The following is a 72,089-nucleotide window of genomic DNA, read 5'->3' on the forward strand; positions in this document are numbered from 1 at the left end:
GTGGAAAATTACTAGAATGAACAGCTTTTTTTCTCTTTCTTTTTTAGTCTTTGTTATAATGTTCTCTAAATGAGGAATTGGGAGGAAGATAAAGTGAAGGTCATATAAAGTGTAAAGATGAAAGATTAATAAACATTTTTTAAAATAATAAAAAAAAGGCAGAACTAAGATGGTGGAGTAAAGGTAGCAACCCAATAGAACTCTGTTAACATTCCCCTCTAAACAACTTTAAAATAACACATCATATAAAATTATAGAGCAACACAGCCAATAAAGGTTTGAAAATATATAAATATATAATATAAATATAAAATATAAAATAAATAAATAGATACAGTAAAAAATAAAAGTTTGAAGGTTTGAAGTGAGACATTTTCCTAGTCGAAAACAACTTAAGAAGTTGACAGGAGAGGTTTGTGATAAAAGGATGGGAGACAACCTGGAGTATATGTGGTAGTAATATCAGTGGTGGTTATGAAAACAGCAGCAACTTAGGATTTCTCAGTCCAGAGATAGTATGGGGATCCAACAGCTATTCAGAAAAAGATTACAAAGGACCCTTTGCAGGTGCTGACTGACTGATCTGATGCTATTTGGCAACTCCATTACTCATAGGCAGTTGTGGATCACTTCCAAGGAATATAGGAGTATTAGCACTTGTTAATTTTTTTTTTAGGTTTTTGCAAGGCAAATGGGGTTAAGTGGCTTGCCCAAGGCTACACAGCTAGGTAATTATTAAGTGTCTGAGGGCGGATTTGAACCCAGGTACTCCTGACTCCAGGGCCACTTCTTTATCCACTGTGCCACCTAGCTGCCCTGTGTTAATATATATATATATATTTTCTTTTTGGTAAGTACCAGAGTATAGTCAAAAAGAGTAGTGATCCCATAATTCCCATGATAGTACTATCTTGAAGCACCAAAACTTGCAGACTCAGAATTGGTTCAGAAAACAGCAATGTGGAAAATGCCTGAAGCTTGGGTCAGTACCTCCCCACCCCAGGTGAGTAGAGTTCAACTTGAACAAAAAAAATTCAAAATTAAGAAATGGTCTGGAAAAATAGCCAAACAACAAAAAAAGGAACTTGCCTTATAGAAAGTTATTATAGTGGTAAGGAAGATCAAGTTATAAACTCAGAAGATTACAAGAAAACTACCATAAAGACTCACAGAAACATGCAAATTAGATAGAATCCCAACAAGAATTCCTGGAAGAATTTAAAAAAAGATAAAAAATAATGGAAAATTAGAAAAATGAATGGAAGGATTCAAGAAAATTGTGAAAATAGAAGTAACAAATTAATAAGAGGCACAAAAAATATTGAAGAAAATATCACATTATAAAACAGACTTGACTAAATGGGTAAAGAGGTAGAAAACCTCATTGAAGAATATCATTTCTTAAAATTTAGAATTTGGGAAGTAGAAGCTAATGACTCCATGGGAAGCTAATGACTCCATGAGACATCAAGAAACAAAACAAAGTCAAAAGAATGAAAAAAATGGAGGAAAATGTGAAATATCATCAGAAAAACAACTGTCCTTTAAAATAAATTGAAGAAAGATAATTTAAAAATAATTGGGCTACCTGAAAAAAGAGCCCAGACATCATATTTCAAGAAATTATCAAGGAAAATTGCCCCAACATCTTGGATCCAGAGAGTAAAATAGAAATGGAAAGAATTCAGGAACGAATCCTGAAAGAGATCCCAATGACAATTCCCAGAAGTATTAGAATCAAACTCCACAGCTCCAACAAGAACATAATTCAGACAGCCAGGAAGAAAACATTCAAATATTATGGGACCACAGTCAGGATCACATATGATTTAGTAAATTATATGTCAAAGGAGCAGTGGACTTGGAATATGATATTCCACAAGGCAAAAGAGCTAGAATTACAAAAAAAATAAACTATTCAGAAAAATTATGTATAATTCTTCAGGAAAAATGGATGTGTAATGAAATAGAGGAGTTTCAAGGATTCCTGATGAAAATGGTATCTACTCTAAAGAGAGAATAAATGAACTCTGAGTGAAAATTGAAATATATTTTGTCACTCTATTTTTCTTGCTTTATTTGTGACATGACTAAAATAGAAATGTTTTTGCATGATTTCACAAACATATACTTTCCCTCTCAATTGATAGGGGAGGTACTGGAGAGAGGGAGAGAATTTGGAATTCAAAAATTTTTTTAAAATAAAGGTAAAAACGAACACTTCTTTGTTTTTAGGTTTTTGCAAGGCGAATGGGGTTAAAGTGGTTTGCCCAAGGCCACACAGCTAGGTAATTATTAAGTATCTGAGACCGGATTTGAACCCAGGTACTCCTGACTCCAAGGCTGGTGCTTTAACCACCTAGCTGCCACCAAATAATATTCTTTAAAAGATAAAATATTAAAAAAAATTTCAGAAAAAAAATTTAAGCAGGAGAAATATGGATTAGATTGACTTGGGAAATTGCAGTCTTCTTTTAATAACCCAAAATTTCTCTATGAATTCAAAGCCCCATTACTTAATCCCAATATTCTACACCTATTGCTTCACTCAGAAAAACAATTTAGAGTTGGAAGGAAAGTACTCTAATGGTTATCTAGACAACCCATGTCTGAAAGGAATCACTGTCATTTAACATACACTGGACTAATTTTTACTTAAAGAAATCTAAAAAGGGGAAGCTCACCAATTAATCAATTAATCAATCAATAAATATTTGTTAAATACCTACCTTATGCCAGGAACTGACATATAAAAAGAGGCTAAAGTTTGTCCTTGTCCTGAAGGCACTTACAATCTAATGGGGGAGAAACAAGCAAATATATATATATATATATATATATATATATATATATATATATATATATATATTATACAAAAATGCTATATACAACAAAAAAATAATTACTAGAGGGAAGGCATTGGAATTAAAATAAGACAACTAGATGGTACAGTGGATAGAATTCTGGGCCTGGAATTATGATGACTCTTCTTCCTGAGTTCAGATCTGGTCCTGGACACTTACTGTTTGACCCTGGGTAAATCACCTAACCCTGTTTATCAATGAGCTGGGGAAGGAAATAGCAAACCATTCCAGTATCTTTGACCAAAAAATACCCTAAATGGGGTACTAAAGAATTACAGTAACTGTAATTAAAAGGGGTTGGGGAAAGCTTCCTGTAGAAGATGGGATTTTAGTTGGGATTTAAAAAAGTCAATAGGTACAAATGAGGAGGGAGAGCATTCAAGATATGGAGGACTGTTAAAACAAATTCCAGGAAATGAGATGTGGAGAGACTCGTTTGTGAAAGGGCAAGAAAGCCCATCTCACTGCATTGAAGAATTTGCATTAGTGAATAAGGTGTAAAGAAGCTGGAGAGGTAGGAGGAGGCTTGGTTTGAAGGTCTTTGAATGCCAAATACTATTAGAGTGACTTGAGATTAGGAAATGTATTACCAGGCTATTATAATTGTCCAGGCTTGAAATGTGAAGTACATTCAAGAGATGTTGCAAAGGCCACATAGACAGACTTTGACAACAGGTTAGATATGGGAGAGCAAGAGTTGAAGAAGTTGAAGATAACTCCTAGATTTTGAATCTGATCTGGAATATTGATGCCCTCTACAGCAATAGGAAAGGTAGGAGAGGGGAGGGTTTTGGGAAAAGACAATGAGTTCCATTTTGGACATGTTGAATTTTGGGCATGTTGAATTTAATACATCTTTTGGACAATAAATTTGAGAAGTCTGAAAGACAGTTGGAGACATGAGATTAAACTTCAGCAGAGAATCTGGGGCCAGATAGCCAGATTTGAATATCATTAGTTTAAAGACAATAATTAGATCCATTGGAGCTAATGAACTGCATGCTCTAGGCATTGCATTTCACTTTTAGATGGCTTTAATTGCAAGGAATGAGCCTATATATACATTTGTAATTTTTATGCATGGTTTCTGGTTTTTCCCTCTAAAGTCAAATGGACAAATTTAACTCCTTTTTCAAATGCCAATCCTTTAAACACCTGAAGATGACCATCACGTCCATCTTAAGTCTTCTTTTCTCCAGGCAAAACATTCCATTTCCTTTTGCTACTCATATGACATGAATTTAAGTTCTTTCACAAGTCTGGTTTTCTTTTGAATTTTTTCCCAGCTTATCAATGTTCCTCTTGAACTGTGGTGTCCAGAACTGAATACAGTGTATAGATATGAGTAATAGAACCCAATAATCTTTGAAGAATTGAAAATGAATAGCCACCAGAAGGCAGTGGAGTGGCAAATGGCAGATGTGAAAAGGTTTTTAACACATTACAAATAAGGAATTTGTCAGTGATAACTGAAGGAAGGTATTATTAGTAATACTTTTTCCACTTAAAAGGAAACAAAGACTTAGAGGAATTAAGTGACTTTAAAGTTAGTGAAAGAACTGGAACCTGAGTTCAAGTGTAACACCATTTTTATAATATCAGACAATAAAATAAAAGAGACTTAAGAGATAAGACCATGAAATAAAAGAAAATCAGCACTAGTACTGATTGTTCAGATTTAATGACCTATCCCACATTACATATTGACATAGGAAGGGCCTTTTGTTAATTTCTTAACCAATCCACCCCAAATGAAATGAAACACAAATCGGAAACGGTGATGCAGTTGATTTGAGATACACAAACAAAGCTCTAAGAATACAGGTTTTAACAAAGTACGCAGACAGAGAAACTCAAACAAACCTGCTGATGAAGATATCTATTGTCCAGCCATGCAATTGATTTGATAAGCCCCTCATCATAGATCTAAAAGGTGTAATTATTCTCTAGGATCCTTATAAAGTAGACTACCTTGGATCCCTTCAATCCAGAAGTAACCAAGATTGCTACCAAGATGCTACTGTTCCTGCTTCCAGTAATCTTATTACCTCTGAGTTCAACTTGGAGATTGGGTCATGGTAAGGGGGAAAATCATATCAGAGTTGGACTTTCTCACTCTTGGGAGGTTAAGAGGGCATCCTCAGTGGCACGTATGTTCCTAACTCTAGTATACCTAACTTAAGAATACATTAGAAGAAGGGGGTTGGCTACTGTAGTTGAAAGTCAAGTGGTTTGTGAATCAGGAGATAGAGTTTCTAGTTTCATTTCTCTTACAATTTAGCTACAAGGCCTTGGTCAAATCCTTTTTCCTCTCCACATCTCGAAAATGATGGGGTTGGATTAGATACACTCCAACATATCTTATATCTCTAAAATACTATTATACTGTGATATTTAGATTTACTTTACAAATGAGAAAAAGGTCTTGGTAGATTGATGGAGGACTAACCAGACAGCATAATGCTAAAGACTAAGTCAATATGCTCATATTTCCCTCACTAGTAGACAACACAGTCTTAAAATTCTTTGTAGGATTTAGAGCTAGCAAGAACCTAAGTAATTTTCTTCTATATTTTGCTAATGAGGAAATGGAAGATTTAAAAAACAAAGTGATTTTACCCATTGTCATACAAAGAGTTGCAGAATCAGGATTCAAACTTACATTGACTCTACAGTCTTCTTCCTTCTCTTCTGTGCTGACTCTTCATTTCTGTTTCCACATTTAAATGATCTGGCATTGCTTATTATTATAGTTAGAAGACATATTCATTTTACGATCTGTAAAATGAGGGGATTGGATTAGATGAGCCTAAGGTCCCTTCCAACACTAACTTTGTGATTGCATGGTCACATTTTTCTATATTAAATTTCAATTCTTTGTATTTGATTCACTATTCTAGTCTGTTGAGGTCTTTTGGCAGGCCAACTTTGTCATCCTATGAATTAATTATTCTTTTCATCTTTATCTTACATGCGAATTTGAGTATCATTTTATCCATGCCTTCATCCAAGTTATCAATAAAAGTTACAATGAAACAGGGTAAAGGGTAAATTTTGGGGATACTCCACTAGAGACTCCTCCATCCAAGTTTATATTGACCTTTTTATAATTGCTTTTTGAAGCATTTAAAATTCACCAATCTAGGGGCGGCTAGGTGGCACAGTGGAGAAAGCACTGGCCCTGTAGTCAGGAATACCTGGGTTCAAACCGGTCTCAGATACTTAATAATTATCTAGCTGTGTGGCCTTGGGCAAGCCACTTAACCCCATTTGCCTTGCAAAAAAAAACCCTAAAAAAAATTCACCAATCTGAGATTATCTAGGCCAACATCTCCATCCTGTCCATGGTAATAAATATGAGAAATTTTGTCAATTTGTGACAATTTCTTTGCTCAAATTTAACTATATAATTTATAGTAGTCCACTGATTTACTTATTGAATTGTCAATAAAAAGAAGATAAAGTACTCTTGAAGATCTGTTCTTAATGATTATATAACATAGATCATTGCTTCCTTTTATAAATGCTCACAAACTATGTAATTATATATTTTAGAATTTTGAAGAAATTAGTCAGTCCATCTATCCCATATTCTGTAAATTCTACTCTTTCTCTAAGTTTGGAAATAAAGGCAACATCTGTTGCTTCTAATCCTTCAGCAATTCACCTATTCTCTAGCAGTCTTTCAAAACTGCACTTAACTTCAAAAAAATTCAGTTATTTCAGAATCTTGGAATGCTTTTTATTCATTCTTTTTTGATGATTGAAACCTATCTACAGCACTTAAGTGCTTCAAGAACTATTTCCTCATTTAAGATGGATTTCATTTTCTGGTTAATTATTTTTCTACTATACCTCATAGAAACAAAGGGTCATAGATTTGTAACTGAAGAGAACCATAGAGGTCATCTAATCTAGTCCAAATTTTGATTGCAAACAATTTTTGAGCATCCTTATATATATATGTATATGTATATATATATGTAAATTATATGCGTACTACTATCGTGCAGTGTGATATGGCTTAGTGGATTGGTTTGGGAGACAAGAAGATATGAAGATGTTGGTTCAAGTTCAGACTGTGACACATATTCAATAAGTCAAAAAAACTAAAAAAAGTTTTTTGAATTTAAGCATCTCCTAAAAAAATTTCCATAAAATAACATTTTTTAAAAAGAGGATTACAGATGAAACTATAAATCTTCTTTTTATAACACTTCCTTTTTTTTGTTTTTTTTTCAGTAATTTAGTTATGTCCAAACCTTTGAACCCACTTTGGGGTTTTCTTGGCAAAAATAACTAGAGTGTTTTGCCATTTCCTTTTCCAGCCCCCTTTACAGATGAGGAACTGAGTTAACAGTGCTAAGTGACGGGGGCAGCTAGGTGGCATAGTGGATAAAGCACCGGCCTTGGAGTCAGGAGTACCTGGGTTCAAATCCGGTCTCAGACACTTAATAATTACCTAGCTGTGTGGCCTTGGGCAAGCCACTTAACCCCGTTTGCCTTGCAAAAAAAAAAAAAAATCTAAAAAAAACAGTGTTAAATGACTTGATCAGGGTCACACAGCTGTTAGTGTCTGATGTTGAATTTGAACTCTGGAAGATGACTCTTTTTGACTTCAGCCCTGGCACTTTTTTTAAAGTATACAATACATTTCAATACAATACTTTCAGTCCTGTCCTTCTTTGACCTGAGTGCAAATCCACCTTCAGACACCTGCTAGCTATGTGATTCTGACTATATGATTCTTAACTTTTGCCTGCCTCAATTTCCTCACCTTTCTTTACAAGTTGTTGACAGGATAAAATGAGACAATATTTGTAAAGCACTTTATAAAAAACACACCATATAAATGCCATTAATGTTATAATATTTCCTTTTGACTTTCATTCTTTTCTCTTTGGGGCATTAAAAAATGTGGCAATGAGCCTCTCTTTTTTTGACTTCACTATTGCTAATCTCCCATCTACATCTGCCTTCTTTGATCAAGAAAGAGAAAAAAAGATTCCTATAACAAATAACTATTATTGAGAAGGATGAATCCACAGTGACCTCATCTAAATATATGTCCCTGCACTTTGGGTGAATCACTTCTTTGGAGATTATCAGTATCATGCTACTGTTTTGACTGGGGTCAAAAGTACCCTATAGTTGAACAGTAATGGTGTATTGACTAGATGAAAAATATTTTGATTAAATTCAACTATAAGAACTGAATTGGAAGAATAAAATTCCCTGAATCAATGAAAGCAAGTATGTGAGATACTGGATCAGCACTGACCAATTTTTATAAAAAAAGGAGAAGCTGCTTTAGAATCAGGAAGGAGATTCTGAGTGTCTAGACTCAAGAAATGAGAATAAACATGGAATCAAAGGAATGGAGGGAGGAGTTTTGGCAGAAAATGGAGCTATGAAGAAGCCTTGTTGACTCTAGAAGCATCTCAAATAGAGGACTCAGGTTGGGAAATCCAAAGAAAAAGATAGCTTCCCCTAACTTTTCCCTACCTGGCTATTCAGGTATTATAAGTTGCTTTTTCATCATCCAGTTGTTTTCAGCAAACTGGATTTTGCTTCAACTAAGGTTTAACTAAAGATAGATAAAAATATAATTTTAGACAGAGCCAAAACTTTGCCCAGGTAGTAAGAATTTTCCTTATTATGGTTATTGTAATGGAATTTTCTGTCTTAAAAAACTCTATAAAACTAAGGAAGTGGAGGTTAGGGATCATTATAAGACTCCTTAGATTTAAAAAGAGCTAGTTATTGTATTAGGGTACTGTACTAATAGACTTTATCATAAATCTCTGGAGACATGTTCATTGCTGCACTCTGCTGTTTTTTATATAAGAATGAGGTTCACCTAATAATACCTATTCCTCTGTGCCCTTCTATGTTTGCTTATTCTTCTCATGAACACTTAACCCCTCAGTAGCTTGGAAACTTTCTAAGATTATAAAATCCCAGAGAAGGAGTTGACTTGCATTAGCAGAATTTCCTCACCTGAGTTTGAATTAACCAAAGAAATCACAGAAAACCTTACACCTATAAAATACAAACAAAAGTAAGATATAGAATGAATAGAAGGAATAATGTTTATGACTCTATGTGATGTGAAAAACTTTTTGTTCTTCCTAAAATTATTCGGAGTAGCCAGGTAGGGGCAGCTAGGTCACACCAGCCCTGGAGTCAGGAGGAAATGAGTTCAAATGTGACCTCAGACACTCAATAATTACCTAGCTGTATGACCCTGGACAAGTCACTTAACTACATTGCCTTGCAAAAAAAAAAACTACCTAAAAAAAGGAATAGCTAGATAAGGGCAGCTAGATGGTACAGTGGATAGAGCACCAGTCCTGGAGTCTGGAGGAACTGAGTTCAAATTCGGCCTCAGACACTTAATAATTACCTAGTTTTGTGACCCTGGGCAAGCCACTTAACCCCACTGCCTTGCAAAAAGAAAAAAAAAAAAAGAGAGAGTAGCTAGGTAGAACAGTAGATGGAGTGTCAGACCTGGAATCAGAAACTCATTTTCCTGAGTTTTAAACCTGGCAAACCACTTCCAAGGAACTCTAAATGGAGTCATACACAACTAAATAGCAACAAAATTATTAAAATAATATTTTAGAGGGGTAGCTAGGTGGTGCAGTGGATAGAGCACTGGCCCTAGCTATGTGGTCTTGGGCAAGCCACTTAACCCCATTGCCTTAAAAAAAACCCTAACCCTCCCCAAACCCCCCCAAAAACAAAAATAATATTTTTAGAGTTTTTAACATGATTAAATATCATTATTTTTGAAAATCATGAACTAACACTTTATGATACTGGAGGAGTAGGAAGGAAAGAAATGGAATAAATATGTAAATATCACCTATAATGTGCCATTTACTGTGTTAAGCAATTTTTATAAATATTATAACAGTCCTCACAAAGGTAGTTGCTATTAATATCCCTTCTTGAGGAAACTAAGATAAAAAGAGAGGTTAAATGATTTACCTATGATCATAGAGCTGCTAAGTGTCTGAAGTCAGATTCAAACTCACTTCTTTCTGACCTGAGGCCTAAAACACTATCCACTTCATCAACATCCCTTATGCAGTGATTCACAGGTCTAGTTTCAAGTTCAGATGATTTACCTCCAATTTATACATCTTATTTGTATATAGTTGTTTACATGTTCCATCTCTTATTGAAATGTGAACTCCTTTAGGACAGGGACTAATTCTGCCTTTCTTTGTATTTCCGGTCCTTGGCAGAAGGGCAGGCACATATTAGGTTTCATAGAAGTATTTATTGTTATAGATATAATGGCTTTCAAAGCTGACAAAGAAAGCTGGCTTCAAATGGAAGAAGTGCATTAACAAATGATAAAACTTGCTTTCTGATTCCATCCTTCAAATATGAAATTTAGTTTAGGAATTTGGATAGTAAATTTCCATCTTTCTTGAAGTTAATCAATTGTACTTAGAAACTAATTAGAAGGTATTTTTTCTTTATGTTTTTAATAAATGGATTCAAAATCCACTGAAATTTTTTATGAAAGAGATTTAAAAATAGATTAGACTTTAAACTGTGCAGATATGAGTATTTTAATAAGTGACACACTTAACAGCAGCAGAAGTTTAGTTGTTAAAACTTCAATTTTGAAGCTAATACTTCAAAGTACAGTTTTTACTTAATCATCCTTAATGATAGTAGATATAAAACCATATTTCAGATAATCTTCTTAATTCCAATTTTTTTAGCAATTTATTATCCAACTCAATCATTGTTGTTGTTGTTTAGTTGTTTCCATCATGTTCAACTATTTGTGGCCCCATTTGAGTCTTTCCCTAGCAAAGATATTGGAATGGTTTGCCATTTCCTTATCCAGCTCATTTTACAGATAAAATTGAGGCAAACAACTTATCCAGTATCACACAGCTACTAAGTGTATGAGGATGAATTTGAACTCAGGAAGATGATTCTTCCAGATATCAGACCCAACACTCTATCCACTGTGCCACCTAGCTGCTTTTCAACTTGTTTAGATCATCATTTTTGCCTTATATGATGGCTTTGGAAAAACTATAGTAGTAGTAGGAAAGGTATGATCTCTGCCTTTTTCCTTATTTGCCTGTGTTTGCATCGTCAGTATTGCCTTCAATTCACAATACTGCTTGCATTTATTTGGTCCCAGAAGGCCAAAGAACAGAAATAATGAGGCACTTACCTATCAGGAAATCTGTCTAAGAAAAAGGACTAGAATTTTCATTGCTTTAGCTTGTGTTGACATTTGCTTATGCTGATGAATACTTTATCCCATTTTCCTCACACCTGTGTTTATCTATTGAGACAAGAAAGCTGATTTTCCATATGTCTAGTTAAAATTCTTTACATTCACTAACAAGGGCTTGAATGATCAGGTGATCCATGAGGAACAAGAGGTAGAAAGGGAAGTTGGTCATCAGATAATGGGGAAGAGGGAAGGATTTAGGGGCATAGGGTTAAGAGGCCTTTTAAGCTAAAATGAGAGTTTGATGGGAAATAGCATCAGAATAACTTCCCTCATGTGGTTCTTTTACCTTTTGTATTGTCCCTATCCAGGTTCAGAGAATCTTAACAATCTCTCAGATAAACATTCTCAAATACCACCTCCCAATGGAGGTATACCTACAAATAGTGGAAATCAAAAGAATGACACTCAACTGAAATCAATCACACAAGCTTCAAAAAACCATTCCCCAACACCCCCCTCCAGCAATTATTCTGGAGGTAATTCAATTATTAATGGAAATCAAATGAAGCAATTTCTATCTTCAAAAGGATGCCTCAAGGAAGGCTACACTGAAATTAAACTTCCTATTAAAGTAAGACAATTGATTTATGTTCAAGTGAAACTGTCCATACCACCAGCAGAAAATGACTCCCCAACAGGTCCTAAGAACCAACATTCTGGATCTGCCAATGGAGGCAAAGTAAATGATTCTCAGCTGAAATCAATCTCAGGTTCCTCAGGAAGCTGCTCAACAAAATGCTCCCATGAACACCATCCTGGAAGTCACTCAGCTGCCAACAGAAGCCAAGAACATACTTCCCAATGAGGAACAACCTCATTAACAACAGTAGCCAGCCTGCTCAAATCATCAATGAGTTTACAGTCTAAAAGCCCTTCATTGTCCTCCAGTAAAGTATCTCAGAAGACTCAACCCTTAAATCAGAGTTCTCTTACACATCCCTAATTTCTCCCTTTCATTGGTTGAATCATTTAAGTCTAAAATTCAACAACTAGATGTGAAAAGGAATTTTCAAGTCTTTAGTCCAACTTCCATCATTACCAGTCATACATCTCCTTTACTGGGCAAGGATAACCCTATAGTATTCCCCTTTTCAATTCTCTTTCCCATTTCTGAGATTCTACCTTTCTGACTTGCTCATCTTTTCTGTAATATCCACCATCACTGGGTCCAGTCCCAAAGTGAAAAAAAAAAAAGTTGGATCCTTTATTATTTTAGAAGCTAATGTAACTTCCTCCCTGGTGCCATTGTCTTTCTTTTTCTTTGCTTTTCCTTGGACCTGTCTTGCTATTGGTCTAATTAGTTGAACTCCTATTTATTTAACTACTTGTAATATCAGGCATGAATTTAGACCACATCCATTGTCTGTGTTCTTTCAGAAATAGAGTGAATTTTTCCCCCAAAACAATAAAATAATGTGTGCGTGTGTGTAGGAGGCAGATCGGAAAGGTCTTCAGTGACAATTATTGTTGGACCCCTCAATTTTCTCCTAAACCATCTCCCCTTTTCTCCTTACCCTAATTCCTTGTGAACTAAATAAAGTATACATGATCCTCCTTCTGTGAGTCCCTAGACCCCTTTTCATATTACTGATTATTCTCAGCCTTGGATCAGTCCTACCATTCATTATCTTCATGCCTATATATACACTACTGAATAAAGCAGGAGAAAAATCACATTTATCCTCAAGTTTTCTTTCAAGACTCAGAGTCCCAGTTCTAGTCTCATCCTGAATACTCTCTTCTGAGAAACATTAGTTGGTCATTGTCCAGAAATGAATACAGTACTTACTGCACAATATGGTCAGACACCAGAGCAGAATACGTTATAACTAGCATCTCTCTTCTTAGGTACTAAATTCCTAAGTTTTAATCTGTTAAATGGGAATAATAATACTTGAGTTAGCCCTCTTCACAGGGATTCTATGAGTATTGAGTTCGATATGTATTATTTACATAATCAATGTTATAAATCTTAAAACTATATAAATATAAACTATTGATATTATTATAATTGAAACCTAAGATGAATTCAAGATTTTTTTTCCTTTTGGGGAGAAGGGGAAGGGACAAATGGCCACACCCTTGATTCATATTGAGTTTGTGATCTATTAAAACATTCAAGTTATTTTTTCAAATGAATTGTTGTTTAGTCATACTTCTCTCATGTTAGCTATTTGTACAGGTATTTTTCTTTTAAAAATCCATTTGTATGGCATTGCTTTTAAGGATACTGCACTGTTATCTTATTGTGTTTAACTCATCTTTTAGCAAGTCAAGATCATTTTAGATGCTGATTTTTTTGATCAAAGTGTTATCTCTCATTAACAGGTTCATTTCATCTGTAGACTTGATATATATATTATATATATATATATGCCATTTATACATTTATATTAGACTTTGGCAAAAATGTTTGAACAGAATAGGGTTGATGACAGATTGCTAAACTCTCCATTATTGAGTGGTGTCCATAATCAATAGTCTTTGAACATTCATTCAGTCTTTACTCCACCCAAACACATTGTCAATTAGTCCAGATGTGTCAAATTCATTATGGGCTGCTTGTCTGCAAATTATCTGCCAGATTTCCAAGACTGGTCCAAACCAGATTAAAATACAATTTAAAATATTTAACAGAATAAATAAAAATATAATATACTATAACATATGATGTTAATTTATGCTTTCCTAAATCAGTGCAGAATAGGAATCCATTTCTATTTAAATTTGGGATGACTGATTTAGTCTACATCTCAACTTTATCCAAAGATATCACAAGTCTTTTGCAAATGCTCTGATAAAAAATAATTATAACATGTCTGTAATGGTCTACATGAACTTTGGGGAAAGGGAGCATAGTAGGAAAAAAAAAGAAGCTACTTCTATTTTTTTTTAATTATTTTTTCCTGGAACTTAACAAACACCAAAAATAAAAAAGAGCATATGAAGTAAAACACAAAAAGCAAATTGCTTGCAAGACGATGAATCTTTGTCATACTTTTAAAAGATGTATGTAAGTACAACTTGTTACTTTCAAAAACTATCTCTCTTGTCTGAGAGATGTTGGAGAACCACATTTCTGAGATATTTTCATGCTCTCTCTCTTTAGTGACCAGAAAATCTCCTCACTATAGCCCCAAGTTGCAGGGGTCAATAAATTTCAGGGACAGATTTGTTGGGTTTTAGGGAAAACTGGGCAGTTAGCTGACTTAGTAGATAGATTTCTGGGTCTGGAGTCGAAAATCTAACTGTGACTTGGGTAAGTCATTTTACCCTATTTGCCTCAATTTCCTCATCTGTAAAGTGATCTGGAAAAGGAAATGGTAAACCTCTTCAGCTTCTTGGCAAAGAGAATCCCAAATAGGGTAGCAAAGAGTCAGACATGAGAACAATATTACAAACCCATTGGAGCAGGAGAAGGGGGAAAAACATATGTTATTTCTATTGAGCACACACATACACTGACATGAACAAATATACATTACAGTAGACACAGTTAAGAAGGTAGAAAATTATTACACATTTATCCCAGTATCTTTGAGATTATGAAGCACTGGGGAGAGCTAACTTAACACATTAGTTGTAGGTCAAGTCAGTTTACAACAGATTTACAAGAGAAGGAATAAGCTGAAATACTCAGTGAAAAAGTTCTTTCACCATTTAAAAATGTCATTAATGAAAACTAGGTCAAGAATATCAAGGGAATAGGGGCGGCTAGGTGGCATAGTGGATAAAGCACCGGCCCTGAAGTCAGGAGTACCTGGGTTCAAATCCATTCTCAGACAATAATTATCTAGCTGTGTGGCCTTGGGCAAGCCACTTAACCCCATTTGCCTTGCAAAAACCTAAAAAAAAAAACCCAAGAATATCAAGGGAATTAATGAAAAAATGCAAAAGAAGGTGACTTAGCTATACTAGCAATTATCAAAAGTATTTGGTACTGATAAAGAAACGGGGAGGTGGATCAGTGGAATGGATTAGGTTCATATGACAAGGTAGTAAATAATTATTAAAAGTTATTGCTTGATAAATCTAAAGACTCCAGCTATTTCTCATAGAAAAATATTACATTTATATACCATAGCTTGTTCAGCCATTCTGCAATTGATGAGCATCCTCTCAATTTCCAATTCTTTACCACCACAAAAAGAGCTGCTATGAATATTTTCATATATGTGGGATGACTCACTATTTCACAAAAAGTGCTGGGAACACTGCAAAGTAGAAAATTTGTAACCAACATATCACACATTATACCAAGATAAGGTCGAAATAGGTACTAGATTTACACATAAAAGGTGATACCATAAGCCAATCTAAAGAACAAGGAATCATTTATCTGTCAAATCTATGGAAAGGAAAAGAATTTGTGACCAAGTAAGAGATAGAGAACATTATGAAATGCAAAATGGACAATTTGATTATATTAAATTTAAAACGTTTAGCACAAAGCAAAAACCAAATAAAACCAAGATTAGAAGAAAAGATGGGAAACAAGTTTTTACAGCCAGGATGTCTGATAAAGACCTCATTTCTAAAAGATATAGAGAACTTAGTCAAATTTATACAAAAACAAGTCATTCCCCAACTGATAAATGGTCAAACAATTTAAGCAGGAAGTTTTCAGATGAATAAATTAAAGCTATCTATAGTCATATGAAAAAATTCTCTGTCATTATTAGAGAAATACAAATAAAAACAACTTGAGATACCACCTCACATCTATCAGATTGACTAATAGGAAAGAAAAGGAAATGATAAATGTTGTAGAGGCTGTATCAAGATATTAAAACACTGTTGGAGTTGTGAACTGATTCAGCCATTCTGGGTAGAAATTTGGAACTATGCTCAAAGAACTAAATGTGGAAATGTGGAATCTTTGTTAGCAATACTACTATTAGGCCTATATCCCAAAGAAATCATATAAAAGGGGGAAAGACCCACTTATTCAAAAATATTCATAGCAGCTCTTTTTGTGGTGGCAAAGAACTGGAAATTGAGGGGATACATATCTATCGTATATGGTATATCAATGTAATGTAATATTATTTTTCTATAAGAAATGATGAACAGATTGATTTCAGAAAAACCTAGAAAGACTTATATGAACTGATGCTGAATGAAGAGAGTAAAATCTGTAGAACACAGTACCAGTAACATTATGTGATGATAACCTATAATAGATTCAACTCTTCTCAGCAATACAGTGATCAAGGGCAATTCTGAAAAACATGTGACATGGAAAATTCCTTCCACATCCAGAGAAAGAACTATGGAGTCTGAATGCAGAACAAAGCTCTAGTTTCATCTTTTTAATTTAGTTTTTTGTTTTTTCTTTCTCATTTTTTTCCCTTTTGCTTTGATTCTTCTTTTACTTCATGATTAATGTGAAATTATGCAACTCAATTGTGCATGTATAAACTATGATAGATTACTTGCTATCCTAGAGTTGGGGGGGGGAGAGAATGATGGGATGGAGAAAACTTTACAAAAATGAATGTTTAACATTTAAAAAAACTATATGTATAATTGGGAAAATAAATAAATGAAATTTAAAAAAGTTTTAAGGTTTTTGATTTTTTAAAATGGAGATAGGGAATGAAGTGGAAGAATGATTGGGTATAAGGGTATGTGTGGGACATAAGGGTATGTGGAAAATCATTGGGAGGATGGTCTGTAACCTTTATTTCTACCTTGCAATTCTTTGATCATAAAGTTCTTCATTTCAGGGATCACTACTCTATATTGAGAATCTGGACTTCAAAGGGCTGTCAAAGAATCTAGGGGGAATGCTGAAACTCCCCAGTATTAGGTAATGTGTATTTCTATGATAAACATTATAATAAGAAGGGAAAAAAGACCAGGTCAACCTGAAGAAAGTGCTCCCTACCTATTATCCTCATTTTTGTGTTTGTGTACCCATCTCCTAGATCAGCATCTTGCATATAGTGGGCACATAATAAATGATTCTTGTTTGGTTTTTTTAGGTTTTTTTGCAAGACAATGGGGGTTAAGTGACTTGCCTAAGGTCACACAGCTAGGTCATTATTAAATATTTGAGGTTGAATTTGAGCTCAGGTCTTCCTGATTCCAGAGCCCATGCTCTATCCACTGCATCACCTAGCTGCCCCTGGTAATGAATATTTCTTGAAATATACTGAGTATTTTCTCACTGACAAGGACTAAGAAGTGAGAACAACATACAGTGAAATAGTAAACCAAATCAAGTTATGTCACAAGATAAAACAAAACCTAGAAACCAGGAAGATAAATTCTCAATTATTTTCTAAAGACAGGTAGTACTAGTAGTACAACTCTGATAAGTCAATCAGTTCACAATTTGGATGTTCATCTAATATATGTTTCCCACTTTCTATAGATTAGGCCAATTTTGTAAGACCCGGCAATCTTCTGAATAAACTGAGTATTCTTTCACTAATTTGTTATTGCTCAAATCTCCTAAAAAGTCAGTTTTTCCTTTGTCTACAAACTTGTTCAGAAGACCAGTACCTTCAGGATTCAGAAATATAAACTTCAAAAAGAAACAAAAGACTTGTTGATAGATGCTGGTTTGTTTAATAGTGTGAAGCTTTTCATTAATTAAAATTAATGAGAACAGATATTTGAAAAAAAAGCTGCATCTGGAAAGAAGTTTGATGGTCCCTCCTTTGGATTCCAGATCTTCATTCATCATCTGAAACAAAAGTCAAAAGGCAGAAACTGAAAAATTTTAGCAGTCTGAGGCTGACCTCTGGCTAGTGTGAGTCTTAGAAATCTTGTCAATTTGAAGAAGGAGTCTGTATAGATTAAGAGAAGACTCTAAGAAAAGGAAAATGCTTTTCTCTCAGTAAATATGAAGAGCAAATTTGAAAATAAGATAAAGTAGGAGTGCAGGGATCCATTGGGGGAGTTTTGGTCAACCTTTGGAATAAAAACCCCAGGAAATTTCCCTGGACCATTGAGGCACAGAACCTCTAGAGAATTTTCTTGTGCACTCTCTAGAAAGAGACATTTTTTTTTCTAGACCCCAAATGAATGGTCTCATGAGTTTCTACTCTGGACAGTTTACTCATTTGAGGAAGGGGTGATACCTACTTAAACCCCTGTGAGGACATCTCCATGTAGTTGTTTTTTTTTTTTTTTGGCAAGGCAATGGGATTAAATGACTTGCCCAAGGTCACACAGCTAGGTAATTATTAAGTGTCTGAGGGTGAATTTGAACTCAGGTCCTCCTGACTCCAGAGCCAGCACTATCCACTGTGCCACCTAACTAGTTCCATATAGTTTGAAAAACTTAATATGAACCAACTTTCCATCCAAGATGGGAAGTCAGTTTTTTTTATCTTTGTTCTTTCTTTTGTAATTTAGCTAGCAAAAGTCTGAGTAAATTTTGTGAAATGTTTCTTGTTTTGTTGAATCTGTAAAATTTTGTATTTGGGGATTATTGTGATTTTCATCCATATGAGTAGATTTGTATTAGACCATGCAACTTTGGATGTTTTGAGATTTTTATATCGTGTGTCACTGGAGAAGTAAATAAAAGGACTTTGCTTAAGCCTCCCCAAGGGAATGATCTGAACTGGAGACACAGATTATGTTGAAAATTTGACCAGGATGACAAATATTTCAAATGAGGGTGGAGGGAAGAGTGTAAACAAACAGGTTTTGTGCATGTTCAGATCAGGTGACATGGAGGCATTCATGTGGGAGAGGCCAGGGATGAACCTTTGGGAGAAGATTATGTTTTTCTGCTATGAGAGTAGGAACAGTATCTTTTGATTGGCTGCATAGTCAGAAGAGGCTGTGTCTTTAAAACAACCAGAATGGTGAAGGTACTAGTCCTTGTAGCCACCATGAATGATGAGGACCTTCTCTTTTTGACCTTATGGAAAGAAGAAGAAGTGGTAATGGGGTTTTATGTTGCTGTTTCATTTGTTCTTTTCAGTTCTGGACACAGGTGGCAGAATCTCCAGACCCAGAGTCTGGTAACCTTGGAGGCAGAATTCCTCCAAGGTTGCAGGGAAGCCCTGAGAAACTTGATTGCCCAGGACTCAAGACTAAAGAAGACTTTGGAACTTGGTGGGATTGTGCCATATAGGAACTGAAACTAAGTTGTGATAATAATCTTTCTCCATTCTCCAGAGATTGAGGTGGTGTAGGAGAGGAGCATGGCTCCCACGTATTTGAGGGAAGGACGTTCATATAGTCTATATCATTGAAGTAAATATTCCTTTGTAAAAGCTTAAAAAATCCCACAACAACGAAGAAAGTAAATATGAGCCTGGAGCAAATAAAACAGACACGAGAAGTAGAGAATTATGAGGGAAGAGCTAAAACTGTCCCATACCTGATACTTATTATTTTTCAGGAGATAATTCTGGAACAACCATTATGCCATGCACACACTTCTTGCATCTGCTGTTAATGTTGCAGCATTTCATATGAAACTTACAGTCACTATCTCTAGTACATGTTGATACTTTGCAGGATGAGAATGAAACTTTGCTGATAACTACTGGACACATACCAATATGACTGTCTGCAGAGAAAGGAGAATAGAATAATTGTTTTCAGACTTCTCCCTCTAGAAAGCTAGATATAACAGCTTAAAGGGACAATGAGGATTCTTAATGCTTTTTGTCTTGGAACCCCTTGTCAGTCTAGTGTGACTTATGAACCTCTTTTCAGAGTAATATTTTAAATGCACTTAATTTTTATAATACCTCATCTTTTTTCCTGTTGGTCCTACAATCAGAAAAGTGGTGTTGACCAGGATTTAGGTGGTTTCCTATTTATTTAAAGCATAAGAACCCTTTAATTCAAAGTGTTGACTATATTGAAGTGACTTTTTTATTTATTTAAAGGTCAAAGGCCAAAAATATTAATAATAAATAAATTTTTAAAAATAAAGGACAAAGACCCCTTGGCTTCAAAATTGACTCTTTGGAAAAAAGTAGAACCACAACTGACTTTCAAGAACTGGCAAAGATCACAAAATAAAAGATAATATTGCTGCCTCTAACTTTCACTGGGAAGGAGTTGAGAAGAAGTAGACAAGAAGGAATATATGGTTTAGCTAGAGCAGAAGTAATATTTAGAACTTAATTATCAGGTCTTTGGGAGGCCTCCAGGTTCTGCCTAAATGGGAAAGCAGAGTCTTGGGTTCTATTCTTTTGTCTTTTGTTTCTGGAGAATGAAGAATTATAGCAGGGGATATATTTGTGTTCTTGACACACATGATTTGACTTCAGCCTGTCTTTCCTTCATCTCGGTTGACTACATGGGAAGGGAGGCTTAGGATATATAAAATGGAAATCCATTGTTATCCTTTCCAGAATATTTTTGTGCCTGACATCTTTCAAGTTACTATTAAGGATTCTATTTTTATTATATTAGAGAATTTTAAAAAAAATAGATTTGTATATTAGTATGATTTTATTATATATATATATATAGTTTTTTAAAATAAAATGAAATAAGTAAAAACAAGAGAACTTTGCATACAATAATAACACTATTGCTTTAAGAATGACCTGGAATAAGTAAGTCATTTTGACTATTATAAATACCTGAACTAACCATAAAGGAGATATGAATAAAGATGTTATCTGAAACCAGAGAAAAAAACTGAGAAATAAAAATATGTATAGAATAATTTCACACACACACAACTTAACAATGCATACCCTTTGATCTAGCAATACCATTACTAGGTCTGTATCCCCAAAAGATCATTAGAAAGGAAAAAGAACCTACTTGTGAAAAAATATTTATAGCAATCCTTTTTATGGTGCAAAATATTGGAAATTGAGAGAATGCCCATCATTTGGGAAATGACTTTCAGAAAAACCTGAAAAGACTTGTGCAAACAGATGGAGTGTGAAATGAACAAAACCAGGAAGACCTTGTACACAGTATCAGCAATATTGTGTGGTGATCAATTATGAATGACTCAGCTCTTCTTAGCATTGATTCAAGTCAAGTACAAATGACTCACAAAGGAAAATGCTATCCATATCTATATAAAGAATTAATAGACTCTCTGAATACAATTCAGTCATACTTTTTTCACTTTATTCTTTTTTTCTCTTTCTTTTCCTATTGATGAAAAAGAATCTGAGTCCAAATCTGGTCTCTAGCTCCAAATCTGCCATTTACTATTAGATTTGTGACTTCAGGTAAATCCCTTAATATCTCTGAAGCTTACTTTTTTTAAATCCATAAAATGGGGATAATACTTATGCCACCTCTTTCAAAGTGTTATGAATCAGTTATTTTGAGAACAAGTATTAGAAGCAAGTGGGAAATAGTATATTAAACTACTTTGTAGAACTTTCCTTTTTTTAGTTTTTGCAAGGAAATGGGGTTAAGTGACTTGCCCACAGTCACACGGCTAAGTAATCAAGTGTCTGAGGTCATATTTGAACTCAGGTGATACTGATGCCAGGGCTGGTGCTCTATCCACTGAGCAACCTAGCTGCCTCTATTTTGTACATCTTACAGAACTACATAAATCTGAGTTGTCATTATCAAAAGCAACTTACTTGTGACAGGATTCAAAATATATAGTCCCTGACATTTTATAAATATTTACCCCACCAAAAAAACTAGATACTTATAAAACTTTTGCAAACCACATTCATTCACTATATCTATATCTATATTTATATATTCTTAGATCTATAAATCTCTCTCTAGATATATATATATCTATATATCTATATATATTATTATCTTTGAAATGAATGAATGAGCAAGCCAAATAAGCCAACATACACAAATAAAATTGTTGCAAAATTCAACGTTTTATATAGTTTATATAGTTTTAAATAACTAGAAACACTGACATTCAACATTGGGATCCCAGAATAAGTTCACAGATTTGGAGCTAGAAGTGCATCTAATCAGTTCTCTCATTTTACAAGCATCAAGTCTCAGGGAAGTCACAGATCTAAGAAGTATTTCAAGTGGGGTTTGAATCTAAGCCTTGAGAATCTGAGAGTCTGACTACAAGTCCAGCATCCTCTCTACTACATCATACTTCCTCACCAAACATTAGTAGGAAATACTAGACAAAGAAAAAGACAACCTGAGATACATAAACGAAGAAAATAAAACTTACCATGGTTTGTGAAAAATGAAATGACTGAGGAAATAAAGGATTGTTCTTCCAAGCATATCAATTTATTAAGCAATGCATGGCAATTGCCAATAAACCACAACCAGGTACCTGCCTTAGGACTGGACACAATACAGAGGGAGACAGACTTTTATAAACAATAAACACTTTATAATTATTTATAAAAACAATTAATCAAATAAGACCAATTAAAAGAAAACAATATGTATTAAGTAATCTGATTTTTAATTGGAGTAGGGACTTTCTGTGATAGGTGATTAGTTTTTATTAGGGGAAACTGAGGAAAGTAGTTTATGACTTATAAAGAAAAAAGTTGGGGAAGATGAAGAAAACAGCTAAGGTGGTGGAATCAGAGTAATATAGACTTCAGGATATGAATCAAGCCAATTTACATCCTACTGGGAACAAAAGGAATCCCTTTCTATATCTCAGGAGCAAATAGTATTCTACACTTTAACAAAATTTAGCAGCATAAAAGATTACAAAATTTATTTCTAATTATAAATTTCCTATATTCATAATTCTCTGCATTATCTTTGAAAACAAAGAGTGAGGGGGGGAAAAGAACCCATTTATACAAAAATATTTATAGCAGCTCTTTTTGTGGTTGGCAAAGAACTGAAAAATGAGGGAATGTCCATCAATTGGGAAATGGCTGAAAAGTTACAGTACATCAATGTAATGGAATATTATTGCTCTATAAGAAATGATTTATAGCAGGAAAGCAAGGGAATGAACTGGTACCAGCCTAAGTGTCAGATCCACATATCTGTATTATACCTTTCAAAAGCCTAGCTACCAAATTGTGGGGAAAGGGAGGTCTGATAAGGAATTTGAAACCATGTAGGGGAAAGAATTGGGTACTTTGGAAAGACTTTTGATATCTTCAATACCCAGCCAACTGGGACCATGGGAGGGATTTGTGTTTCTAGACAGATAAAAGCCCATAATTTCATGCCATGTGTGTGCCCATTTCTATTTGGGATACCTGTTCTTAAGTACATTTCAATAAAGGATCCTCTTTGCTTTGCTAATGGTGGTTATGAGTTCTTGGTAAAGTGTTTGTTTCTTACACTTTCCATTTGGAGGAGAGCAAAAGGTATAACACCAAATCAGAAAAAAAGTATTCTACCTCCATCAAGTGTCTATAAATAATCAAAGGAACAGGGAAACAATAGATGATTGATCAGTCTGTTTTCAAATAAGACATAAAGGTTGTTTTTGAGATGTACAATTATGAGAAAACTCCTTGCTTCAATCTTTGGATCTGACCCTGTATCTAGTCAAGCATAACCTGGGTCCTAGGTTAAATGTCTTTAAGCAGCAAGTAGAGAAGACTGTTAACCAGTCATATAGGACTAAGTTCAAACAATGCATTAAGATTTTCTCCCAGTTCCCAGAACTGAATAGTTTTCTCACAAGACAGAAATTGGACTAGACCCATAATTGAATAGAAAGGGAACTGAGATAACTGGAGGGAGTCAGTGTGATTCACTTGTCCTAATTCTCTCAATTCTCTTAATTTTCCCCCTTTTGATTTATGGGAGAGTGGTCAATTCACTCCCCTTTTGGATCAAAAAGGGAAAATTTAATCCAAACCTTAGCCTTTATCCTAAATTTATATTTAAATCTAAATTTTGCCTTGGTTCAGAAGATAGTCTTCCATGGATAAAGTCCCTCAGTAAAAAATTAATGGAAACCTCTAAGGAGTTTTTCCTAGAAGGCTTGTTAGGATTTAGGTTTAGAGTAAATTTGCTCCAGATTCTGAGGCTGTTAAAACTCTGGGATTGGGGTAATGTGGACTGAATTTGCTCCAGGGATAGGGGAAGGTTAGATTTGGATTAGATTTGCCTCAGGGATAAGGGAAATTTAAATTAGATTTAGTTTACCTCAGAGATTGGGGAAAGTTTAGGGTCAAATTACGCTTGTTCCAGGGAGTGCTTTAGGGGTTAAATTTTGTTTTTTGGATTATTTTCACCGCAGAAATTCATAGGAGGTTGAGATCCAAAAATAGTCAATTACCTGTGGATTCTCCCTTCAATCAAATTTTGATTGTTGGGATCTGGGGATATTCCCAATGCTTATGGGAATGAACAAACAGCAAGTAACTGAGTTGTGTAATATTTGATATAAAACCACCAGGGACTTAAGTGATCATTTGTTCTGGCCATGTCACTTTTGTCTGTCTCAGTCTCCTCATTTGTTGTTGATTAGTCTTTTTGTTCAAGAGGATCATGATGTTGGGAAGGTGATGTCATGACTTGTAAGTGAATCGAATGTAAGCAGTTCAAAGTCACCTTTCTCCTCCAGAACCATCTGAGTCCAGTGGCCAGATATATATTAGGATGCTTGGAGATGACCCATGTGCAGTGAGAGACCTTGACATTTTTAAGCTAAGGTCTTTCCCAGGTCTCAGTTTGTCTGAGACAATGCCCATTCAGTGAATAAGGCTAGGTAAGAAATGAACCAAAGAAGGCTTCTTCTACCTAGTTAAAAAAATCATTCTGGGATAACATATATACATTTACTTTAATATTTAAATGCTTAGATAGATCTATGATGATCTTATATATTAGGTGATTTAAATAATTTGGACATTCCCTCCAATTGCTCTATAGTATTCTATATAACTCTTGTATATATCTTCTCATAAATCTTCCCCAAGTGTTCCACCCATAGGCCTTTCTCTAGACCTCTTGACATTACGTGGATATCATAGAGCAATTCAATAGTTATCTATAATGCCTTAATCTTATATTTAATCTGCCCATATCCTTTCTGATTGCTAGTTTCTAATAAAATCTTTTAGGCTATTTTTGATTTCCCAATAATCTTTCATTGGTAATCTGTTTTCATCTATATCCACTTTAAGTTTCTTCTTTGCTTTTTGGTGACCTATACCTATAATTCTCTAGAAATAAGATTCCGCCACATGATCATACAACATCACCAGAAGGATGCTGCTTTTTTAAAAAAAATGAACTAAAATATCTCATTCATTTATTTTTCAATTTTATGCAATGATAGTTTTCAATAATCTTTTTTTGAAAGGTTTTGAATTCTACATTTTCTCCTTCTCTCCCTTCCCTTCCCCTTCCCCCTGAAGAAAGCAATCTAATATGTGCTATATGTGTATAACATGTTAAACATAAATCCATATTAATAATGTTGTAGAAGAAGAATCACATTGAAATGGGGAAAAACATATTAGAGTGAAATAAATGGACTTTTCTTTAGGCAAAAACTTGGGATCATTAAAATGACTACACAATATCTGAAATGCAATCCAGGTTGCTCTTTTCTTTCATTTTAATTCTAGACCCAATTTATTGCTCTAAGAGTTGTCCATCTAACTACATAGCATAGTTTAAACAGTCAAACTTCGTTCATTTACTTTTTCATGTGTGGGTAATTCAACAGTATCCTTTAGAGGTTCTACATGTTTTGGGCTCAATACAGCCAACACAATGACATAGACAAACAAGGTCATTTGCTTATTAAATCTGGATATGACATAAGTCTAGGAGTATTAGATAAGACAATGGATTATGGAGTCAATATCCAAAATAGATCTTGATAGGCTAGAACATTGTTCTGAATTTGACATGATAAATTTAATAGATGTAAATGTTAAGTCTGAGTTAAAAAAACTGACTTCATATGTATAGGATGCGAGAAGCATGTTTATTTAGTTAGTTTGTCTGAAAACATATTCAAAGGTTTCCATGGGTACAAGCACCACATTAATTGGTAGTGTGATTTGCAAGGGAAAAAAAAAACTACTAATGCAATATTGGACAGCATTGAGATGTGTGTGACTTCAAGGTAATAAGGAGGTGATATACTAAAAAAAAAATAAGGAGGTGATAATCAAGCTGTATTCTACCCTGGTCACATCACATCTGGTTAAACATGTTGAGAATAAAATAGTTTGCTTAGCCTGTAGAACAAAAGATAGGGTGAAATTATATCTGTGTTATCATGTATTTGAAGGTCTATCATGAGGAAATGAGATTAGACATGATCTGTGTTGTACTGGTGACAGTACTAAGAACAACAGGTAGAAGTTGCTAAGAGGAAAATTTACCTTTGTTATCAACCGCTCAATCTATATTCTCTGACCACAATTTGAAGAAAATGTAACTGGCTGATAACTATGAATAAAGTTAAAAAAAAGGAGAGGCTAGCTTTTTTTGATCATCTCATCTATCTCCATAAAGTATCACTTAACATCTTCCACAGCTTATAAGAGCTGGTATACTGATAATGATCCAGCAAAGAAAATTGATGAGTATGCAGATAGGTTTGAGAAAAACTTGGTGTCATGAAAAACCTGGAAGCAGAGAATGTCTAAAAGGAGGGAGTGATCAACAGTGTCAAATGCTATAGAGAGATCAAGAAAGAAAAAGACCAAGAAATCATTGAATTTATCAATTAAGAACCCATTTGTAACTTTAGAAAGAGTCATTTCAATTGGGTGACTTCAGATTGTAAGAATGGGCAAGTGGGAGGCAAAAATAGGGAGACAAAGAATATTGATTTCCAGGCCCTTCTGCTCACTTAACTTTTAAGAATTGCCAAATATTAAGTAACAGTTCTATGCTATATGATAGTCAACAAGCATTTTTAAGCTCTTACTATATACCAGTAACTGTGCCAAGTGCTGAGGATGCAAAAAAAAGCAAAGCATAATTGCTACCATCAAGAAGCTCATACTCTAGTGGGGAAAACAATGGGAAAAATATTGTGCATAAAAAAATGTATGAAATGCAAATGGAAAGTAATACCACAGGGAAGGCACAAGCAGTGGTAGCTGAAAAGAGGAAATGTAAAAGGGTTTCTAATAAAGGTTTGATTTGTGCTAAGTCTTAAAAGAAGCCAAAGTAACTACACAGGTTGGTTTGGGAATCAGAAACAAGAAATATAAAACATGAAAGGGTTGGATTTGAGGATTTGCAAGATCCTTCCAGTTCTTACTAAATAGTTTATATGTATGTAAAACTTTAGGAATGAAAAGAACTCTTCCACAGTCAAATTTTGTTTTTTGTCAGCTCTTTTGACAAATAAAGGACGTGAGTCAGATTATGGCCAGTGCAGTTCCCTTTGTTACATTGAAGTCAGGTCACCCCCGAAGCAAATGTCCCCCCACAACACTGTTAGCTTTTCTTGGCTTAATAAACTCAGCTTCCTGAACTTCTTGCTTAGCAGAGTTTGCTAAGGCCAGCAAAGTAGTGAAAAGAAAAATCCACAGCATTTTTGAGTTGGTTTCTTCTGTGCTTAGAGACTCTGAGAGGCTTCTTTTAAAGGTTTTGTTAATCCAGAAGGAACAAAATTGGCATTGTTGAATGTTAGAATACCTACTCTGTTAGAAAACAGTTGGATGATTTATCACTGATATTGCTTTCATTGTTCTTTAGGTAGTATGAAAGTTACCTAATAATCTCAGTTGTCAGTCCCTCTTCCTTAACATTTCCTAATTATGAAACATATGAATAAATACTAGAATAACAAAATGCCATACTTCATTGTTGGGAATTTAGAAATTTTAGATCCTAGCAGGAAGTAGAGAAAAGGTAACTAGCTTTGCCAACTCCACTCAAACTCTTTCAATGTCACCCTAAAGTTGATTTGTGTAGCAGCCAGGGATATATTACTTATCAGACTTATGGAAAAGCAAACAATTTATGAATGAATAAGAGACAGAGAACAAAGTTAGATGTAAAGTAGTTTCTCAGATAAAGGTCTCATGTATCCAATATACAAAGAACTTTGTCAGAAATATAAGACTGAGCCATTCCCCAATTGATAAATGGTCAAATGATATGAACAGGCAATTTTCAAATGGAGAAATCAAAACAATTTTTAGTTATATAAAATGTTATTTATTATATTATTAATTATTACCTCTGTAGGAGGTGACATTAGGGAGAGAGGTGATGATGGGCTTTAAATTAAGGAGTCACTATAGGGGAGATATTGTAGAGGTAGACATGATTTGGTAGCTGGATGTATAAGACAAATCAGAATGAAGAGACAATGATATTGTGATCCTGAGGGATTGTCAGAGTAGTGGTGCCCTCCAGAGAAAAATGGAATTTAGGAAAAGGAAGTTTGGCAGGGGCAGGGAGCAAGATAGTGAATTCTCTTTTGGATATTAATCAATCAAAAAGAATTTTCCAAGTACTAGGCATTGTGTTAGGCAATGGGGATCTATAGCCTGAAAATGAAATTAAAATGAAACAATCACTACAATATAGGAGCTTATATTCTATTGGGGAAGATATCATATACATATAGAGAATAAATTTAAATAAAAATATAAAGAATAAATGCAAAGTCTTTAGGGTGGGAGGGCACTAATAAACTCTATGCGGAAGTGGGAGGAATCAGAAAAGGCTTCCTATAGCACATGGTACTTGAGTCAAATAAGATCAACAAACATTTATTAAGTATTTTATTCCAGGTGTTAAAGTAAGCACAGGTGGCACAAAGAAAGACAAAACTAACTCACTAACTAAAATTGAACAAACCACCAAAAAACTATCCCTGCTCTTAACAGACCCAAAGTTGAAAGAAGAAACAATTTGCAAACATCTATGTACAAACAGGATATGTAAAGCATAATTGAGGATACTCTCAGAGGGCAGGTACAAAGATTAAGAAAGATCTGGAAAGGTCTTATAGAAAGTGGGACATTAACTGAAACATGGAGGAAGCTAGAAAAGCCAGGAGGTTGAGATAAAGAAGGAGTGAGTTTCAAGCATGAGGGACAGTCTGTGAAAGTACTCCCAGACCAGAGTTGGAATGTTGTGTTTGAGGTAGAGCAAAGACACTGGATTACAAAGTATGTGGAGGAGAGTAAGACATAAGATTATAAAGCTAGGAAAGAGTCAGGTTACAAATAGTTTTAAAAGTCAAATAGAGAATTTTATATCTGATCTCCTTGAGGTAATAGGGGGTTTGCTGTAATTTCTAACAATTTCTCATTTGCTTTACAATCCTAAACTGTTAGAAAGATTTATCCCTAATTCCAAAATTATTTCAATGCTATCATAGCTCAAATAAAATAGTTTTTAAAATAGGTTCTTAGTTCCTATAAGTAACCTATTTCTGTAGCCTTAATTGAAGCTAAAAATGATGAAACTTCTGCTCCTGTGTTCACCATACTATCCAGTCAGTGCCTATTCTAGTTGACCTGAGAACTAGAAAATAGAAATATTTCTAATGCATCACAGAGATGAAACCTTTTATATATAAAAAGGAAAGTCTTATGAGTATCTCTGTTGATCCACTCCCATGTATCTTCAGGGTATTGTCAGCCTCTATTAGATGATTTGAGACAGTATGTCTCTGTGTTGTCCAGATAACTAAATGACAACTAGAGTTGTTGCTTCCATCCAATATATGGTGCTGCCACCTCTATTCTTACATTAACTTATTTGAGAGCACAGTTTCTAGTTAGCTAATAGAAACATCTTGAGATAAAGGCCTGAGAAATGTCCCATCCTTAGTCCTTCTGAGAACTCTACTGATCACAAAGGATATAAGTCAATAAATTTTACCAGGCTATGTAAATTCTATGTCCATGGACTTTATTTCTCTTCCAGATGTGGTGATTTGTTGATCACAAAAATCATTTAGTTAGAAGTTTAATTGCTAGGAAATAATAAGAACCAAAGAACATGACCAAAAATTTCCTTTTTTGGGTTATTTCCTAAAGACTACAAAACTGCCATTGAAACCCATTTCAAAAAAGTTATACAATTGTTCTGAAACAAATAGTATTGAGAAATAGAGAAATTTGGGGGCAGCTAGGTGGAGCAGTGGATAGAACACTGGCCTTGGAGTCAGGAGGACCTGAGTTCAAATCTGGATTCAGATACTCAGATTACTTAATAATACACCTACCTGTGTGACCTTGGGCAAGTCACTTAACCCCATTGCCTTAATAAATAAAATTTAAAAAAAAGAAATAGAGAAATTTTGTGTTACCCAACTTCTATCCTCGGTTTTCCTTTCATGTAAAAACAGAGCTTGTTTTAGGAACAGAAATAGATTCTAGAAGGCAACTCTCAGGGCCCAATGGAAATCAGAGAGGACACGATAAGTGGGAACTCAGTAACTGCACTAGACCAGGCAGAGGCTACAATCATGGATATCAGAATCCAGAAAGCCAGCCTGAGATCAAGTATACACATAAAAAATAGTGGTTTTATGAGGGCTTTTTATTCTGGAAATGATTTTTACTATGACATAGTCAATTTTCCTTGATGAGAATAATCTATCAACCCTGAAGCTGACCCATAAATCAAAGAGATGACTAAGAGATGGGACTTAATGCCCTCTAAAGCTCTGTGATTCCTGGTGTCATAAATCTTATGCCCATCTTGAACTACCATCCTGGTAGAATAAGTTGGGGGACTCTTTACAATAGACTTCTCTACATGGCTAGAATTCTGTCTGCCTTGAAAGTTTCCTTTGAGAGCTCTAAGAAAGAAAAATCTAAAAACAGTCAATTACAAGAACTAAGAGAAAGACCCCTGTTAGACACAAAATTTAGTATCCTAGATGTGTAGTGTAAGTTGGGTAGTGAGGTACCACAGTAGATAATGCCAGACCTGGAAGTAGACTCAACTCCCTGAATTCAAATCTGTCCTTGGACACTTACTAGCTGAATGAACCTGGACAAGTCATTTAGCTTGTTTCCCTCAGTTTCCTCATCTGTAAAATGAATTGGAGAAGGAAAGAAAAACCACTCCATTGTCTTTGCCAAGAAAACCTCAGATGGGATCACAAAGAACAACAACAACAAACAAAATGTGTAATGTAAGTTTATTCAGTTGCTGGCTTTTTTGCTGACCCTTAATTTTGGTTAGCAGTTCAAACTTCCCAGCATTTAATATTTTTCACCTTGGATGTGTGGTACAAGCAGGAGTGTGTTGGGAAATGTTTAATAATCAGCTTTCCAAGAAAAAAAGCACACATGATATATTTTGAAGTTTGATTTACATTATTAACATTTTCTTGATCACTTTCTTAAATCTAGAAATCAACAAAATATTTAATCAAGCTCTGATTTATAGTGTTTGCTGATTACCAAGGTTTATATATTCACACTAAAAGTTCAACAATTAACTCTCCTGAGCTGGTGTGAGTTGGCTGTTGTATCATCTTGTGTGGGTACACAGGCTATTCTAACAGCCATGACACAAATCATCTCCAAGTAAACTGCCACCTGGACAGTCTCAGAAGCCGGCTTGCTGCCCTGAGAGATAAGGTGAGCCGGAGTCCTTGGGAGCTGGACATTCCGCCCCACTGTCCAAGGGCGCTAGACACAGCTGTGCCTTATCATCTCCTCCCTAATGTACCCTCCTATCCTGTAATGCAAGAAGCTGTACTTACACATCGCTTGCACCCCCTAACCATTACCTCATTATCCTTTGTTCTACCCCGGAAGACCTAACAGTATATATGTAATAGCTAAGCAATAATAAAATTGAACTGGAGGCATAAGGCAGCAGTGGCTTGACTCCTTATTCTCAGCTCCCCTCCAGGAGGGAGGTCGCCGCTGTGGGCCCCAAGGAAGCAAGCCACAACAATCTTGGTGAAGTTTTAGCATTTTCACTGCCAGAAGGGAAAGCTTCTCCATCAGTAAATGACTATTGATGAGAAGATTGCCTAAAACTTGGTCATTTTACCAAGCAGACATCTACAAGAATTTGTTTGATTGCTAAGGTGGAATTCCAAATGTCTAATTAGCAGTCCTGCTAATTATACATATGTTATAAATTATAAATATGTTTTCATGACAATTGTAACTACTAATATATGTTTAGTCTGTTGTACTCTGTGTCTGATTCTTTTTCTGTTAGTATTTCTTTTGTATGTAGAAATAAATTACCTCCTAAACGAGATTCATATTGTATATTGAGTACATTCTTAGAAGTGATCCTTAAAATAATCTTTAAATAATTTGCCTCTAGGGCAACAGGCTGGGGGTTTAATAAGCCAAAGAAGAAGAGAGTCTAGATCCATTCTCATTAGAGGCTAAGCATCTCCAATATTGAACAGTTTTGGTCATATATTTAATTCCTAAGAAACGAAGAAAACAAGCATAAATGACTAACATATGTAGGAACTGTACTAAACTCTTTTCAAATATTGCAGTTAGTCCTCATAGCAACTGTGAGGTAGGAGTTATATTATCCCCATTTTGCAGATAAGGAAACTGAGGTAGACAGAGGTTAAGTGACTTGCCTAGGGTCACACAGCTTTGAACTCAAGTCTTCTATCATCTAGTGGCGAAAGGAATGGACACAAAAACATACCTCCTATTGACTCAATAATGGTTTCTTAATTATAGAATTAAAAAAAAATCCTGGTCTGTTTGAAACAGATTGCTTTAGAATAAGAAATTACTTTCAATTTAGAGAGCATAACAAAGCAAAAATAAACTTAATAAATTAGATAACCCTATTGAGAGAGGTATACAACCTAGTTTAGATCCCACAAAAATTAGGTATTTTTGTTTCAAGTCTCTGTTTATATTAATGAATGCATATGTACTTACACAAGTATTTGTTCATGTTCACCTGTGTGAAGATAGGATCTACCCTTAGAAAATTTTACCAATGAGATCATTGAGAGAGTGATTTTAAGAAAGGTGCTAAAAATCACAAAGGCAATAAAAAACAGAAATGTACTCAGGTTCTTTAATTCCAAATAATAAATTTTATCTATTATACATTTTTGCACAACAAATGTTTTTGGTAATTTTCCTGAAAAGAGATTGCAAAATCTAGTCTCAAACTAAATGATTCAATAATAGCTAAAGTTTATATAAAAATTTAGGTTTTTACAAAGTGTTTTGCATCTACATTCTCATGTGATACTCCAATACTAGGGCCTTTGCCTTTGTTGATTATCTCCAGTGTATCTTTGTATGTTTGCATTTATGTTTGTACTTAGTTGTTTAGATGCTGCTGCCCCCATTTCACTGTGAGCTCCTTGAGACAAGAATTCCCCTGAAAAAGCCCCAAAGTTATCCATAATCTTCCTTTGTATCCCCAGTGCTCCAGCACACAGTAGGTTCTTAATTAGTTGCTTATTGATTGTGAACAGGAGCTGTTCAGTAAGAAATTTCTACGTTTCCTCTCTCACTAATCTTTAATCTCTTACAGATTCCTTCCCTCCTGCCTATAAATGCATCAATATCCCCATCCTTAAAAAAAAATAAAACAAAATTCCACCATGAGCTGACTCAAATAATTTTATCTGTTACTGATGGAGTCTTTCTATTTTTTTATGTTCTTATTTTTGTTGGAGTATACATTTGGGGGGCTAGGTGGTCTGCTTTCATTCAGAAAGCCATTTTAGCTAGAGGCTAAAGTATACTTGTTGAAGGAGAAGAGCACCTATCACCAGAAGGATCCTATAGCCAAAAGACTAAAGAGAGCTAGCATGTCCTCATCTGCCAGGAGATGTTTGCCTTGTGAGTTGCTTGGATCATGTTATTGTTGTTGTTTATCCTTTATTCTTTTTTTTTTACAAGGCAATAGTATTAAGTGACTTGCCCATGGTCACACAGCTAGGCAACTATTAAGTGTTTGAGGTTTGATTTGAACTCAGGTCCTCCTGACTCCAGGGCCAGTGCTCTATCCACTGCATCACCTAGCTGCCCCTGTCCTTCATTTGTTTTTTTGTACTTAAAGATTTTATGTTGAGTTTTAAAATTTTTCCCCTAATCTTACTTTCCTCCCCCCCCAAAGGCAATTTGCCAGTCTTTACATGTTTCCATAGTATACACTGATCCAAATTGAGTGTGATGAGAGAGAAATTATATCCTTAAGGAAGAAACATAAAATATAAGAGATAGCAAGTTCAGACAATAAGATATGTTTTTTCCTAAATTAAAGTTAACAGTCCTTGGTCTTTGTTCAAACTCCACAGTTGTTTCTCTGGATACAGATGGTATTCTCCATTGCAGACAGCCCCAAATTGTCCCTGATTGTTGCACTGATGGAATGGGCAAGTCCATCAAGATTGATCATAACCCCTGTGTTGCTATTAGGGTATACAGTGTTTTTTCTGGTTCTGCTCCTCTCACTCAGCATCAGTTCATACAAATCCCTCCAGGCTTCCCTGAATTCTCATCCCTGCTGGTTTCTAATAGAACAATAGTGTTCCATGCCTGTCCCTTTATTCTTGAAGACCTTGATGTCAAGGAAATGATGCATGTATGTGAATTGAATTGGATCCAGTGACCAGATATAGATCTGGATGACAGGAGATAGTACTGAATGTGAATTAATCAGGGTTAAATGACTTGTCAAAGATCACACAGCTATTAAGCATCAAGTGACTGAGGTCAGATTTAAACTCAGGTTCTCCTGACTCCAGTATTGATATTCTATTCACTGTACTACCTAGCTGCTACTTGGATTGTATAGGTCCAAGGTGAATGGAAACATGACATATCTTTTGGTAGTTCCAAAAATTGGCTTACCCTTCTGGGGGAATATAATTCTTGTGGACTTTGGAGAGGTTTTATGTTTTACATTTATATATCACTTAGAATCTTAATATTTTCCAGGATAGAGAAAATAAATTTCTGTCTTATTAGATGATCTTTATATTATATTTGTAAAGATATCTCCAGTCATCCTGATTCATATCTGGCCACTGGACCAAGATAGCTCTAAGGCTGGTGACTTAGCATAGCACCCCCTCATTCCAATTCAAGTGCATGACATGACATCACCTACCTGATGCCATGGTCTTCTTTGAGAATGAAGGAAGAGCATCATCATCATCATCAACATTAAGATTCATATTATACATTGAGTTACTATTTTTAGTTACCCAGTTTTCATGGAGACGCTACCCATACCTAAACACTATTTTAGAGAATTCTCTGGAGTTTTATTGTAGAATAGAGGCAGATTTAGAAAGACAGAAAATCTGAACACCATATGCTTTGTGAAAAGAGCCCTCAGGAAGAACTTGAAACTAAATGATCTTGGTGCCAGAACTTTTGCCTTTGCCAGGGTTCCCTGGAACATGGATTGCACCAACATAATTCCAAATAGAGTACCAGAATGTTTAGACAAATTTGGGTTTTTTGAAAACTATGTCCTTGCTTTTACATAATGTTTTTATATCCACTATTTCTATCTTTGCCACTTTTTAAAAATTTATTCGATGTGAGGTAAAACCTCAGAGTTATTTTGATCTGCATTTTTCTTATTATTAGTGATTTGGAAATTTTATATGACTGTTAATAATTGCAATTATTCATTTTAGAATTGTTGGTTCATATCCTTTGACTACATAGTTTTTGAGGAATGTTTTTTTTGCTCACACTTCTTTAGGATAACTATAGTCTGTGTCAATGTCCCAAAAGATCCTAGGATCAGAGATATGGAAGGGAAAGGGACCTTGGAGGTCAACTGATACAGTATTATTTCACAGATGAGGAAATAGAGGCACAAAAAAGCATAATTCCTTACTTGAGTAGTTTAGTCAAGAGTTACTTAAATCACATGCCATTTCACTTTCTCATTTTTATTTTACTTTTAAAAATTAATTGTAATCTTTATTTTTATTTTTATTTTTTTTTATTTTTTTTTTCAAGGCAAACGGGGTTAAGTGGCTTGCCCAAGTCTACACAGCTAGGTAATTAATTGTAATCTTTATTCTGGCAAATTGTTTACTATGCACAATGAAATGATTCTAACATCAATAACATGTTTTCCATCTGTCAAAATATAATCAGTGGTTTTTGGGGGGTGGTTTTGCCAGGCAATTGCAATGGGGTTAAGTGACTTTTCCAAGGTCATACAACTAGTAGGTACCAAATGTCTATGACTGCATTTGAACTCAGGTCTTCATGTTTTATTTTTATGTTATTTGATGTTCACCATGTTCAACACCTCTTTTTTTTCCTCCAAAGAAAATGTTCATGGTATAAGAGAGCAATTTCTTCACAATCTACAAACACGTGCTCTTTCATTTTTTCTTTTAGGTTTTTTGCTGGGCAAATGGGGTTAAGTGGCTTGCCCAAGGCCACACAGCTAGGTAATTATTGTGTCTGAGGCTGGATTTGAACTCAGGTACTCCTGACTCCAGGGCTGGTGCTCTATCCACTGCGCCACCTAGCCACCCCTCTTTCATTTCTTTTTGGAACTCTTAACCTATAGTTTCCAATGAATTTTTTTTTACTATTCCTCTAATGCAGTAGAATTGAAAAGCATTTTTCTTTTGGGTCAAGGATTATATTAAATGCTAGGATATAAAGAGAAAATTAGTCATGACCTCCTCACATTCTAATTGGGAGAGATTCCACTATGCCCATGTTTACAACAGATATCCCTGAATGTTCAAATATATATTGATTTAATTTAGGTGTTTATCAAATTCATCTTCATTTTATTAAATTCAGATCTCTATTTCCTCATCTTCTACAACAGATGTTGATGCTTGAATTTTAATTCTTAACTCCTTTTTCCTTTAATAGATTTTTAAAAATAGTTTGAGGAATAAATTTAATACCCTAGAACAATTTTCTTGAATGGAAACATGACCGTAAAGTCACTGTTTGTCTCAGTGAAGTAGGTAGAATCTGTTCTGGTTTTAAAACTATTTTTTTTTTGTGAAAGGAAAAAAAATCTGCTATTATTGAATGTAAGGCAAGATGTATAACCCTAAACTCCTCAAGTGATGTAGGGAATGGTGGACACAATGTTGTCCTAGAACAGAGCCTAGTTACAGTATCTTGACTTGAAAGGAATAAATGCATGCTCTGTGGAAGTATTTGCTGTTACCTAATTTTCCTGGTCACTGTTCTCAACTGAAACATCAGAAGAAAAGAATGGTGTGTATTGCACAGGTGCATCTGTAGATATAAACATGTCTTTGAGAATTAGATAAATCTAACAACAAAATAAACAACAAGGAAGTTAAGAAGGTGAATGAAATCTTAGAAAACTAAAATATGATAGACCTCTGGAGAAAACTTAATGCGATAGAAAAGAATATACCTTTTTCTCAGCAGTACATGGCACCTTCATCAAAACTGACCATGTACTAGGGCACAAAAACCTGAAAATCAAATGCAGAAAGGCAAAAATAATAAATACACACTTCTTAGATCATGAAGCAATAAAAATTACATGTAATTAAGGGTCAGGGAAAGATAAACCAAGAACTAATTGGAAATTAAATAACTTTATCTTAAATAATGAATGGATCAAACAGCAAATAATAGAAATAATCAGTAATTATATCCAAGAAAATGATAATAATGAGACATCATACCAAAATTTATGGGATGCAGCCAAGGCAGTTTTGAGAGGAAACTTTATATCTCTAACTGCCTATATGAATAAAATAGAGAAAGAGGAGATCAATGAATTGAACATACAACTAAAAAAGCTAGAAAAAAGAATAAATTAAACATCCCCAGTTAAATACCAAACTAGAAATTCTGAAAATCAAGGGAGAGATTAATAAAATAGAAAACAAAAAACCATTGACCTCATAAATAAAACTAAGAGTTGGTTTTATGAACAAGCCAATAAAATAGTCAAACCTCTGGTTAATCTGATTTAAAAAAAGAGAGAAGTTAACCAAATAACCAGTATCAAAAATGAAAATGGTAAACTAACCACTAATGAGGAGGAAATTAAAGAGATAATTAGGAGCTACGTTTCCAAACTGTATGCCAATAAACTGGACAACTTGAATGAAATGGATGAATATTTACAAAAATACAAACAGCCCAGATTAACAGAAGAGGAAATAAATTACTTAAATAACCCCATTTCAGGAGAAGAAATTGAAGAAATCATCAATAAACTCTGTAAGAAAAAGTCTCCAGGTCCATATGGATTTACAAGTGAATTCTACCAAACATTTTAGGAACAATTAATTCCTATGCTACATAAGCTATTTTAAAAAATAGGAGAGGAAGGAGTTCTATCAGACTCCATTTATGACACCAACATGGTGCTGATAGCTAAACCAGGAAGAACCAAAACAGACAAAGAAAATTATAGACCAATCTCCCTAATGAATATTGATGCAAAAATGTTTTTTTATTCTTTTTTTAAATATTTATTCTCATTTGTACAAATGTTTTTTTACATTAATAAAATATTCTTGTTTAAGAGTAAATGAAATACTCCCCCCACCCAAATATAGACTTGCTTGAGCAATAAAGTAAAGGGGAGAGAAAAAAATTAAAATTAAAAAAAAATAATAGTAATAATTGTAGGTATGGCCAGGTGGCACAATGGACGGAGCACCAGCCCTGGAGCCATGAGCACCAGAGCCCACATCCCGCCCCATACACCCAACAATCACCCAGCCGTGTGACATGCAAGCCACCCAAACCCCACTGCCCTGTAAAAACCAAAAAAAGAAGAAAAACCCAAATAAAATAAAATAGTAATAATAGAAGGGGTGGCTGGGTGGTGGACAGAGCATTGGCCCTTGATCCAGGGGCACCTGGGTCCAAATCCGGACTCAGATGCCCAATGATCAACCTGCTATGCGGCCCCAGGCAGGCCACCCAGCCCCATTTGCCCTGCACCCTCCCCCCCGAAATAATAATAATAAAAAATGTGCTTGAGTCTTTGTTCCAACACCAACAACTCTGTTGTGGGTGGATCATATTCTTTATGATAAGTCCATGGAAAAACTTACTTCCATATTTTTCCACCATTGCCATTGCTGATCACAAATCCCTCCTTTTGTATTTCTCCACTACCATGTACTATATTTTGTCTCTCCTTTCACTCTGACTCTGCTGTAGGGTAGCTGAGTGGCACAGCAGACAGATCCCTGGTCCTGCGGCCAAGAAGCCCTGGGCCCCCACACCACCCCTTAGGCCCAGCATCCACCTGTCCCTATGGTCCCGGACAGGCCATCCAATCCCAGCCCCTTCCAAGAAGTAAAAAAGAAAATGTGTTATATCTGACCACTCTCCCCCCATGGCCCATCCTCTCCTCCATCACTCACATCCCCCCTTCCCCCATCCCCCCTCTCTCCTTCTTACTCCAGATGCCTATACCCCATTGAGTATATATGCTGTTTCCTCTCCTAACCATTTCTGATGAGAGCGAAGTTTCCCCTCATTCCCCCTTGCCTTCCCCCCTTCCATATCATTGCAATAGCTCGTTGTAATAAAGAAAAATCTTATTACATGAAATATCTTGGCCTATTCCCCATCTCCTTTTTCTTTCTCCCATTACATTTCCCTTTTTTCTATTGACTCCATTTTTACACCATATTTTGTCTTCGAATTCAGCTTTCTCCTGTGCTTCAACTATAAAAGCTCCCTTTACCTGCTCTATTAACTGAGAAGGTTCATATGAGTATTATCAGTGTCATTTTCTATGCAGCAATACATGGAGTTCATCATCATTAAGTCCCTCATATCTTCCCCTTCTCCTCCAATCTCTATGCTTCATCTGAGTGCTGTATCTGAAGATCAAATCTTCTGTTCAGCTCTAGCCATTCCAACAAGAACATTTAAAATTCCTCTGGTGCATTGAAAGTCCATCTTTTTCCCTGGAAGAGGACATTCAGCCTTGCTGGGTAGTTGATTCTTGGTTGCATTCTCAGCTCTTTTGCCTTCTGGTATATTATATTCCAAGCCCTACGAGCTTCCAGTGTAGTTGCTGCTAAGTCCTGTGTGATCCTGATTGCAGCTCCACAGTATTTGAATTGTGTCCTTCTGGCTGCTTGTAATATTTTCTCTTTGACTTGGGAGTTCTGGAACTTGGCTATAATATTCCTGGGGGTTGGTTTTTTGGGATCTCTTTCTCTGGGGGATCGGTGGATTCTCTCCATTTCTATTTTGCCCTCTGCTTCTAGAATATCAGGGCAATTTTCCTGTAGTAATTCTTTGAAAATGATGTCAAGGCTCTTTTCCTGATCATGGCTTTCAGGTATTCCAATAATTTTTAAATTATCTTTCCTAAGTCTGTTTTCTATATCAGTTGTTTTTTCAATGAGATATTTCACTTTTTCTTCTAATTTTTCATTCTTTTGGTTTTGAAGTATTGATTCCTGATTTCTGGTAAATTCATCAATCTCCCTGAATTCTATTCTTTGTCTGAAGAATTTGTTCTCCTCAGAGAGTTTTCTTATCTCTTTTTCCATCTGGCCACTTTTGCTTTTTAAAGCATTCTTCTCCTCCATTACTTTTTGAACTGTTTTATCCATTTGACCTAATCTGGGTTTTAGCATGATATTTTCTTCAGCATTTTTTTTGGATTTCCTTGACTAGGCTGCTGACTTCATTTTTCATGTTTTTCCTGCATCTCTCTCCTTTCTTTTCCCAGTTTTTCTTCTAACTCCCTCATTTGATTTTCAAAGTCTTTTTTGAGCTCTGTCATAGCCTGAGCCAAATTTCTGTTTTTCTTGGAGTCTTTAGATTCAGGAGCTTGTGCTTCCTCATCTTCAGACTGAGTATTTTGATCCTTCTTGGGCTCATTTGCAAAATATTTCTCAATGGTGTTCCTCTTTTTTCTCTGCTTGCTCATTTTCCCAGCCTTAGCCTGTTTTGGGGGTGCTTCCTGAGCTTTTGGGACACTCCCACAAGGGTCTCAGTATGTGAGGCTCTGTCCTCCCTCCTGGTCTGTGAATGACCACATGTGCCCCCCTCTGCTATGTGGCTGAGGTGGAGGGGGCCCCTGCTGTTCTATGGGGGGTCCTAGACTGCGATCAGGATCTGAATGTGTTCAGAGCCCCAGAGTCCTGTTCCAGGGGCAGAAGACAGAGCTCTGCAGTCTCTCTTCACTCCCCTCCCTAGGTTCAATGGGCTCATGCCCTAGGGGCTCCTGCTTACTGGCTCTGCCTGCTTCTGTTCCTGGATCTGGCCTGCCTTGGCCAAGTTGCTTGCTGTGTGCCCTGAGGGCTGGGCTCCATATGCTTGCTCTGGCAGAGGTCCCCCCGCTGTCCCCCCAATTTGTGCTAGGTGCTCCCTGGGGTGTAGCTCAGGAGACTCCCCCCGCTGCTGTGAGCTACGGCTCCTAGCACCCTGGGGCTGCCTTTGGGAGGCTGGAGTTCTTTCACTCTGGCGGGCCACCCCTCCGACCCCTGGGAGCAGAGCCTTCCTGCTCTTTTCCAGGTTACCTTAAGTAGGAGAACTGCCTCACTGGGTCCCTCTGTGGGTTCTGTCTCTTGAAAATTTAATTAGAGTCCTTAGCTTATGAGTTTTATGAGAGAGAGCCTAAGACAGTATTCTTTCTCGTCGCCATCTTGGCTCTGCCCCGATGCAAAAATCTTAAATAAAATTTTCGAACTCTTTTTTTTTTTGCAAGGCAAAGCGGTTAAGTGGCTTGCCCAAGGCCACACAGCTAGGTAATAATTAAATGTCTGAGGTCAGATTTGAACTCAGCTTCTCCTGACTCCAGGGCTGGTACTCTATCCACTGTGCCACCTAGCCATCCCTTAAATAAAATTTTAGCAATGAAACTACAGCAAGTTATTACCAGGATAACACACCATGATCAGATTAGATTTATACCAGGCAGGCAATATTGGTTCAACATTAGGAAAATACAACATAATTAAACATATCAACAGTAAAACCAACAGAAATCATGTGATTATCTCAATAGATGCCAAAAAAGCCTTTGATAAAATACAGCATCCGTTCCTATTAAAAACACTAGAAAGTATAGGAATAAATGGAGTTTTCCATAAAAATAATAAATAGTATCTATCTAAAAACATCAACAAATATATTTAATGGGAATAAACTCGGAGCATTTCCAATAAATTCAGGGGTGAAACAAGGATGCCCACTATCACCATTACTATTCAATACAGTATTAGAAATACTAGCAGTAGCAACAAGAAAAGAAAAAGAAATTGAAGGAATCAGAATTCACTATGAGGAAGCAAAACTTTCACTCTTTGCAAATGATATGATGGTATACCTAGAGAAACCAAGAAAATCATCTTAAAAAAACTCCTTGAGGCCCTGCCTGCTGCTCCCTCGTGGAGGGCCGGCTCCTGGGGCGGAGTCGGCACCACTGCCTCCGTGAGGCTGCCCAACATCCTGCTCACAGGTACGGTAGGGATTGGAAAGACCACACTAGGCAAAGAACTTGCATCAAGAACAGGACTGACATACATTAATGTGGGAGACTTAGCACAAGAAGGACAGTTATATGATGGCTTTGATGAAGAATACGAATGTCCTATTTTGGATGAAGACAGAGTAGTTGATGAGTTAGAAAATAAAATGACCGAAGGTGGAATTATTGTTGATTACTATGGCTGTGACTTCTTTGACTTCTTTCCTGAATGATGGTTTCATATAGTTTTTGTGCTTCAAACAGATAATTCTGTGTTATATTCAAGACTTGAAAAGAGGGGATACAGTGTAAAGAAACTACAGGACAATATACAGTGTGAAATTTTCCAAATTCTTCATGAAGAAGCCATGGCCTCTTACAAGCACGAAATAGTGCACAAGCTGCCAAGCAATGTGCCAGAAGAACTAGAGAGTTATTTAGATCAGATAATGAAATGGATTGAACAGTGGATGAAAGATAATAATTGAACTTTGAAGGCAAAGCATGGATTTTCAAGGTTTTCTACAAACTATTTTCTTGATGACCTCTTCCTCCTCATGCAATAGGAATTAAGACAACATACACCAAATTTTACTATCCAGGATTGTGTTGTACAAGTGGCAGGTGGATAAAATACAAGGTTGAGTTATGACTAATTTTTTTTCTTCATTAGAAAACTGAGAAACCCCCAAGTAAATGAAGAAGATATTAAGGATTTTTATAGTTTAGATATATTCAACATTCTCATTTATTTTGGTTACCTGCTAAAGAGTAAGCAAATTTGAGAAACTAGGTGGAAATCTAATAATTGACATGAAAAAGAAAAATAAAGACTAGGAAGAACTGCTGACTTTGTAAATAAAAGAGCCTAAGGATAAAGCTATCAACATTACTTTAAGTGTTCTATTGGTGGTGAATGTTTGTTGTTTTTTAAATCTTGGCGTTGGTTATAAATTAGGATAGTCACAAAGTAAATGATGAGGCTTTTAAGAAAATAGCATTTTTTTTCATAGTTTTAGTGGTTGTTTAGTCTGTTCACTGAGCTCTTTTGCCTAAAAATCACTGCTGATACTAGCACTGATATTTATCTCTTCAGGAAGAGTAAGTTGATCACATTTTCCATATATAGATGGGAAATAGCAAAGTCTTTTGTGCACCATGGAAACTGTAAATATAAATTTATTGGTTGACTAATTTCACTCTTGCTAAGTAAGTTCCATGAAAATTCATGTGATAATGTTTTTCTACCATAGAGGTGGTGGTTACTATTAGATAAAATTTTAAAATATAGTGATTGTATATTTCATGAAGATGTGTTTTTGACATTGACAACTAACATTTTCCCTCTCCCTTTTAAAAGTATAATTCTATGGCTTATTGATATATTCTTGGACCATGAAGCAGGCCTTGTTACTTTACCTATGGTACTCTGCACTCCTTCCTTTGCCTTTCTGAGAAACAGCCCTTTCAAAGATTACCTTTGCTGCCTATAACTTCAACCAGAAGGTGATCCGATCCATCAGTGTTTTTGTGAGAGAAAGTCAGATTCATTGCTGGTAAGGTTCTGCATGTCCAACTTGCCTTTAGGCCATCTCCACTTGGACATATTATTGCTTCTTCAGTTTAGGCCCTCCCAGAGAGCACTAGATTTATAATTAGGAGAAAACTGAATTCAGATTTTTGTCTGATATAAACCATGTAACCCTGGAGAAATATGAAACTCGGAGCTTTGATATCATTTTATAAAAAATGTTAGCTGCACAGTGTTATTGAGGAAAGTGATTTATAGACTTAACAGTGACATAGAATTGTCAGTTATTTTTCCCAGACTTGCTCTCCCATTTCTATTTTTGTTTGTGATGCCATAATTCACCCTCTTTTCTATGTTCATTTGCAAAGTCCTGTCAGTTTTACCTCTGACATCTTTTGGATCTTCCCTTCTTTATACTTGATTACCATTATAGGTAAGCATGGGCCATTGCAAAAAAGCCTTCTGCTTCATCTTCCACCTCTTGTCATTGTCCTTCTTTGATCTATCCACCACATCTACCAATGACATTATTTGCACCCCTGCTTATTAAAACACCAGAAATTTGCTATTGCCTTTAGGATCAAACATCAATTCTTTTTTTTTAAAATCAATTCTTTTTGACATTTAAACTTCCTCTTAACCTGACTAATTTAGCTTTCATACAATTTGCTTCAGGTAAGTATTAAATGTCTGAGGCTAGATTTGAACTCAGATCTTTCTGACTCTGGGTCAGTGTTCTCTCCATTGCACCACTAGCTATTCCCTCCCTTACTGACCCTTCCACAAAATGTGCCTTTTCCATTGAGTATCCTCAAACCTAGAATGCATTCCTTAACCCTGGTGCTTTAATTTCCAGTTTCCTTCCAAATTCTCAAGCACCACATTATGCTAGAAACCTTCTCTCTCTTTCCCCAAGTTACTATTGCCTTGTCTCTCTACCCCCTTCAAATAACCTATTTTTACATATTTATGTATCTATACATACATATATATATGTATATATATATATATATATATATGCATATGTTCTCTTCCTTGAAAGAATGTAAAACTGGAGGATAGGGACCCTTTCATTTTTGTCTTAGCAACTAACACAAGGGCCTGGCATAGCAGTACTTAATAAATTCTTTTTTTAAAAAAAATAAAAGTAAAAATAAAAAACTCCTTGAAACAATTAATGAATTCAGCAAAGTAGCAAGATATAAAATAAACCCACATAAATCATCAGCATTTCTATATATAAACAACAAAGCCCAAGAACAAGAAATAGAAAGAGAAAATCCATTTAAAATAACTGTAAATAACATTAAATACTTGGGAATCTACCTCCCAAGACAAACCCAGAAATTGTATGAACACAATTATAAAGCTCTCCTCACCCAAATAGTCAGTTCTAAATAACTGGGAAAATGTCAAATGCTCATGGTTAGGTTGAGCTAATATAATAAAAAATGACAATTCTACCCAAATTAAATTACTTATTTAGTGCTAAACCAATCAAACTACCAAATAAATACTTTACCAAACTAGACAACAATAGTAACAAAATTCATCTATAGCAAAAAAAAGGGCAAGAATAGCAAGGGAACTGATGAAAAAAATGTAAGCTCTACCAGATCTAAAACTATATTTTAAGGCAGCAGTCATCAAAACTACCTGGTACTGGTTAAGAAATAGAATAATGGATCAGTGGATTAGGACAGGTTCAAAAGAAACTGCAGTAAATGACTAGAGCAACCTACTGTTTGACAAACACAAAGACATCAGTCTCTGGGATAAGAAGGCACTATTTGACAAAAATTGTTGGGGAAAACTGGAAAATAGTATGGCAAAATTAGATATAGATCCACATCTCACACCCTAGACCAAAATAAGGTCAAAATGGGTACAGGGTTTAGACATAAAGAGCGATACCATAGATAAATTAATACACAAAAATTTCTATCTATAGAAAAGGGATAAATTTATGATCAAGAATTAGAGCACATTATAAACTGCAAAATGAATGATTTTTTCTATATTAAATTAAAAAAATTTTGGCACTAATAAAATCAGTACTGCCAAAATTATAAGAAAAGTGGAAAGCTGGGAAACAATCTTCACAACCAGGAATTCTGATAAAGGTCTCATTTCTAAAATATATAAAGAATTGCATCAAATGTATAAGATCACAAGTCATTTCCCCAATTGATATCAAAGGATATGAATAGATAATCTTCAAATGAAGAAATTAAAGCTATATATATATAAGCATATGAAAAAATGCTCTAAATCACTATTGATGAGAGAAATACAAATTAAAACAACAATGAGGTATCATCTCACATCTATTGGATTAACCCAGATGAGAAAAAGGGAAGATGATCAATACTGGAAAGGTTGTGAGAGGATTGGGATATTGATGCATTGCTGATGGAGTTCTGAATGGATCCAACCTTTCTGGAGAGCAATATGGAACTATGCCCAAAGAGCAATAAAACTGTTCACACCCTTTGACCCAGCAATTTCAATTCTAGGACTATATCCAGAAGAAATTGTAAAAAATGGAAAAAGTTCTACAAGTTCCAAAATATTCATAGCAGCCCTTTCTGTAGTATCAAAGAATTGGAAATTGAGGGGATGTCCATCAATTGGGGAATGGCTAAACAAGTTATGGTACATGAATACTATGCTATATTATTGCTCTATAAAGAAACAATAAATGGTCGAACTCTAGGGAAGCATGGAATGACTTACGGGATCTGATGCTGAGAGAAGGGAGTAGAACCAAGAGAACAATGTACACATCAACAACTACACTGTGAGATAAACAACCTTGATGGAAGCATTGTGAGATAAACAACCTTGATGGAAGCAGCTCCTCTCAGCAGTTCAGCAAGCTAGGACAACTGTGTTAGACTGGCTATGGACTATATTATACCCATCCAGAGGAAGAAAAACAAAACAAAACAAAACACCAAAAACATTATGAGATGAACAACCTTGATGGAAGCAAACCCTCTTGGCAGTCTAGAGAGCTAGGACAACTGTATTTTACAGATTATGGACTATATTATCCCCAACCAGAGGAAGAAAAACAAAACAAAACAAAATACACAGAAAAAAACAAAACACCCCTACTGAATCTGATGAACACTTTCTAAATATTATTCCCTATGTATCTCTTTCCCTTAATCCTAATTCCTTATGCCAAAAGCTACTGATTTGTAAATATGTTTAACAAAATCTGTATGTAAAATGCTAAACTGACCGTTCCCAAATGAGGGGAGGGGGGTGGTAAGGGAGGGTGGAGGGAAACTTTGTAACTTGGAAATATACATGTACAAATGGAGGAAAATAAATTTAAAAAAGGAAAAAATAAACATATCTTTGATATTGAGGAAAATGTATTTGACTGAGTTGGCAGAGGGTAAGGCATAGGATGAAAGGTTCCATCATTGAGGCAAGTTGGATAGATGTGACAGTGGCTGGCTCTGGTCTGGGATGAGAGCAGCAGTCCCACTCTTATGTCCATCATTACCATCACTTGTGGAGTTGATCAACCTTACCTTACCTTCAAGCATATCAATTTTTTCTTTTCACAAAGCTTTTAAAAATCATAACATATTTCCCCTGCCTCCTGAAGACAGTCAGTGCCTATACAGCAGTCCACCCCTGAATACAGGACTATGCCTTCAGGTGGTATGAATTATGACTGGTAGTATATTCAATATAGATTGTGAAAGTGATACAAAGACATAAGAGATGGGAGTGTTGTCTGAGTAATTACCCTCTTGGGAGAAATTCAGAAAGGAGTTTTATGAAATCCATTGTGTAAATCTGTGCTGGGAGTTATAAATCAATGTCATGGCAGCCAGATCCTCATCTTATGACCAGGCTAGTCTGCATGTATCTCAATAAATGAAAGAATAGAGAACCTCTCTAACACCTGTTCACCCACAGGGAGGTTTGAAATGTATAAATTCTCAGATAGGGGATCTATCCTGTTGCTTTCTTATCTGAATCTGCACCTTGCTGACCTTAGATGCAAGGAGAATGGAGAAAGAAGAAAAGAAGGAGAAGAGACCTGAAAGAGAGACAGAGAGCGAGCGAGAGAGAGAGAGAGAGAGAGAGAGAGAGAGAGAGAGGGAGAAGAATTGAGAAATATTGGGGGGAAAGAGAAGGAAAGGAGGAATAAGAAAAAGGAAAGGAAGGGAGGAAGGGAGGGAGGGAGAGACAAAGACAGAGACAGAGAGAGACAGAAATAGAGAACTAGATGGGGCCTTTGGTTGGAAGGGCCATGGACCTGCCATGGACTACTATTGAATTCTCTATAACCTATAGAGTAACCATTCTACTCTCTACTTCTAGCTTAATTAAAGGTCAATCTTGTAGTCAGTTATTCTTGACAGATGAATAAAATAGAGATTCCCATGACTGGACCGGATGAGAAAGGTATCGTTCTTTTATAGACTTAAAATCGTTAGCCTCAGATCTCAATGGCCAGTATTGTACTCTCTGTTATAAAACATACCACAATGTTACATGATTAAGGACGATCCTTCCATCAAGTGTTTACAATTCTGTTGAGATTGGAAAGATGGCAATCAAAGAAAAGATTAAAATAACAATAATTAGTATCACAAGATGAAACAGGAACAAAGAGCTATTAAGAGCTGATTTAGTTTCCTGGTATTCCTGAGAGAATAAAGATAATAATTTAGGCAGGTACTCAAAATAACTCTCTTTCCTCCTCCAAGACTGCCTAGTCTTGGCAAAGGGGATGGTGAAGCACAATGAAACTAAGAGGGTTGACCCTCATACAAACAGGGTTACCCAAGACAGACATTTTATTTTATTTTATTTTATTTTATTTTATTTTATTTTATTTTAGTTTAGTTTAGTTTAGTTTAGTTTAGTTTAGTTCAGTTTAGTTCAGTTTAGTTTAGTTATTTTGGTTTTTGCAAGGCAATAGGGTTGTGACTTGTATTATTAAGTGTCTGAGGTTGGATTTGAGCTCAGGTCCTCCTGACTCCTGGGCCATTTGATTGTAAATTTGCCATTTTAATAAATTTGCTCCATGTGAGGTAAAACCTCATCATTCTTTTAATCTGTGATTTGAAACATTTTATATAACTGTTAATAGTTGTAGTTATTCACTTTAGAATTGTTGGGCCATATCCTTTGACCACATAGTTTTTGAGGAATGGTTTTTGCTCATACTTCTTAAGGATAATTATAGTCCATGTTAATGTCCCAAAAGATCCTTAGGATCAGAGATATGGAAGGGAAAGGAGGTCAATCAATGCAAAATTATTATTTTATAGATGAGGAAACATAGGCACAGAAAGGCATAATCCATTGCTTGAGAAGTTTAGTCAAGAGTTAAATTACATGACATTTCATTTTCTCATTTTTATTTTACTTTTAAAAATTAATTTTAATCTTTGTTCTGGAAAATTGTTTACTGTTCACAATGGAATGATTCTAATATCAATAACATGTTTTCCATCTGTCAAAATATAATCAGTGTTTTTTTGGGGGGTGATTTTGCTAGGCAAAGGCAATGGGGTTAAGTAACTTGCCCAAGGTCACACAACTAGTAGGTACCAAATATCTAAGACTGCATTTGAACTCAGGTCTTCCTGATTCCAGGGTCAGTGCTCTATCCACTGAGCCACTTAACTGCCCCAGACAGACATTTTATAGTGGAGAGCTTTAACATTAGCAAAGGAAAAAGGGGGAAATCACCTACTTGTACCTACTTTTTTGTGGTGGCTATGAATTGGCGATCAAAGCAATGCCTGTCAATTGGGGAATGACTAAATTAGTTGTGGTATGATTATAATAGAATATAATTGTGCTATAAGAAATGACAAGTCTTTTTTTTGTAAAGACTTAAGTGAACTGAAGTATAGTGAAATGAATAGAAGTAGGAGAATATTGTACACAGTCATAGCAATTATTGTTTGATGAAGAACTGTGAATGACTTATCTGTTCTCAGCAATAAAATGAACCAAGATAATCCCAAAGGACCAGTGATGAAGTATAATATCCATCTCCAGAGAAAGAACTGATATTGATTGAATACAGACCTTAGCATTCTGTTTTTCACACTTTCATTTTATTGTTTGTCTTCTTGTTCAAAATGTCTAATATGTAAATGTTTTATATAATTGTGCATGTATAACCTATATCTGATTGCTTACCACCCTAGAGAGAGGAGAGAGGGATAGGCTTTGGAACTCAAAATTTTATTTTGTTTTTTTTAAATTTATTTTGAGTTTTACAATTTTCCCCCTAATCTTACTTCCCTCCCCCCACCCCGCACAGAAGGCAATCTGCCAGTCTTTACATTGTTTCCAAGGTATACATTGATCCAAATTGAATGTGATGAGAGAGAAATCATATCCTTAAGGAAGAAACATAAAGTATAAGGGATAGCAAGATCAGACAATATGATATCAGTTTTTTTTTCTAAATTAAAGGTAACAGTCCTTGGTCTTTGTTCAAACTCCAATAGTTCTTTCTCTGGATACAGATGGTATTGTCCATTGAAGAGAGCCTAAAATTGTCCCTGATTGTTGCACTGATGGAATGACCAAGTCCATCAAGGTTGATCATCACCCCCATGTTGCTGTTAGTGTGTACTGGTTCTGCTCATCTCACTCAGCATCAGTTCATGTAAATCCCTCCAGGCTTCCCTGAATTCCCATCCCTCCTGGTTTCTAATAGAACAATAGTGTTCCATGACATACACATACCACAGTTTGCTAAACCATTCCCCAATTGAAGGATATTTAGTTGATTTCCAATTCTTTGCCACCACAAATAGGGCTGTTATGAATACTTTTTGTACAAGTGATATTTTTACCCTTTTTCATCATCTCTTCAGTGTATAGACCCAATAGTGGTATTGCTGGATCAAAAAGGTATGCACGTTTCTGTTGCCCTTTGGGTATAGTTTCAAATTGCTCTCCAAAAAGGTTGGATGAGGAACTCAAAATTTTAAATAAAAATATTAAAAAAATTTTTAAAGATATAACCAACTCAATGCATAATTCCAGAAAATTGGCAAGAAGAGAGAAGGTTTTCTTAAAGGAGCAATGCAAAGAAAGAGAAGAAAACAAAAGAATGGAAAAGACAACAGATCTTTTCAAGGAAATTAGAGCTATCAAGGGAAAGTTCCATGCAAAAATGGGTGTGATAAAAGGCAAAAATGATAGAGAATTAATATAAGCAGAAGAGATTAGGAAGAGATGACAAGAATTCACAGAAGAACTCTATGACAAGGATCTTAAAAACTGATGATCAGAATGGTGTGGTTACTGATCTAACATCAGACAAAACAAGAAGACTAGTGGAGGCTATAGAATTTCAGTGAGCTATTTAAAATTCTTAAAAGATGCTAAAAAGTACTACACTCAATATGCTAGCAAATTTGAATTGGAAAAGATCAATTTATATTCCAGTCCTAAAGAAGGACAATGCCAAGGAATGTTCAAATTACTGAACAATTGTGTTCATTTTACACACTAGGAAGGTTATGTTAAAGGATCTGCAAGCTAGGCTTCAGTAATACATAAACCAGACTACTTTTGGAATAGAGAGAGAAACTAGAGCTCAAATTGCCAATATTTACTAGATTATGGGGGGGGCAGCATTCCAGAAAAAAAAATCCCATCTACTTCTTCATTGTACACACTAAGATCTTCGTGGAAAACAATGAAATGGGAGAAGTTTGTAAAGAAATGGGAGTATCAGTTCATCTCACTTATAATGGGATCAGTTACCAAGATCTTAGAAATTTTATTTTTATGTTAATCTTCAAGTCAGCTTTTATACTCTCCTCTTTCAACCTCAGACTTTTTAATTCCTCTTCACTTCCTGCCATTAATATCAGCATAACTGAAATTGTTGTTAATTCTCCTGACTTAATTCTAACGTTTGATTTAGCTAGTTTGGTATCATAAATGATGTACTCTGTATATAAGTAAAATATATAAAACAATAATAGATAACCTTGTCTTACTCCTTTTCCTATCTTAAACCAATCAATTGTTGTTTTGTGTTCAGTTCTAACCCATTGCTTCTTGGCCTGCGTACAAGTTTGTCAGGAGACAAATGAAATGATCTAATACTCATAGTTCTTTGATGACTTGCCACATTTTGTTATGATCCGTACAGACAGAGGCTTTAGTATAGTTGAAGAAGCAAAAATAGATGTTTTTTTTTTCCTGAAATTCCCTTGCTTTCTCCATAATCCAGCAAATGTTGGCAATTTGATTTCTAGGTCCTCTCTGCCTGTTTGAAAGGCAACCTGCTTTTCTGGTTCTCATCTCACATATTTCTGAAGGCTGGCTTGAAGAATCTTTTTTTTAAAAATCTTTTATGTTTTTCAGTTACATACAAAAATAATTCTATCAGTTTTCTAAAAATTTGACTTCCAAATTCTGTTCTTTCTTCATTCTCCTGCCCTCTTCCTGAGATGGCAAAAAACTTGAGATAGGTTATACATTTGTAGGCATTCACACATTTCCATAATAGTCACATGTGAAAGAAAACACAATTCAAAAAAAACCACACACACACACACACATACACACAGACACAGAATCACACACACAAAGTAAAATAGTATACACCAATCTGCATTTAGACCCCCTCAATTCTTTTTCTGGAGGTAGATAGAATTTTGAATAAATCCTTTGGAATTATCTTGGACCTTTGTATTAAGGAGAGTAGTTAAATTATTCACAGTTGATCATTATACAATATTATTATTTCTGTGTACAGTGTTCTCCTAGTTCTGCTCATTTTACTTTGCATCAGTGCATTTTCCTAGCTTTTTCTGAGAGTATCCTCCTCCTCATTTTTTTTTTTTTAGTTTTTGCAAGGCAGTGGGGTTAAGTGGCTTGCCCAAGGCCACACAGCTAGGTAATTATTAAGTGTCTGAGACCAGATTTGAACTCAGGTACTCCTGACTCCAGGGCTGGTGCTCTATCTATTGTGCCACCTAGCTGCCCCTCCTCCTTATTTCTTACAGACAATAGTATTCTCTCTCTCTTTTTTGATTTCTTGCAAGGCAATGGGGAAAAGTGACTTGCCCAGGGTCACACAGCTAAGTAAATATTGTGTCTGAAGCTAGATATGAACTCAGATCCTCCTGACTCCAGGGTCAGTGTTCTATCCACTACACCATCTAGCTGCCTTGACAATAATATTCTCTTACAATCATATACCATAACTTGTTTAGTCATTCCTCATTTGGTGGGGATCTTTTCAGTTTCCAATTCTCAACCTCAGAGTTTTTTTAAATGCTTTATTTTAAATTTATGCAATAAAACAACCATAATATAATATAATTTTTAAAAATATGATTGCACATGAAACTGTAAATCAATTATGTACAACTTGTTATTCTTTTAAAATATATAATAATGTTGTTATGTAAATTTCTTTTTTTTCCTTTTTTTTTCCTCTTCCCTACTCCCTTGGCCTGGTCTTGGGATGGCTACCATTACAGACCAAAAATATGTGCATATGTATGTGCATTACCTTCTCTACATGTTTCTACTTATCACTTCTTTCTTTGGATGCAGATAATAATGTAGATCTTCTTTCAAATGTCTTTCTCAATTAATTTGGGTTTTTACAATCTTAAAAATGATTTATTTGCTCTCAATTGTTCTTAAAACAATAATACTGTTACTATGTACAATGTTCCCTTGTTTCTGCTCATTTTGCTCTTCATTATTTCATACAAGCTTAATCATATTTTCTTTTCCTTTTTCTTTTGACAAGGCAATGGAGTTAAGTGACTTGCCCAAGGTCTCCCTGCTAAGTAATTATTTAGTGTCTGGGGTTGGATTTGAACTCAGATCCTCCTGACTCCAGGGCTGGTGTTCTATCTACTGCACTACCTAGCTGCTCCTAGTCATATATTCTAAGCTCATAGAGCTCATAATTTCTTATAGCACAGTATTATTCCATCACAATAATATACCACAACTTCTTTAGTCATTCTCAACTGACAGAGATCTCCACAATTTCTAGTTCTTTGCTACCACAAAGATTGTTGATGTGGGTTCTTTACCTTTTTCCCTAATTATCTTTGGAAATGAATCGAGTAGTGGTAGTATTGTTGGGTTCAGAGGCTATAGGCAGTTTAATAACTCTTTGGGCATAATTCCAGATTGCTGTCCAAAATGATTGATTCAGGCTACAATTCTACCAACAATGAAACTTGTTGTAAAAATTTGTCCCCCTTTTCTTTTTTCTTTCTATTCTTGGCTGCTTTAGTTTTGTTTGTCCAAACTCTTCTTAATTTAATGTAATTAAAATTATCCATTTTACATCATGTAATGCTCTATATCTTTTGAGGTCTCTAGCTTTATCTCTTGTTTTGGTCATAATTTTTTCTTTTGACCATAGATCTATTTCATGTTCTCCTAATTTGCTTATAGTAACACCCTTTATGTCTAAATAATATACCCAATTTGACAATTTATTGATATATAATATAAGATCTTGGTCTATACCTAGTTTCTGTTAAACCATCCAGTTTTTCCAGCAAGTTGTCATGAATTAGATCAATTTTTGCTTTTACTTATTCTGACATCATGATTGCTCCCCCGTTTTTTTTTAGTTTTTGCAAGGCAAATGGGGTTAAATGGCTTGCCCAAGGCCACACAGCTAGGTAATTATTAAGTGTCTGAGACCGGATTTGAACTCAGGTACTCCTGACTCCAGGGCTGGTGCTCTATCTATTGTGCCACCTAGCCACCCCGTTTTTCTTTTAACATCAGCTGAAGCAACTGGATTCTGCTTCAGTCCCTTAACTTTATTTTCTATGGATGTCTCTCTTTCAAATGTTTGTTATAAGCAACACATCGTAGATCCCTGGTTTTTAATCCATTCTGCTATTGCTTTTGTTTAAAGAAGAGTTCATCCCATTCACTTTTATAGTTATGATTGCAAATTGTTATTAACATTTCCACCTGTTATCCTCTTTTTTCCATCCCTTCATCCCCCTCCCTATCTTCTTTCACCCTGTCCATCTTCAAAAATGTTTTGCTTCTGACCAGTGCCTTCACCAATCCACTCTCCTTTCTATCAGCTCTCCTTTCCTTTCTATAAGTCCTCCTCCCTTTTCCCCTCCTACAACAGTATTTATGAAATAAAACAACTACTTCTATAGTATATTATAATTGCACACAAAACTGTAAATCAATTGTATATAACTTACTATTCTTTTTAAATGCATAATAATATTGTTATACAAATTTCTTTTTTTCCTTCTTTCCTACCCTCTATATGGTAATGCCCAATTAAGTGGGCTGGTATTCTCTCTTTAAAAAAAAAAGTTCTCAAGTATGTTTAGTAAGTATTTTATTTTCTCCTAGTTATATTTAAAAACATTTTTTAACATTCATTATTAAAACTTTGAGTTCCCAGATCTTTCCTTCCTTTCTCCCTAACCCCCTCATTGAGACAGCAAGCAATTCAATATATTTATAAGTAGTCATACAAACCATTTACACATTAGTCATGTTGTGAAAGAAAACTCAGACCAAAAGAAAAACCTCAAGAAATATAAATGAAGCAAAAAATATGCTTCAATCTATATTCAGACATCAATCCTTTCTTTGGGAATGGATAGCACTTTTAAACATAAGTCCTTGGATCTTTGCATTGCTGAGAATAAGTCATTTACAGTTGATCATCTTACATGTACATTATCCTCTTACATATACCTTATCACTTTGCATCAGCTCATGTAAATCTTTCAAGGTTTTTTCTAAAAGCATTCTGTTCATTTTTTTAAATTTAGGTTTTTGCAAGGCAATGGGGTTAAGTGGCTTGTCCAAGGCCACACAAGTTAGATAATTATTAAGTGTCTGAGGTTGGATTTGAACTTAGGCACTCCTGACTCCAGAGCTGGTACTCTATCCTGCACCACCTAGCCACCCCTCATCATTTCTTATAGTACAATAGTATTTCATCATAACCAAACCACTATTAGAGGCATCCCTTCACAATTTCCAGTTTTTGCCACCAGAAAAGAGCTGCTATAAATGTTTTTGGTACATATTTCATTTTTAATCTCTTTTGGGATACAGATCTAGTAGTGGTATTGGTAAGTTTTTTAGAGGGTTTTATAGCCCTTTGGGCATAGTTCTACACTGTTCTATAGAATGATTGACTCAGTTCACCAACTCCATTTAGTGCATTAGTGATTCTTTTTTCCCCATATTCACTCCAACATTTGTCATTTTCCTTTTCTATCCAATTAACTAATTTAATACGATTGAGATAGTAACTCAGAATTGTTTCAATTTGCATTTCTGTGATCAATAATTAGAACATTTTTGATATGACTATAAATAGCCTTGATTACTTCATCTGAAAATTTTTCATATCTTCTTATAATTTATCAATTGGATAATGGCTCTTAACTTTTATAAATTTAACTCAATTCTATATGTTTGAGAAATGAGACCTTTATTAGAGTAATTTGCTTCAATTTTTTTCACAGTTACTATTGCTCACTGTATTTCCTCCCATCCTAAGGCCCCCCCTTTATTCTATTCTTTCTTTCCTTTCACCCTGTCTCTCCTCAAAAGTGTTTTGCTTTTGACTATCCCAACCCCAAATCTGTCCCCCTATTCCATTTCTCAATTACCACTTCTCTTATCCTCTTTTCTTCCTATTTTCCTGTAGGGTAAAGAGAAATTTCTATACCCAATTGAATGTGCATGTTATTCACTCTTTTGAGTCAGTTCTGAGGAGAATAAGGATCACTTACTTTCCCTTACTGACCACTGACTCCTTCTTCCCCTCCACAATAAAAGTTTTTTTCTTGGCTAATTTAAACCATTCTATCTCTCCTTTTTCCTTTCTTCAGTAAATTCCTCTCTAATTTAATTTAATTTAATCTTTTTTAGGGTTTTGCAAGGCAAACAGGGTTAAGTGGCTTGCCCAAGGCCACACAGCTAGGTAATTATTAAGTGTCTGAGACTGGATTTGAACCCAGGTACTCCTGACTCCAGGGCTGGTGCTTTATCCACTATGCCACCTAGCCGCCCCAATTTTATTTTTTTTAGACATTAACCCTTCACATTCAATTCATATCTGTGCCCTCTGTGTGTGTATATATATATATATATATTATATGTATGTATTATATATGATATATATATATATATATATATATATATATATATATAGAGAGAGAGAGAGAGAGAGAGAGAGAGAGAGAGAAAGAGAGAGATGTATAATAATGAGAAAATTCTTATGAGTTAAAAGTATTATCTCTCCATATAGGAATATCAACAGTTGGGGCAGTAGAGTAGATAGAGTACCAGCCCTGGAAGACTTGCATTCAAATCTAGCCTCAGACACTACATACTTACTGGCTATGTGGCCTTGAACATGTCACTTAATTCCATGGCCACACAAAAACCAAAAAGCAAAAAAAAAAAGATAGAAATATCAAGTTTATCTTCAAGGAGTTCCCTTTCCTGTTTGTCTTTTTAATCCTTGTCTTGAGTCTTTATTTGTAAATCAAGTTTTCTATTTATTTATGTTCTTTTCATTAAGAATACTTGAAAGTTTTCAATTTCATTCAAGGTACATTTTTCTCAATAACCAAATTTTGGGTTTTACTGGGTAGGTGATTCTTTGCCATTTGAAATATCATATTCTAAACTCTCCTATCTAATATAGAAGCTACTAATTATTGTATTATCCTGATTGTGACTTCATAATATTTGAATATCTTTCTGGTTGTTTGTAATATTTTCTCCTTCACCCGAGAACTTTGGAATTTGGATATAATAGTTTTCATTTGGGGATCTCTTTCAGGAGGTAATCAGTGGATTCTTTCAATTACTATTTTGACTTCTGGTTCTGGCATATCAGGGCAGTTTTCCTTGATAATCTTTTGAAAGATGATATCTAGGCTCTTTCAGGTAGTCCAATAATTTAAAGTAATTTCTTCTGGATCTATTTTTTTAAGTCAGTTGTTTTTACAATTTCATATTGTCTTCTATTTTTTCATTTTTTGGTTTTAATTTATTGTTTTTTGAGTTCTCATAAAGTCGTCATCTTCCATTTGCTCAATTCTAATTTTTAAATAATTATTTTCTTCAGTGAGCTTTTGTAAATCACTTTTAGCTGGGAAAAAATTTTCAGAACTAGTATTTCTAATAAAGGAATCATTTCTAAAATGTATGGAGAATGAATAAAATTTATAAGAATGCAAGTCATTCTCTAAATCTTCAAGGATATGAACAAGTAGTTTTAAATGGAAAAATTAAAGCAATTATATAGTCATATGAAAAAATGCTCCAAATCATTAATGATTAGAGAAATGCAAATTAAAACAACTATGAGGTACCACCTCATTACCTATTAGATTGGCTAAGATGACAAAAAAAGGAAAATGATCAGTGGTGGAGAGGATGTGGGAATATTGGGACATTAATGCATTGTTAGTGGAGTTTTGAATTGATTCAACCATACTGGAGAACAATCTGAAACTATGCCCAAGGAGCATTTGACCCAGCAATTCCAATATTCAAAAGAAATCATAAAAATAGAAAAAAGTTCCATACGTTAAAAATATTTATAGCAGTTCTTTTTATAGTGGAAAAGAGTGCAAAGAATTAGAAATTGAGAGGATGTTCATTAATTGGGGAATGACTAAACAAGCTATGGTATATGAATGTTATGACATACTATTGTTCTATAAGAAACTATGTTCTGTTGAACTTTGGAGAAGCATGGAAAGAATTACATGAACTGATGCTGAGCAAAGGGAGCAGAACTAAGAGAACATTGAACCCACTAACAACAACATTATGAGTTAATCAACTATGATGGAAGCAGCTCCTCTCAACAGTTCAGTTATCCAGGACAACCCTGGGAGACCTGTTATGGACAATGACATCCACATCCAGAGGAAAAACAAAACAAAGCAAAGCTCCCCCCCCCCAAAAAAAATCACATAGATTCTGAATGTAGACTATGTTCACTTTTTAAAAACTTCTCTTATGTTTTTCCTTCCTATAGTTTTCTTTCTTTTTTCTTAGTACTAATTCCTTTTACACAAAATGACTAATATATAAATATATGAAACACAAATGTACATGTTCAACTTTTACCAGACTCTTCACCTCCAAGGGGAGGGGAGAGGGAAGATAGGGTGGTAGAAAATATACAAATGAATGAATGTTGAAAAACTACCATAATATGTAATTGGAAAAATAAAATAAAATAACAATTAACATATAAAAAAGAAAAGAAATTTAGAAAGATTTCATTTTGAATTTTACATTTTTTCTCCTAATCTTGCTTCCCCCCACCCCCCCCGCCCCAGAAGGCAGGCTGTTAGTCTTTGCATTGTTTCCATGCTATACATTGATCTAAGTTGAATGTGATGAGAGAAATATTCTTAAGGAAGAAAAATAAAGTATAAGAGATAGCAAAATTACATAATAAGATAACGAGGTTTTTTTTTTAAATTAAAGGTCTTTGGTTTTTGTTCAAACTCCAGTATTCTCCATTGCAGATACCCCAGAATTGTGTCTGATTGTTGCACTGATGGAATGAGCAAGTCCATTAAGGTTGATCATCATTCCCATGTCATTGTTAGGGTGTACAATGATCTTCTGGTTCTGCTCACTTCACTCAGCATCAGCTCATGCAAATCCTTCCAGGCTTCCCTGAATTCCCATCTCTCCTGATTTCTAATAGCACAATACCACAATTTGTTAAGTCATTCCCCAATTGAAGGACATTCACTTAATTTCCACTTCGTTCTCACCACAAACAGCTGCTATGAATATTTTTGTACAAGTGATATTTTTACATTTTAAGAAAAGTAATTTAGAGAAAACCAAATTACCAGTATCAAAAAATAAAAAGGGTGAACTCACTACCAATGAGGAGGAAATTACATTAATAATTAAGAGCTATTTTGTCCAACTATATGACAACAAATCTGACAATATAAGTGAAATTGATGAATATTTACAGAAATATAAACTGCCCGGATTAATAGAAGAGGAAATAAAATACTTAAATGGCCCCATTTCAGAAAAATAGGGTGAAGAAGCTATCAATAATCCCTAAGAAAAAAATCTCCAGGGACAAATGGATTTACAATTCTACCAAACTTTTAAAGAACAATTAATTCCAATTCTATATAAACTGTTTGAAGGAATTTTTATAAGGATGATACAATAAGAACAGTTAGCATAAAATTTCCCATATATGCATACATCCATTTTCACACACACACACACACACACACACACACACACACACACACACACAAAATCACAAACATTTCCTCTTTTCCCATTCACTGGTAACTTTTGTGTTCTATTTGCTTGGGTTGTGCAATAATTGTCTTTCTCCCAAGACCAAATAGTTGTTCTAGAGTACCTCTGTAAGGTTAGGGACAATTATCTAATTCTGTTAGCTTTAGCCTCAGAGATTATCAATTGAGAATTACCTAGGTGGACCTTCTTAAATAGCTTAAAGAAAGGGTTATTTACAAGGCTGATACAATATAAACAATTGGCACAAAGTACTCCCCTTAAAAGTCTATGACAGAGTCTCTTCTATATGTAAGTCTTCCTTAAAGTTTAGTAATTAGGGAAATGGAAATTAAATGACAACTACTGTCACAGGGCTGATTGAAGGTAAATCCAGCACTAGGTTCTAAATTTTCTGACTTCAGCTCTTTCAATTTATGTAACTCTGAGGGATTTATATCCAAAATCCTATTCCATCTGAGAGGTTGCTGTTGGTGATTTAGGCTCTGTAGCTAGAAAAGTTGTCTACAATGCAGAGTCTAGTGATGCATATAGGTTAGATGGTTACACTTCCACCTAATCAAAATCTCAAAGTCTTTTTCCAGTTCAAACAGCTAATTGGTGGTAGTTATCACTTACAGTTTGGTTGGAGATTTGTATGGAGGTCAGTGGGCTATTGGGTTCTGAACCAGCTCAAACATCTGTATACTCTGTGATTGCAATATCTCCTTTAGGATGAGCACACTTCAATGATCAAAATCTTCTTTGCAAAAGAAGCTCAATGCCATTGAAGGGGTCCAATTTAGGATCTTCATTCAGTAGGGGTTGGGGGGAGGGGAGGATTGCTGATAATGGAAATTTTGGTCACCCACTGTTCTATTCTCCTCAGGGTCAACAAAAATCTGAGTGTGATGAGGATCCAGATAGATGAACTCATCTCCTAAAAATACTATGAAATAATAGGCATTGCTTCACTTTCCTCCTAATGCACCTAAAGTGGCATCTTAAAACACTTTAAACTCATCAATATAGATGGGTTTCATTTGGTTTATGCCCAAGTGAAGGACACAATAAGCAGAAGGAATTTCTAGTTAGAATGTACCCAAGACAGTTTCTATCCAGCTGAGGCCATTTCAGGAAATGGGGGAACCATCATGGGTGAGATTGGAGAGGCACATATGGCACATTTTAAAAATATCTTTGGTGACCACTGTGTTATCCAATGAAACATAAACAGTCAAGGAATTCCATTTGTCAAATAAAGCAATTTTTAAAAAATACCTGTGCTGTTATATATTTGGTCCAAACCATTCACCAGTTGATTTATGATCCCTTCTTCCCATTAGTGTCATTTGATGAATAAACTAATAGCCTTCTTTTCTATCTAAGAAATACTGAAAATATTTGGTTATATTCTTCAGTCTACTCTTGGTGCTTCTCCCAACACCAATCCCCGACTTGGTACTCAGGTGAGCATTAGGTCAGTATCATTTGTCCACAATGTAATGAATTCTTAGCTAGCATTAGCATCTGATAATGAACTTATTTCTACTATTGGCAAAAAATTTCTTTTAAGTATGTAAATCAGAGATGAGTGGTTCAGATAACAGTTTTGGTTTTTCTGCTTGAAGGCTATACTGCTTCCTCAAGAGCCCCAAACGGAATCATCTGTTTCAGGCAAATCTTCTAGAATCTGATAAAACAGTTATATGTCTTTCCCACTGTAAAAAATCTGATTCTTCCCAGAGTTTAGGTGTGTATTCCCAGAATCCTGAGTTCAGTTACTACCCCAATTCACCACCTCTGGCACTGAACTTTCTTGCTCTTTTTATATTACATCTTGCTCCTGCTACATTTTTACATGATGCTTAGTAAATTTTGTTTACTTTTTAGCAAAATGTCTTTATTTTTTAGATTTTTTTTGGCTCAACAGCTTATATTGTGCTTTTTATCTTTTCCTTATGTTTTCTTATACAGCTCCTTTTCTAATCTATTTTGAATTTTATTTTCTGATTTATGGTCTATATGTTTATATTTTCATTTATTCTTTCCCTGTCCTCCATGGAATTAAAGCATGTGAAGAATCAGTCTTGAGCTCTCTCATAACTGTTTTGTATTCTATTACCTTTATAGATATTCCCCTTCATTCTCTTTTTCTACTGTTTTCCACAATAAAAATCTCAGTTATAAAGGGAAGCAATATCAGGTAGTAGAAATAACCCTGAATATCCAGATGTTTTCTCCCTAATCATGTAACAACCCAATCCTCTGATCTTACCATCATAATTCTTATCCCAAAAGACTGTGCCATCTCATTTTAGTCTAGGGGGTTTATCAGTTGCTTTTGAAGAGGACTAATATCATTGAGGGGTGGTATTTTGACTTGCATGCGAAATAAATTTAAGTGAGACACAGTTAAACAAAATTGTCAATCTCAGTCTGTCTTCCAAAGTCTTCAAAGTCTAGTGGGAGGACAAAAGTTAAGATGACTGGCAATGGCCCAGGACGCAGTGGTTAATCTTGACAGCTTCCAAATCTCATTAACCTCCAAGTGCTTCACAGAACCTGCTTTAGCTGCCTTCAAGGCCATCGAAACAAATTATTCTCATCTATCTATTTCACTAGAGAATTCCCCACCTGCTTGTAGAAGCCATCTCTTTACTTCATCAACAGGTGTGAGACTGTCCACTATCCTCAAAATGGTTTAATCCTTCTGGTGAGCTGGTTTTACTGGATTATGGCTCCTGCACATGCTATAGCTTCTTCGAACCACAGGTAAAAATTGGGTGGTAGGCAAACACCAAAGGTGGATAACCATCCCTAATAAGGACTCAGCAAACCCTCACAGGGTACTAGTCCTCACTGAATATTCATACACATCAGGGATCTTATAACTTTGTTAACATTTTATTTGTTTTCCAATTATATACAATAGTAGTATCTACCTATCATTTTTTGTAAGGTTTTGAATTTTAAAATTTCTCCCCCTTCCCTCCCTCCACACAGAAGGCTGTCTAATAGTCTCTACATTGTTTCCATGCCATACATTGATGTAAATTGAATGTGTTATAAGAGTAAACATAAACCCCTCTCCCAAAGAAGATGAGAGACCTCAATAAGAGAGAGAGAGAGAGAGAAAGAGAGAGAGAATGTACTTCAGTCTGTGTTCAAATTCCAATGGCTCTCTGGGGTGTGTTGCTTTCTTTATCATAAGTCCACCAGCAAAGGTCTTCAATATTTTTCCCACAGTTGCTATTACTAGCTGTGCCTCCACTCTATTCCTCCCCACTCTCATTTTTTTTCTATTCTTTCTCCCCTTTCATCCTGGCCCTGTCCAAAAGAGTGTTGAATCTGAGTACCGTCTCTCTCAATCTTCCCTCTCTTCTATCACCTATTCCCCCCTTCCCTTCCCCCATTTCCCCTTATCCCATCCTTTTCTTCTCATTTTTCTCTAGGGTATGATATATTTCCTCACCCTATTAAGTGTGTGTTATTTCCTCTCTGAGCCATTTCTGATGAGAATGAAGGTTTACTCATTCCCCCTTGCCACTCCGTTGAAAAAGCTTTTCTTTACTCTTTTTTAAAAAGTTTATTTATTTTTTATTTATTCTTATTTTTGTACAAATGATTTTTTATACATTATTAAAACATTCTTGTTTAAGAGTAAACATAATACCCCCTCCCCCCAAAAAATACTGACCCACATGAGTGATAAAGTAAAAGAAGGAGAAAAAAAATAATAATAATAAGTGCAGCCAGGTGGTGCAGTGGACAGAGTACCAGCCCTAGAGCCAGGAGCACCTGAGCCCAAATCCAGCCCCAGACACCCAACAATAACCCAGCCGTGTGACCCTGGGCAAGCCAACCCAACCCCATTACCCTGCAAAAACCAAAAAAAGGCCCAAATAAAATAAAATAATAATAATAATAATAATAATAATAATAATAATAATAATAATAAATAATGATAGGGAGTGGCCAGGTGGTGCAGGGGACAGAGTACCGGACCTGGAGCCAGGAGCACCCAGGCCCAAATTTGGCCTCAGACACCCAATAATCACACAGCTGTGTGGCCCCAGGCAAACCACCCAACCCCACTTGCCCTGCAATCCCCCAAATAATGATGATAATAATAATAATAATAGTAATAATAATGTGCTTCAGTCTGTGTTCCAACACCTCCATCTCTGTCGCAGGTGGATCATATTCTTTATAAGTCCATTACAAAAGCCACTTCCATATTTTTCCACTGTCACCAATGCTGACCACAACTCCCTCCATTCGTACTTCCCCACTACCATATACAATATTTTCTCTCTCCTTTCACTCTGTCCCTCTTCTTAAATGAGCTGTAGGGTAGCTGAGTGGTGCAGCAGACATAACCCCAGCCCTGGGGCCAGGAGGACCCAAGCCCACATACCACCCCTTAGGTACAGCATCCACCCGGTCCTATGGTCCCAGACAGGCTATCCAATCCCAGCCCTTTGCAAGAAGTAAGAAAGAAAATGTGTTATATCTGAATACTCTCCCCCCACAGTCTATCCTCTCCTCCATCACTCACATGCCCCCTTTCCCCTGTCCCCCTTCTCTCCTTCTTACTCTAGATGTCTATACCCCATTGAGTATATATGCTATTTCCTCTCCTATCCCCCTCTGATGAGAGTGAAGGTTCCCTCATTCCCCCTTGCCTTCCCCCATTCCATATAATTGCAATAGCTCATTGTAATAAAGAAAAATCTTATTATATGAAATATCTTGGCCTATTCCCCATCTCCTTTTTCTTTCTCCCATTACATTTCCCTTTTATCCATTGACTCCATTTTTACCCTATATTCTATAATCAAATTCAGCTCTCTCCTGTGCTTAATCTATAAAAGCTCCCTCTACCTGCTCTATTAAATGAGAAGGTTCATATGAGTATTATCAGTATCATTTTTCTATGCAGGAATACATGTAGTTCATCATCATTAAGTCCCTCATATTTTAACCTTCTCCTCCACTCTCTATGCTTCACCTGAGTCCTTGTATTTGAAGATCAAACCTTCTGTTCAGCTCTGGCCATTCCAACAGGAACATTTGAAATTCCCCTGGTTCATTGAAAGTCCATCTTTTTCCTTGGAAGAGGATGTTCAGTTTTGCTGGGTAGTTGATTCTCAGTTATATTCTGAGCTCTTTTGCCTTCCAGAATATTATATTCCAAGCCCTATGACCTTTTAATGTAGTTGCTACTAAGTCCTATGTGATCCTGACTGCAGCTCCACGATATTTGAATTGTGCCCTTCTGGCTGCTTGTAATATTTTCTCTTTGACTTGAGAGTTCTGGAACTTGGCTATAATATTCCTTGGGGGTTGTTTTTTTGGATTTCTTTCTGGGGGAAATTGCTATATTTTCTCAGTTTCTATTTTGCCCTCTGCTTCTAGGATATCAGGGCAATTTTCCTGTAGTAATTCTTTGAAAATGATGTCAAGGCTCTTTTCCTGATCATGACTTTCAGGTATCCCAATAATTTTTAAATTATCTTTCCTCAATCTGTTTTCTATATCAGTTGTTTTTTCAATGAGGTGTTCCACATTTTCTTCTAATTTTTTCATTCTTTTGGTTTTGAAATATTGTATCTTGATTTCTTATAAAATCTGTAGCCTCCCTCAGTTCCATTCTACATCTGAAGGATTTGTTTTCCTCAGAATTTCTTATCACTTTTTCCATCTGGCCAAATCTGCTTTTTTAAAGCATTCTTCTCCTCAATAACTTTTTGAACTATTTTATCCATTTAACCTATGCTGGTTTTTAACATGTTATTTTCTTCAACATTTTTTTTGGATCTCCTTGACTAAACTGCTGACTTCTTTTTCGTGTTTTTCCTGCATCTCTCTCATTTCTTTTCCCAATTTTTCTTCTATCTCCCTCACCTGATTTTCAAAGTCTTTTTTTGAGCTCTGTCATAGCCCGATTTTTTCTTGGGGTCTTTAGATGCAGGAGCTTGTACTTCCTAATCTTCAGATTGAGTATTTTGATCCTTCTTGGGATCATAGACAAAGTATTTCTCAGTGGTCGTGTTCCTCTTTTTTCTCTCTGCTTACTCATTTCTCCAGCCTGTGCCTGGTTTTAGGGTGTTTCCTGAGCTTTTGAGTATTATTGGCACCCCACCCACCCACAAGGATCTCAGTGTTTGAGGCTCTGTCTTCCCTCCTAGTCTGTGAATGACCCCAAGTGCACCCCTCTCCCACAGGACTGAAGTGGGGGGCTGCTGTTCTATGGGGGGGCCTAGACTGCAATTGGGATCTGAATGTGGTCAGAGCCCCAGAGTCCTGTTCCAGGGACAAAGGATAGATCTCAGCAGTCTCTCTACACTCCCCTCCCTAGGCTCAGCACTCAGGCCTGGGCGTTCCTGCTTATCAGCTCCACCTGCTTCTGGTTCATGGATCTGGGTTGCTGTGGCCACGCTGCTCTCTGAGTGCCCTGATGGCTGTGTTTCACCTGCTCCCTCTGGCTGAGGTCCCCCACTGATCCCCCAAGTTATGCCTGGTGCTCCTCAGGGTGTAGTCAGGAAACTGCCCCTACTGCCATGAGTTGAGGCTCTCAGAGCCTGGGGGCTGCCTCTGGGAGGCTGAAGTTCTTTCACTCTGGCTGCTTCCCCTCCAACCCTGTGGAGTGGAGACTTTCCACTCTTTTCCAGGTTGCCTTGGGCTGGAGAACTTCCTCATTGGATCCCTCTGTGGGTTCTGTCTCTCAAAAATTCAGTTAGAGTCCTTATTTTATAAGTTTGGAAATATCAGAGAGAGAGAGCACCTGAGACGATTCTCTCCTGTGGAGACTCTTCCCCCTGAAAAATCTTTTTCTTGACTCTTATGTGAAATTTCTTAGCTTCTTCTTCTTCATCTCCTTTCCCTTCCTCCCAGTACTTTCCTTTATCACCCATTGACTACATCTTTTTACTATATTATACCATTATATTCTTCTCTTTCCTATGTCCTGTCTATATATACTCCTTCTAATTGCTCTTATAAATGAGAAAGCTCATATGAATTATCAATATCTTCTTCCCATGCAGGAATACAAACAGTTCAATATCATCAAGTTTCTCATCGTTAGTCTTTCTCTTCCACCCCCTCTATGGTTCACCAGAGTCCTGTACTTGGAGATCAAACTTTCTGTTCAGCTCTGATTGTTTCAATAGGAAAGTTTGAAAGTCCCCTGTTTCATTGAAAGTCCATCTTTTCCCCTGAAAGAGGATGTTCAGTTTGGCTGGTAGTTGATTCTCAGTTGTAAATCAAGATCATTTGCCTTCCAGAATATCATATTCCAATCCCTAGGAGCCTTTAATGTAGATGCTGCCAGGATCCTGTGCAGTACTGACTATGGAGCCTCAGTAGTTGAATTTTGTTTCTGGCAGCTTTTAGAGTTTTCTCTTTGATTTGAGAGTTTTGGAATCTGGCTATAATATTCCTGGAAATTTTTCTTTTGGGATCTCTTTCAGGAGGTGATCGGTGAATTCTCTTGATTTCTATTTTACCCTCTGCTTTAGGATCTCAGGGCAGTTTTGCTGTATTATTTCTTGAAAAACGAAGTCTAGGCTCTTCTCCCAGTCATGGCTTTCAGATAGCACAATAATTTTTAAATTATTTCTTCTGGATCTGTTTTCGAGGTTGGTTGTTTTTCCAGTGAGATATTTCACATTTTCTTCTAATTTTTGACTTTTTTTGGAAGAGTTTTATTTCTTCCTGCTTTCTTGCAAAGTCATCAGCTTCTTTTAGCTCCATTCTGCATTTGAAGGAGTTATTTTCTTCAGAGAGATTTTTTATCTCCTTTTCCAGCTGGCCAATTCTTCCTTTTAAGCCATTTTTCTCCTCATTTGCCTTTTGTTTTGCTTTTTCCATTAGGCCTAAACTGATTCTTAACATATTATTTTCTTCAGTTTTTTTGTATATCTTTCACGAATCTGTTGATTTGATTTTCATGATTTTTCTGCATCACTCTCATTTCTCCTCCCAATATTTCCTCCATCTCCCTTAATTGCTTTTCAAAGTCTTTTTTTTGAGCTCATCCATAGTCTGAGCCCATTTTCTATTTCTCTTGGAGGTTTTGGATATGGAAGCTTCGATTTTGTCATCATCTGAGTATGTGTTTTGATCTTCCATGGGACTAAAGAAATTCTCTATGGTCAGATCCTTCTTTTTCTGATGTTTACTCATTTCCTTAGCCCAAGAGCACTTACAAGGCTTTAGGGTTTTTTTGGGGACACCCCACTGGAACCTTTATTCCTCCATGGTCTTATGCTCTCTAGTCTATGTTTTGATATGTAGATGGCCCTTGTACTTCCCTCTGCCCTGGAGCTATAAGGAGGGATCTAGCTTGGTTACTTAATATGGAAATCCAAATTACAGCCTGGATCTGAATGTAGGCTAGCAAAAGAGTCCTACCCTGAGGGAGAGCAGAGAAATCTCTGCAGACTTCCCTTAACATCTTTTGGGGTGCAGGCTGCTTTCTCCAGATTTTCACTGCAGATTCTGCAGTCAATGCTCCTTACTCCACACTCATTCTGGTGTATCAGAGTTCTCTCACCATTCCTTCAGGCTGTTGCCAGTGATCTCTGGGCTGGGCTGGGTTGTGCTGTGGCTGCAGCTTTTTTCTGATCCCCAGTCCTGGTGAAATACAGAACTTCTAATTTATCTTGGACTAGGAAAATGTATCACTCAGTCTTTTTGTGGGTTCTGCCCCTCTAAATTTTGACTAGAGTCATCATTTGTTGGCTTTTGGAGTTTGGGGGGGAAGGAGTTCTGGGGAAATGCTGCCTTCATGCCGTCATCTTGGCTCTGCCCCTCAGGGATCCTATAACTTATACTCAAAGGGATTCTCTTAACAGAAGCAATGGCCATGTTGATTTATATTCATTTTTATTAAAATTTGGAAGAGGAATAGGGTGCCAACAGTAGGCAGGGCCTGGAGTCAGGAAGTGCTGGGTACAAATTCAGCATCAGACATCTGCTAGTTGTGTGATTCTGGGCAAATTACTTAATCCTGTTTGTCTCAGTTTGCTCAACTAAAATGAGCTGAAGAAGGAAATGGCAACAGCTCAAAGGGGAGATAGGGTTTTATACAGCCTTAGAGTGAGGTAGCAGGGCAAAAGAAAATTTAATTGGTCTATCAGGTGATGCTGCATGGCCACTTCCCTATTTGGGAGGTAAGTAATAAGGACAATGTGCCTGGTGATTTGGAGAGAAATGTATTAACTTTGACTTTGGAATATCTTTTGTATTTTTTGTTTTTTTGCAAGGTAATGGGGTTAAGTGACTTTCACATGGTCACACAGCTAGATAATTAATAAATGTCTGATGCTGGATTTGAACTCAGGTCCACCTGACTCCAAGGCCAGTGCTCTATCTATTGTGCCACCTAGTTGCCCCTTTCAATGTCTTAAACTTGTCCTCTCAGGTATTGCCAAAGATCAGGTTTGTTATAAAGATATAAAAGTTTCTTGATAGTTAATTTAATCAGAATACAGCCTGAAGATTTGTCTCTACATAGTTTTATTTGACCACTCTTCTGGGGAGCAGATGATTGCCTCTAACTCAGTGCACACATTTATTTAATTTTCAGCAGTTCCAAGAACAATTCCCTTTCAAAGATTAATTTTTCTCGTCCACTTCTAGTTTTTAGTTTGAATTTACCCAAATTAATGAAATCCTTCAGAGATGAAAAATTTAAAGTCCCAAACAGATTTATTCAATTTTTGCTTATTTAACATGTTTGCTGCCTTTAATACAGAGAAGGGTGTTTATATTTCATAGAGAGGACTGTATGTTAACATCTGTTGTCTCTTATTTACTCTTTGCTTTCTGGGATTTTTTTTCAAGTATAGTGGGGAAGGAAATCAAATCCCCACCCCCCACCCTTGCTTACAGTAAACATCCTAGACCCTCTCTACTTTCTTGTGGTGATCTTATCAATACCCCTGTATTTAGCTAATTTCTCAATACACTTGACCCTCATGTCTCTACAGCCAGTCTCTCTTCTGAGCTACAGTCCTATATTACTTATTGCCTTTTAGACATTTTAACCTGAATGTCCCAAAAGCATCTCAGTCCAAAACAGAGATCATTATCTTCCTTCCAAGACCTTTTCCTCTTCCCTCTCCTATTACTATTGAGAGTATCATTATCCTCTCAGACATACAAGTTAAAAACTCCTGTTATCCTTGATTACCTAGCATAATCAATCTGTTGGAAAATTTTGTCTTGTCCACCTTCACAATATCTCCTTTCTCTCCCCAGTCTTTCAGCACCTCTAGCCTGACTATTTGAATACCCTTCTTCTTTTATTTTTTGTTTTGTTTTTTGCAAGGCCAATAGGGTTAAGTGGCTTGTCCAAGGCCACACAGCTAGGTAATTATGAAGTGTCTGAGGCTGGATTTGAACTCAGGTACTCCTGACTCCAGGGCCAGTGCTCTTTTCCTCTGTGCCACCTAGCCAACCCCTTGAATACCCTTCTAATTGATTTCTTTGCTTCAAGTTTCTGCTTCATTCCATCTACTCAACTGCAGAGCAATTTTTCTATAGTGTAGAACTGATATTACTCTGCCCCACCCCAACCTTATTTAATTCACTCTAGTGGTTCCTTATTATCCTTACAATCAAATATAAACTCGTCTTTATATAGGATCTAGACATATTTGCTTACTTGCTCTTCTTCCAATTCCAAAGCTCCATCTTCTGTCTCCATGCCTTTGCACTGTCTACCTTTCATATCTGTAATGTGCTCTTTCCTCATTAGTTCTTGGAATCCCTAGTTATCTTTAAAACTCCACTTAAACAACACCCTTTGATTTCCACAACTTCTAGTGCTTTGCTCTCATACCTTGTATTTATTTTGTAATCTGTATATAATATAATTTGTATATAATCTGTATATAATATAATAAATATAATATAACAAATATAATATAATATAAATTTGTATATAATAGGTCCTTACTATTTGTTTTCCCTATTATAATTGTAAGTACATTGAAGCCAGAGTTCATTTCATTTTTTTCATCCTTAATATGTACAGTACTTGGTACATTGTAGGTATTTAATACAATGTTTTTTTAAATTTGATTGGTTGATTATAATGATCAAGTTTGTCCCCAAAAAAGAGATAAAAGAGCATATTTATCTTCTTTAGAGGTTTGTTGGGCTTATGAATGTCAAATATTTAGTCTCCTCTTGGACTAGTTGATGTATTGGTTAGTTTCACTTAATGGATTTTGTCCCTTTCTTCTCTTATTCTTTGTTTTAAGAGTTTCTTCTTTGAATTAGTGAAGGGAAGGCATATATATTGGGATATGGCAGTGATATATAAAAAAATATAGTGATAAGAGATAATTATTGGACCTGTGATTTATTAATATAGGAATCTCCCATAGAAGTGCTTTCTCTGCACCTTCTATTCTTAGAAAGTTGCCTCAAAAATTTAAGGGATTTTATAGGGTCATAGAGTCAATATATGTCAGAATCAGGATTTGAACCCAGTTCTTCTTACCTCCGAGTTTACCTCAACTCACATGCAACTAAGCTGCATCTCACAAAATAATAAAAATTTAGAAAGTGCTCTTTTAATGGATAAGAAAACAGGTTTATTGAGATTAAGGGATTTGCCAAATTCCCTTAACTAATATGTTCTCTAATATGTTCATTATTCTTTCCACCACATTGTCCCTTCCTGGGGGAAAATATATTCTCCATGCATATACATGATAATGTAAAACTCAGGTATTAGAAAATGGATGACAAGAAACATTCATGAAAGTGTCCAGAAGAGGGAGTTCAGAAGGAAGATTAACAGAGATTTGCAAGTGAGAGTGTCCTTTTTCTAGAATTGTGTTGTATTATCAGAAAAATCCAC

General features: G+C 35.6%; 2 pseudogenes; one reads left to right on the top strand and one right to left on the bottom strand.

The window, feature by feature from the left end:
- Positions 1–18,962: 18,962 nt before the first annotated feature.
- On the top strand, positions 18,963–42,880 carry LOC141494254 (adenylate kinase isoenzyme 6-like; annotated as a pseudogene).
- Positions 42,881–60,840: 17,960 nt separating this feature from the next.
- LOC141494255 (cysteine protease ATG4A pseudogene) lies at positions 60,841–70,925 on the bottom strand (annotated as a pseudogene).
- Positions 70,926–72,089: the final 1,164 nt, after the last annotated feature.

Source organism: Macrotis lagotis, chromosome 7 (assembly GCF_037893015.1).
Source record: "Macrotis lagotis isolate mMagLag1 chromosome 7, bilby.v1.9.chrom.fasta, whole genome shotgun sequence".
Classification (NCBI taxonomy): Eukaryota; Metazoa; Chordata; class Mammalia; order Peramelemorphia; family Peramelidae; genus Macrotis; species Macrotis lagotis.